Here is a 72,089-nt window from a genome sequence, read left to right as displayed (position 1 = left end):
CGGGAAGGGACCTTGTATGGGAGCTATGACCAAATATGGACCGGTCGTGAAAGAATTTTATATATAAGAGCAATATTAGTGCTAAATGTATGGATATCAATATTTGGTAATGAGTTATTTGCGTTTAAGTGATTTCGGGAGGAGAGCTATGACCAATTATGGACCGATCGGAAAAAAATCATAGTAATATTTCTGTATATAAGAGCAATACTTGTACCAAATTTTATATGGATATCTTAATTTAATAATGAGTTATGTGCGTTTATGTGATTTTCGGGAGGGGACTCTGTATAGAAGCTACGACCAATTATGGACCGATCCTAAAAATGTTTTCCCTGGATGAATTTTATTCTCATAAGATTTTAAATTGCAAAATTTTGTGAAGATATCAGCATTCTGGCGGAAGCTATTAACAATAAACTCATTTTCCGGGAATATGTACTTTTGTATGGGAGGTATATGAAATTGTGGACCGATTCCGCCAATTTTCAGCAGGAGTCAAGCTCCCATGCAGAAACGAATGTATGATGATTTTTATGCAAATAATGCATAGTTTTCGTGAAAATTACATCCGAATGTGTAAAAAATGCTTATTTTTTTCGGAGTTGTTTAAAATTTTGATTCATAATATTTCCCGATGTGAACCAATGTTGCTCATTTTCAATACCAAACTGCCTAGGACAATAATAAATATTTTGGGTGAATTTCGTTAATTTTTGTTGTTAACGTGAGAATGTTTTATACAGACAGACAGACGAACAGACGGACATAGCTAGATCGACTCAGAATTTCATAAGGTCCAAGAATATATATACTTTGTTGGGTCTCAGATGAATATTTCTTGGTATTACATACGGCATGACAAAGTTATATATATCATCTATCACCACTGATGGTGATGGAGGGTATAAAAATTAATTAATGTTTACCTTTTCACTTATTGCAAACGTTAAAAAATGAAAAGAATCACTTTTAAAACTACATAGAATCATTTTATTTTTAACATTTGAAAACAAACATTTTTATAAACTGCATAAAGTAGTAAAAGTTTTGTTTCAATTATACTATAACACATCTTTATATTAAGATTTGTTTTACAAAATATTAACATACATAATTTCAATGCGATGTATAACAAAGTATTCGTAAAAAGTAACATTGAAATATTCGATTAATCAACAAAAATTGTTCGAATTATTCATTATTCTAAATTGGAAATTTTTTATTCGTTCGAAGAAAAACTATTTTTTTTTCCTCTATTAATCGAATAATTTTTATTAGAATGACAACCCTAAGAATCAGCCATAAAATATGTTTTAGAAAAATATATTTTCACAAGATTTTATTAAAGTGGGTTAAATGGGGAGTTTTGTGTTTTATCTTAATAAATGTTCTATGGGACTCAAATTTTCAATATCAATATTTAAAATCATGCATATATTAATATTTTTTAGAACACAAAACTTACGGTAATTTAAACTAAACGTAATTTAGACATGATTTTATATTTTTGGAATTTGTATTTAGCTTTATGAAAATAAAACAAGTTAGAGTGCTATATTCGGCTGAGCCGAATCTTAAATACCCTCCACCAGCTACTTTTATATTAATACTTTTTTAATTGATCAAATATTTGTAGAAATAAGTTTTCTCATGTCTTAAATAGAATAACCCCAAGATTTAAACAGCTTAAATCTGTTACAATTCCAAGATTTATTGAACATTACAAACCCCATTTTCTTTTATATTTTTATAGCGCCCTTAGATAGGCTTTAACGATATTTAATGTGCATGTGTGCATATATGTGAAAGATTTAAAGATTTTCAAAATACATATATAATTTTGTTCTACACAAATTGATAAGGCAACTAATTAAATACGGTTAAAGTGCTTTTAGGGGCAGGACCTAGTATGGGAGATATGACCAATTATAGACCGATCGTAAAAAATTCTTTAAGCTAAATTTCTGTACATAAAAGCTACATTTCAGTCAAATTTTGTATCTATATCGTAATTTAGTAATAACTAATGTGTGTTCAAGTGATTTTCTGAAGGGACACTTGCATTGGACCGACCGCACCCATGTTATGGACCGATCGTGAAAAAATCTTGAAATAGAATTTTTGTATACCAAACTAATATTTGTGCCAAATTTTGTATCAATAGCTTTATTTGGTAATGAGTAATGTGCGTTTAAGAGATTTTCCTAAAAGGACCTTGTATGGGAGCTATGACCAATTATGTATATAAAGACAAAATTTCAAAATTCTGTATCTATATCATTATTTGGCAATAAATATTGTGTATTTAAGGGATTTTCTGGAGGGGACCTAGTATGAAAGCTATGACCAAATATGGACCGATCGTAAAATTTATGTAAGTATATAAGAGCAATATTTGTGCTAAATGTATGGATATCAATATTTTGTAATGAGTTATGTGCGTTTAAGTGATTTTCGGGAGGGGACCTTGTATGGGAGCTATGACCAATTATGAACCGATCGGAAAAAATTTCACAGTAATATTTCTGTGCATATGAGCAATACTTGTACCAAATTTTATATGGATATCTTAATTTAGTAATGAGTTATGTGCGTTTAAGTGATTTTCGGGAGAGGACCTTGTATGGGAGCTATGACCAATTATGGACCGATCGGAAAATAATTTAACAATAATATTTCTGTGCATATGAGCAATACTTGTACCAAATTTTATATGGATATCTTAATTTAGTAATGAGTTATGTGCGTTTAAGTGATTTTCGGGAGGGGACCTTGTATGGGAGCTATGACCAATTATGGACCGATCGGAAAAAACTTTCACAGTAATATTTCTGTGCATATGAGCAATACTTATTCGAAATTTTATATGGATATCTTAATTTGGTAATGAGTTATGCGCGTTTAAGTGATTTTCTGGAGGGGAACTTGTATGAGAGCTATGTCCAATTATGGACCGATTCAGAAAATTTTTTCTCTCAATGAATTCTATTGACATAAGATTTTAATTTGTAAAATTCTGTGAAGATATCAACATCCTGACGGAAGTTATTAACAAAAAGCTAATTTTCCGGGAATATGTACTTTTGTATGGGAGGTATATGAACTTATGGACCGATTCTGGCAATTTTCAGCAGTAATCAAGATCTTGTGTAGAAACGAATGTATGATGACTTTCATGAAATTATCTTGCATATTTTTCGAGAAAATTACATCAGAATGTGTAAAAAAATGCTTATTTTTTTCGGAGTTGTTTCAAATTTTGATTCATAACTTTTTACAGTGTTAACCGATTTTGCTCATTTTCAATACCAAACTGTACCGGATAATAATGAATATTTTGGTCGAATTTGGTTAAATTATATTGCTTCGTTGTACCGTGAGCGTGTTTTACACAGACAGACAGACGGACGGACAGGCGGACTTAGCTAAATCGACTCAGAATTTCATAAGCAGCCAGAATATATATACTTTGTTGAGTCTCAGATGAATATTTCTTGGTGTTACACACGGAATGACAAACTTATATATACCCTCTATCACCACTGATGGTGGTGGAGGGTATAAAAATATGTTCTTTAAGGGCTAAAATGTCGGAAAGTTATTTTAAATTGGTTCGTGTTTTCTCGCTTCTTATACCGGAACGACTTTCCATGTCGTAACCCGAGCCCAGAAAGTCCCAATCTACATCCTCGTGTGTGTAGTAGATGTGTGTCCTAATGTTTTTTAGAGGAGAAGTATAAAACAAAGAAAGGGATGTTTTTGTTTGAAAATCGAGAGTATTTGCGCCATGGAGACGTCATCATCATCTCCGATGACGAGAGCGTCGTACAGGACGCTATGGAAGAGGACATGCCCTTGTCCCAGGTCACCGTGTGGTCGAAGATGAGTTTGCTCACCGAGGCGGAAACTGGTGGATATAGACGGCTGCTCCAGCCCACCACGTGAGGAGGAGGCACAGGATCCGGCCCAACGAGATGGACCACCAATCACGCCTCCCCGAACGTCCCCATAACCACCAGCCAGTGCAGCCCCGGATTTCCCGCTCGAGGTTGTCGGGGAACAGCAACTACCGGCGGAGATAATGGCCAAAATCGCTGTAGCGGTGGAAAAACGAAGGAAAGTGTATTTCCGACGGACGTGAGATGGAAATCGTATCGGATACGGTTTTCGACGGCCGGTAATTTAACCGTCCGTTGCCTACCAGGAAGAAAGGAGGGGGTGTAAGGACCCAAAATGTTGCTATATTTTGTTCTTTTTTTTAATAAATACATAAAAAACATTTATATCATCGGTGTTTGATTTGGCGGGCAATGGATTACAATTATTAAAGGGGGCGGATTACATCCGCCAATTTGTGTTTGTTTCTTTTCAGATAAAACGATCAATTCAGCCCAACAGAGTAACAGAGAGAGATTCAGCCAGAGAGAAGAGAGATTCACCCAAAGAGAATTCAGCCAGAGAGAACGAGAAGTATATTCAGCCAGAGATAAGAAAGAAATTTAGCGAGAGAATAATTCAGCAAGAGAACGAATTCAGCCAGAGAGAACTAGAATAAATCCAGCCAGAGAGAGAACAATCAGATGGGGAGAATAAGCTGTAAAACTGTTAACGGTGTAGCATCACCACAAAACTACTGAAGTTGTAGTTATAGAGGATGCAAACGAACAATCAGTATCTTTTGCGGTGTAACAAGTGAACAGTCAAAACGTGTGTCGGTAAGAAAATTACTGTGGGCAGTGTTAGATTAGCAAGAAACATTAGGTCTCTGGTTTAAAATCCGTGGACAAACTAACCCTTTAACGGATTTACCTCTGCTAAAGAAAGATTAGGGCAGAGGTGATAGACATTTTCCCTGGATGTTTACACTCGGAAAAATCAGGGCCAAGAAAGAACTCTACAATTACATTCTAGAAGAAATACCGTAGGCAAGCACTGACTCAGGGCAAAAGCAGTAGGAAATCTTCCTGGAAGTTAACACTCGGAAAAGTTAAGAACAAGAGAAAATTTCTAGAATATACATTGTAGATATTCCCAAAGGTAGGAGTTAGAGGGTAGGTTTGGGGGGACGTCGACACGCCTCACACGTTCACAGACCAGCCAGCAGGACAAGTTCGTGTTTAAGTAATAAAAAAAAATAAATACTTACCCCCTTATTCATAAACAAAATTTTTATTTTATAAACAGTTTATAAATTAGATTTTGTATGTAAATTTTGTTTTATAAAACTGGATAAGACTGAGCATTACCTCAGCTTAAAACCCGGAATAACAATATGCAATACAAAAAAATATTTCGCGGGACGTTTCTACCACATTAACTTCCTTAGAGTGAAAATATTAAGATGTTTTAAAACATTTCAAAAATCAATTTTCGTTATTAGACAAATTAAGAATGCAATTAAGAAGAAATTTGGCATAATGCAGAATGCGATAAATATAAAAAATATAACGATACGAATTAATTATGTATGGTTTGTTATGCTAAAATAGACTTAAAATCCCGGGCAGCACCGGGTACAGAATGCTAGTACATATATTATAATTTAAATTATATAGTTTAACAATCTACAGTGTTGCATTTAATGTGTTGATAATTCAAAAATGCATTGCATTTCGATTTATCCTTGTCAGTATACTATCTCTCTATAGTACTAAATACCTATAAGAAGTGTCAATCTTCTTATTACTTACAAATGTTTGTATGTATTTATGTGTATATTGTTGGAGAAATTATCAATATGTTTTGTAAAACTGTTGTAAATAAAATTATATACAATTGGTTGTGAATTGATCAATCATTAATATTTTATGTGTTTTGATAAATGAACAAATTGCTTTATTTCCTGTTTTAGTTGTATACTGACATTGACGACCGGTCTGTAGACGCGATCTTTCGTTGACATTTACAATTTTATGCCTATGAAGTAACTAACCAACAAACAAATCCTTTAATCACTAGATCATAAATAACATTCTAGAATTTTAAACCTGACAGTATAAACTCAACGATTATTTAATAGGTTATAACAATTTCTAAAGAATTTGAATTTGTAGCTGTTGCTATTTTGAAATTGAAATCATAAAGAGCAAATGAAAAATATGTTTTATATTCCAAGTTTGTGTCTGCATTAACAACAGAACACTCACATCATCGTCATCATTCCCAGTCTGGAGAATCAACATACTAAATATTGTACGAGTTTTGTGTTCGAGTACATGGAACATGGATTTTTCATACGGTTTCTTTATACTTTTATTATTGTTGTACAAAGTTATTGTTGATTTTTCTGTGCGTAGATATATGTATATGATGATAAGTAGACTATAAAATATATGTGAAGAGAAAAATAGGCCCAGATCGTTTAAAAATTTGGTCTATGAAATAACCATGAGAAAGTAAAAAAAGCCGTTTGCAATTGAATTTGGGAAGTAATACAAGACTTTAATTGTTACAAATAAAATGTCTACGCCTAATTTTGTATCCACATCTGTATTGTTTAGTGTTTTGTTGCACATGTACCATATGGATTTATACATACATATGTACCACATTAGAGTACTTCAAGGTTATAAGGGAGAAAAAATTCAAGTTACAAGCGATTCCCCGTTTAGAGTTTTTGCAAATTTTTTCTAATTGAATTAATACATTCGCATTATTAACCTTTCTTGAGGAATTCGACGATCAATATTCCCAACTTTAGTTTTTGTAGCACTCTAATACCACATATTTGCCATTTCGGTGCATGTTACTTGCAACACAAGTTCCATTCGAAAGTAAGAAAAAAATTTAAGAAAAACCAGGAAACCAAAAAATTAAAACAGATAAAAAACAGAAAGTGTACGTGTGTTTGAACATGGATGTAAAAAATAGTATATCCAGCTTGAAAGGAGCAATATCCTCAAATGCGTGTGCGACATGTAGAGTGTTTTTGTTTTGCTTATTGCAAAAGGAATAAATTTATGATGGAGTAGTATTGGTTTGGTGCTCGGTTAAAGTTTAAATAAAAATTCAAACAGAATAATATAAAATATGTTTGAGCTCTAAGCGCAACACAGACAAACACATGAGTACGACCAGCTCATACGTAAAAATGTTCAAATATGTATTAAAAGGACGAAGGAGTACAAATTTTCCAACACATGTTTTTGCTTTTGTTATTTTTTTTTTTCTATAATACAAAATATTTATATTAGTGCTCTTTGCTGAAGTAAGTTTCCCATGTATGGATGTTTGCATAGGTTGGCATTTGCGTTTTTATGTTGCTTTTGTTTAGTATTCTTAGAATCCTTTGTTAATAAATGAAATTTTGATTTGTTGTTTTGAGCTTTGGTGAACACACTTGCTACGCATATTTTTCCCCATTTTGTGGTATTCAAGTCACGTTATTCCGCCAGTTTGCTAGAAAACAAAACAAAACAGAATAAAAAAATGGAACAATAACATATACACTGCAAACAATATAACTCAATATCTTATCAACCTTCGAAAGTATTATTATTAAGAACTGAAACGTATGGGTGTATTTATAAATGGGTATACATACATAAGTCACATTAGATGTGTTCCTAAAAATATTTCTTTCTTAAATGGACTTCATTTGATATTTCATTATTACTTAGCTGTAGATACTACAAAATTTGGAGCCATTCGAGTAATTGCAAATCATATAAGATGTTTATAAAACAGTTGTAAAGATTTGTACAATACTTTGAGGATTGGGATTTTATAAGGGCATGTCTTTTATAATGTATATGTAGTACACTGTGTTCGTAAACACCGATGAATATGGGAAGACTACGAGCCAATTTTATTAGAAAAATCTCTGTGCATTATGCTAGATTCAGTCTAAATATGTAAATTAAAAGCTAGATTTTTTTAAAGAGCTGAAATATTTCGTATAGGTATGGTTTGTTTGGTGATTAATGTGGGCAATATCGGTTGAAGATTTCGCCTAGGCCCCATTTCGTAGATAACAAAATTGACCTCGCATATAAGATCCCCTTCAGAAAATTAGTTTAACGCTCATTACTGGCTTAAAAATATCTGTATAACAAACAAAAAATTGATATAAACAACTTTTATAAGAACTTGAAATTCTATAAAATTTTATACGAATATTCAATAATAACAAAAATATCGCGTTTCTATAAACAAACATAGTTTCATTTTAAGTAAATCTAAAAATAAAGGGCAAAATTTATGGCTCGTCGGAGATTGACTTTGATACATGAATAGCAACAATACATACACTAACTCTTGTCAGTTAAAATTTAGAATATATGTACTCTGGTGAAATAATCAGCTAGAAAAACACAAGATAAAGACAAAAAGCAGGTGGTAAATCTGAGCAATTGATAAAATCCTATCGACCAATCAGCCTTAATTCGTTTTCCCTAAAAACAGTGGAAAAACTGATTGAAGGTAGCATAAGGGAGACATATCTTTTAAAGAACCCGATCCACCGCTTTCAATCTGCGTACCAACCTGGCAAATCATCGGCGATTGCTATACATCATCAAGTTACGATAGATCGAAAAGGCTCTGGGCTCTAAAAAATAGCCCTTTGTGTGTTCATAGACATACAAGTAGCCTTCGGCAACACGTAATATGGTGCTATAGAACATGCATTATGCAGAAAAGGCATTCCAGCTGTCATAAGAAACTGGACGCTAGAAATGCTGACATCCAGGAAGATCGAGGACCATATGGGCTACCAGAGGCTGTCCTCAGGGCTGCTCTTGTCACTGAAACTCATTGAGCCAACATTTATCGATTCGACAATTAAGTTTTTCGAAGAAGTTAAATACCTTGGGATCATTCTTGACAATACCCTTAATTGGAATTCGTATACTTATATCCAGTGCTATCAACAAAGCCATCATTATTTACCTGTCAAAGGCTATTTGGGTTCTCAACCTGAAAATTATATTCTTGATATTTTATACCATAATGAAACCCATATTGACCTACGTCGCTTTGGCTTGGTGGCAAAAAGTGGAACAGGTCACAACTCGGGCTTCTCTAGAGAAGATTGATCGGTTCATTTGTATGTATAAAAATATATTGCACATTCCACCACTGCATATCCTTATCAAGGCCGAAACTTGAGGTTATTATACTGAACAGCGACAAATGGACACATCAAACTTGGTGGCAAGAAAATGCCGGTCAACTTTGGTTCACAAATGGGTCCAAATAAATGGGGAAACGGAAGCGGCTCTTACTTCCAAAAGGCCATTCCCATGGGATATTATCCTTTAATCTTTCAAGCAGATATACATATACGTTATCTTTATTTGTGGTAAGGAGTGTGTAAGGATTAAGAATACTTAAAATGTTGGGTAGCCAAGCATCACTCAAGGTCTTATTGTCATACGAAATTAGGTTGAGTGTTGTAGTGGACTGCTTGACTTTTCTTAATAAATCAGGTGGATACAACAAACTGAATTTATGTTGGATGTCCGGCCTTGGGGGTCACTCTGGCAATGAGAGGGCGGACTGTCGCCAATTTATTGGTCCTGAGCCCTTCTTTGGTATTGCCCAATGATACGTTAGTCTTGGGTGAAATCTGAATTCATTCGCAATATTATGGTTCATACATGTAAAGCGTAACACCGTCAAAGGGAAAATCCAAAAAACTACTAGCGATCTTAGAGTACTAACGGAATTACTTAGTGGACATTGTTGTCTTAATACCATCAATTCACTCTAGGCAACTCTATAAGGAATCTATGCAGATTATGTGGCCTACAAGAGCAAAACTCGGAACATATTCTATGTAACTGCCCATTATTGGGGACCCGCGGAACTAAGAAAAACATCTTCAATCTCTCACCAACTAAACAAGTTACCTTCATGAGTTAACTGAAATTACTATGGTGAACCAACGGGCTGCACAAAAGCTCGTAGTGCTTTGTGCCCTTCAATCTAATCTAAATATATAGAAAATTTTACCATTTGCAATAGATGAAGTCAATAAAAATGCACTAGTTGGTTGAGTTGCAAGAAGTATGAGCTGAAAATTATAATTGTTAATTATAATGTAATTTTCACTTAACCCCTTCTAGCCCCTACTTATTACATAAGGCATTTTCAAATTTGGCCTTGTACCCCATTTTTTATTTTAGTTTTTAAGGTAGTTCAAAATCACTTAATTTATTAAAAAATTAAAAATTTATACCATTTACTCAACGATTTAAACTAGCATGAGGTTAAAAGATGACCTTATAACACTGCATATGTCGATAGATTTCAACACTCGATATGATTCAGAGAGATAGAGCTAAGAATCCATAAAAGGTGTACCACATTTTTTAATTTTCCCTTATTAACTTACAGTATTTTGCGTGCGTGAGTGTTTGAAAAAATCCTCAGAAGGAAAACATAAAATGCATTTACAAAATTCACGTACATCTCATATAAAGTAAACACATCCGTATGTTTATGAATGTCTATATAAGTGCGCATACTTATACAAATTTGTAAGTGTTATTTTTAATAAAATCAATGAAAAAAAATTTGTCAAAAATTTTATACAATCCCTGCAGGAAATAAAGCAATAATTGTCGAAATATGACTAGTAATATTACTAGTACAGCAGACACCAGAAGTAGTTGAAAGGGAACCACTTTCAGAATGATTTTTATTTGACATGTGTTGGAAAAAAATAATGTTTTTAAGTTATTTAAATATAATTTTCAAACATTTTGCATAAAATAACGGAAATTTACAAAAATGTCTTTTCAAATCAGTGAATAGTGAATAGTGAATAACTGCCGGTCCACACTAGGAAACTTTTTTTGGGAAACTTTTGATTTTGCGTGAGAGAGAAAGAATATCATTCATCTCTCTCGCGGTACGGAGTTTCTCGTACTCGGAAACTTGTTTTGTTTTGTTATTCTTCTCATTCGTACAACAACAAATCAATGCAATTAATACGTAGTTTCTCAAACAAAAGTTTCTATGTGTGGACATTAAGGAAACTTCAAAAGAGAATTAAGAAAAAGTTTCTCAACAAAAGTTTCCTAGTGTGGACCAGGTCTAACTGTCTAGGTCCAGTTGCTTGAAGAACACTATGTAAGTAAGTCTATTAAATTAAAAAAAAATTTTTTTTGAATTAAATTTTTATAAATAAATCAATATAAAAACTAATTTTGTAGTAATTTTACCTTGTAATTTTAAGTTGGGAACTAGTACTGATGATTTTTATACAAGTTAAATACTAGTACCATTTCCTGCAGGGATATTACAAACATTTATAATTTTTATGATGGAAGAAAATTCAAATGTTTTGTTATGTACATATAATTGTCGTGATGAGATGAAGCGGGATATGAGTGATTCAAATGTGAAATTTCGAAGCAGATATTTTGAATGAACTTTATTTTGAAAATTGTCATATATACCCTTATAACTTTAGTGAAATCGGGTATATGGTCTTTTGAAATCGGTCCATTATTCCACTTAACAGCCATACAAACGGACCTCCAAATATAGCTTTTTAGCTCATAATTCTGTTAGTTACCGCTGATTTATACAACAATAGGACTTCATTTGACCCATGTTCCACACAAAGTAAAAATTCAGAAAAACACTTAAACGTCCATAATTCACTTATAAGCTCTAGTATTATGATAAAATTTATCATAAATAAAGTTTTTATGAATAAAATCCTACCCCAAATTTTATGAGGATCAGTCCATATTTGACCCTGTCGCCATATCTGTAAATGTGTATTACATCATACGTACTATGTCACGTAAGATATTCAAATATGTTCATTATAAAATTATATTAAATTTTAAATCGCAGATTTTTGATATACATATTTACATGAACTTTAAAACACTTCCGATTATTAGTGTGATATCGCCTTTTTATACCCTCCACCACCATCAGTGGTGATAGAGGGTATATATAACTTTGTCATTCCGTGTGTAACACCAAGAAATATTCATCTGAGACCCAACAAAGTATATATATTCTGGGTCCTTATCAAATTCTGAGTCGATTTAGCTATGTCCGTCTGTCCGTCCGTCCGTCTGTCTGTCTGTGTAAAACACGCTCACGTTAAAACGAAGCAATATAATTTAACCAAATTCACCCAAAATATTCATTATTATCCGGTACAGTTTGGTATTGAAAATGAGCAATATCGGTTCACATCGGGAAAAGTTATGAATCAAAATTTAAAACAACCTCGAAAAAAATAAGCATTTTTTTCACATTCTAATGTAATTTTCTCCAAAACTATTCAAGATAATTCCATGAAAATCACCATACATTCGTTTCTACACAAGATCTTGATCCGTGCAGAAAATTGCCAGAATCGGTCCACAATTTCATATACCTCCCATACAAAAGTACATATTCCCGGAAAATGGGTTTTTCGTTAATAACTTCTATCACAATGTCGATATCTTCACAAAATTTTACAAATTGAAATCTTATGTCAATAGAATTCTTTCAGAGAAAAATTTTCTGGATCGGTCCATAATTGGACATAGCTCCCATACAAGGTCCCCTCCCGAAAATCACTTAAACGCGCATAACTCATTACTAAATTAAGATATCCATATAAAATTTGGTATAAGTATTGCCCATATGCACAGAAATATTACTGTGAAATTTTTTCCGATCGGTTCAAAATTGGTCATAGCTCCCATACAAGGTCCCCTCCCGAAAATCACTTAAACGCGCATAACTCATTACTAAATTAAGATATCCATACAAAATTTGGTATAAGTATTACCCATATGCATAAAAATATTACTGTGAAAGTGTTTTCCGATCGGTCCATAATTGGTCATAGCTCCCATACAAGGTGCCCTCCCGAAAATCACATAAACGCGCATAACTCATTACTAAATTAAGATATCCATATAAAATTTGGTATAAGTATTGCCCATATGCACAGAAATATTACTGTGAAAGTTTTTTCCGATCGGTCCATAATTGGTCATAGCTCCCATACAAGGTCCCCTCCCGAAAATCACATAAACGCGCATAACTCATTACTAAATTAAGATATCCATATAAAATTTGGTATAAGTATTACCCATATGCATAGAAATATTACTGTGAAAGTTTTTTCCGATCGGTCCAAAATTGGTCATAGCTCCCATACAAGGTCCCCTCCCGAAAATCACTTAAACGCGCATAACTCATTACTAAATTAAGATATCCATATAAAATTTGGTATAAGTATTGCCCATATGCATAGAAATATTACTGTGAAAATTTTTTCCGATCGGTTCAAAATTGGTCATAGCTCCCATACAAGGTCCCCTTCCGAAAATCACTTAAACGCGCAGAACTCATTACTAAATTAAGATATATATACAAAATTTGGTATAAGTATTGCCCATATGCATAGAAATATTACTGTGAAAGTGTTTTCCGATCGGTCCATAATTGGTCATAGCTCCCATACAAGGTCCCCTCCCGAAAATCACATAAACGCGCATAACTCATTACTAAATGAAGATATCCATATAAAATTTGGTATAAGTATTGTCCATATGCACAGAAATATTACTGTGAAATTTTTTTCCGATCGGTCCATAATTGGTCATAGCTCCCATACAAGGTCCCCTCCCGAAAATCTCATAAACGCGCATAACTCATTACTAAATTAAGATATCCATATAAAATTTGGTATAAGTATTGCCCATATGCACAGAAATATTACTGTGAAATCTTTTTCCGATCGGTCCATAATTGGTCATAGCTCCCATACAAGGTCCCCTCCCGAAAATCACATAAACGCGCATAACTCATTACTAAATTAAGATATCCATATAAAATTTGGTATAAGTATTGCCCATATGCATAGAAATATTACTGTGAAATTTTTTTTGGATCGGTTCAAAATTGGTCATAGCTCCCATACAAGGTCCCCTCCCGAAAATCACTTAAACGCGCATAACTCATTACTAAATTAAGATATCCATATAAAATTTGGTATAAGTATTGCCCATATGCATAGAAATATTACTGTGAAATTTTTTTTGGATCGGTTCAAAATTGGTCATAGCTCCCATACAAGGTCCCCTCCCGAAAATCACTTAAACGCGCATAACTCATTACTAAATTAAGATATCCATACAAAATTTGGTATAAGTATTGCCCATATACATAGAAATATAACTGTTAAAATTTTTTTCGATCGGTCCATAATTGGTCATAGCTCCCACACAAGGTCCCCTCCCGAAAATCACTTAAACGCGCATAAATCATTACTTAATTAAGATATCCATATAAAATTTGGTACAAGTATTGCACATATGCGCGGAAATATTACTGTGAAATTTTTTTCCGATCGGTCCATAATTGGTCATAGCTCCCCTCCCGAAAATCACTTAAACGCTCATAACTCATTACTAACTATAAAGTTTGGCAGAAGTATTGCTCATATACAGAGAAATATTACTGTGAAATTGTTTTCCTATCGGTCCATAATTGATCATAGCTGCTATACAAGGTGCCTTTCAGAAAACACTTAAAGGCACATAACTCATTAGGAAATAGTGATACCCATAAAATATTTGGCATTAATACTATACACATAAATGTTATTTCAAAATTTTTTCACGATTAGTCCAACCTTGGTCATAGCTCCCATATAAGGTTCCCTCCCGAAAATCACTTAAACGCACATAATTCATTACCAAATATTGATATCATACATTTAGCAAAATTATTGCTCTTTTATACATAAATTACACTATAAAATTGTTTTACGATCGGTCCATATTTGGTCATAGCTCTCATACTGGGTCCTCTCCAGAAAATCACTTAAATGCACAATATTCATTACCAAATAATGATTTAGATACAGAATTTTGAAATTTTGTCTTTATATACATAATTCGTCATAGCTCTCATGCAAGGTCCTTTTACGAAAATCTCTTAAACGCACATTACTCATTACCAAATAAAGCTATTGATACAAAATTTGCCACAAATATTAGTCTTGTATACAAAAATTCTATTTCAAGATTTCTCACGATCGGCTCATAACATGGGTGCGGTCGGTCCCATACAAGGTTCCCTTCCGAAAATCACTTAAACACACATTACTTATTACTTAATTACGATATAGATATAAAATTTTACTGAAATATAGCTTTTATGTACAGAAATTTAGCTTAAAGAATTTTTTACGATCGGACTATAATAATTGGTCATATCTAGGTCCTGCCCCTGAAAGCACTTTAACCGTATTTAACTAGTTGCATTATCAATTTGTGTAGATTATATATATGTATTTTGAAAATCCTTTAATTTTCACACACATGCATACATGCAAATTACTAAATATCGCTAAGCGCTGTAAAAATATACAGAAAATTGCGTTTGTAATGTTCAATAAATCTTGGAATTGTAATAGATTTAAGCTGTTTAAATCTTGGGATTTTTCAATTTAAGACATGAGATAACTTATTTCTACAAATATTTGACCAATTAGAAAAGTCTTAATATAAAAGTAGCTGGTGGAGGGTATTTAAGATTCGGCTCAGCCGAATTTAGCACTCTAACTTGTTTTAATCCATATTTTGGAAAACAACGTTACGAACGGGATTAATTTTTTGAAATATAGTGTTCTATAGTGGAACAGAATGACAAAATTATTTTTCAAGTACTCCTATTTTTATAAAATCTACTAGATTTTTGTACCCGGCTTTGCTCGGGGTTTTAAGTTGTTTTAAGTGGTTTAGAAATATAAAAATTTCATTGACTTAAATAACATAACATAACTTAAATAACATAAAATAGCATTTACGAAATAAAAAAAAATTTACTCATTTTACCCCTCACTAAAAAATTACTTCACAATTTTCTTTTCCAATTTATAAAGCTAAAAGATTCCAAATTTATAATTCTAATACTATCTAGTTATGTAAAACTATAGTATACATATTTAACTTAGGAGAAATAATAATTCTTGACTTAAAGCATAAAGTGCTAATTTTTGCCTAACTTCTTCGTGTTTCAAAACATGGTGATGAAGAAAGTCCTTGCAATTTATTTGTGATCTTATAAAGCTATAAAAGAAATTTCATTGAAATTTCACAGTACCAAAACTACTACCCATACCCTCCTTCTCCATTGAATTATTCAAATTTAGGTATTTTGTTTAATATATTTTGTATCATTTCAGAAATCGATGTTGTAGAACATTTATTAAGAAAATCACGTCAGAGAGGAACCTTTCCCTCTTAAATGATGTTTTGCAAAAACATATTTGAAAAACACATTTCTTGACCGATTACGGAAAAATATTGATAAAAAAATATATATTTCTCAAATTTCATAAAAGTACAAAAAATGTAGCAAAGGAACACATAATTAGCCGTTTTTGCCCGTTTAGTTTGAATTTCTTTTTCCTGTTTTTCCCTCTAGGGGTGGACTTTCGAATACACATACATATCTCTTAAACTAAAAACTCATCATCTAAAATATTTTTACTTTACACAGAAAAAAGTTTGAGCATAAATATTATGAACAGCTTTCATTGACTAAAGTTAATAATATTTAAGAATAAGTTCCTAAATTGTATGAATTTTTTCATTTTTATTTTTTTAAACATAATCTTTTTGTTATAAAATTTTTGAAATTTTCTTTGGAAAATTTTTTATTTCATTATGATTTTTAGATTGAAAACAATGATAAATGCGCGTAACTTGCAGGATTGTCTGAAGAATGGATGTTTAGCTATATTTGCTGATGTTTTTTATTTCATATTTTGTTTTTCAATATTTTTGTTTATTTTTCATAAAAATTCGTTAATATGTATGATTATTTTCTAAAAACAAATGGAACATTGGATATTTATTGCAATGTAGATATTTATTGCAATTTTTTATGAAAATCAAAGAAAAAAAGTAAAAAAACAAAAAAATTCATTCATGTACAAATTCATACATTTTATAAACTTTTAATATTCCGAATAAAAATGGTTTGGGAAAAAAAGTCATGTTCGATTCATACAATTTATTACAAAATTCATTCTAGTTATGTATTATTTTTTTCTGTGTAGAACGAAAAAAAATCAGACTTAAAACATAGATGTACAAATTTTTTCTGTTTTTTTTTCGCCTTTTCTCATATTTCGAAATGGAACTTTGCTACATAATACATATTTCAGACACTTTAAAAGCTTAATCAGAAATGTTTTTGCTTGAGTATAGACAATAATTAGTATTTGCTAGGGTGATCGATTATTCGACATTTTCCAAAAACCGGTTTTCGAATAGTTCGAATAGTTGACATTTAAAAAAAACCGGTTGATATTTTTCAAATTCAGAAAAAACCGGTTAACCGGTTTTTCATTATAAATAAAAAAAAAATATTTTAATTTGAAAAACTTAATGTTTATGTTTAAATTTGATTAATAAAACATGGCCAGAAATGATTTTTAACAGTTTAAAAGATTATAACTATAGATCTAGTCGTCTGATTTACATTATTTCATTAATATAAAAAAATTAGGAAAAAAGTGGGACACTTCTGTTAAACATAAGGTACTATGTAATCCTAGCTTATTTCAAAAGCCCTGTTTAGGACAACACTTCCATAAAATTTCAGCCGTAAATTAATTATTGTAAATTGAATATAATCTTAAGATTGATAAAATTTTATCAAACAGTTATCAATTTTACAAATAAATTTTTTTAATTAATTAGGAAAATCAAAAAAGTTTAACCAAAGGAGCTTTAGAAAAATATACGCTAGTTCCTCGACTCAAATAATTTTGAAATTTAGCTGTATTATTATTTACTTAAAAATTTCATTTAAATAATCTTTGAATACAAAGCAAATAAAAGTATTCGAAACCGGTTTTTAAAAAGTGAAAAAACCGGGTTATTCGATATTCGAAAAATCAACATTAAGAAAAAACCGACACTGGTAAAGCAGAAAAAACCGGTTTTAAAACCGGTTGAAAAATCGAGTCGATCACCCTAGTATTTACTCCCAAAAATACGAATTTTGTCCCTTTTTCATCCACATACCTCTTCTTGTCCCTTCTTATCCAAGTTTTGGAAAACAATATAGCCTATCACACCATACACCTATATATCTAACTATGATTCAAATTTAAAGAAAATCGTTCTAGCCGTTTAAGTGTAATTAAAAATGTTATGCGCACGCTACAGGTGGCAATTTGCAAGATAATTTGATGAAATTTGGCACATACTCTTTCAAGGACGAATCCACTGAATATGGCTTTTGAGCTCATAAATATGTTAAATGTTCTTGTATCACACCAAAAATTTCAAAAACTTAGTTTTATATAAGTTTTAATGACACTGCTGATTTTCGTAATGATCGGTCCTCATTAGATCACATCCACCATATATAGTCCACTTCATAAAAGGACTTGATGGTTCAAATTCACTTATAAACACTAATATTGCGGCGATATTCTACATAAATAACTTTAATGTAGACGTAGGTGGTTAATATGGGATAGGCCCATATAAACCACCTACCCCCAAATAACCCTCTTTTAGAAAATCGCTTTTTGTCAATAAATTGTTAAAATATTTCTGAATTAAGGTAAGAATTAATTCAAACGCTTTATTATTAATCAACATTTGTAACATAATCACTGGTAATCATTTTTACTTGATTAATTATTTGTTTTATTTATTCATTGAAGTAGTTTGAATTATCTGAAAATATGCATTTATTTATATCCAGCAAATACAGATTTCCCTTGTTTACTCGTTTTTTCCCTTAATATATAATATATATTTCTAACAAATTAAGTAGGTTAATCGAAAATGCTTATGCTTAAGGATAGACAAAATCAGTATTTACTATCAAAAGTTCTCATTTTGCACGTTTTTCACACATTTTACCCCATTTTTGCCCCCTCCTAGTCCAAGTTCTGAAAAAATATAGCCTATAACACTCTCCAAGTTTAGATCTAAATATTTTCCAAAAAAATATAACACTCTCCAAGTTTAGATCTAAATATTTTCCAAATTTGAAGAAAATCGGTCCAGCCGTTTAGGAGTGATTTACGAACAAACAAACAAATAAACAAACGAACAGACTTACGAAGAGATTGATAATATATATTAGGATACCACTCTGATGGCGTACAGACATCGCATATAGTCGTATGGAATTGCCCATATGTAGGTAGTTTTTTTGTTCTTTTCAGGAGAACGTTTTAAAGTTTTAAATTGCAATAAAAAAACTATAGTAAATCACATTTAAAAATTTCGATATTATTTAAAGTTCTACCCCCTTATTCATAAACAACTTTTTATTTTATAAAAGGTTTATAAAACAAAATTTCGATACGAAATTTGATTTATAAATCATTTATAAAATAAAATTGTGTTTATGAATAAGGGGGCTAATGTAATTTATGGAAGTTTTATGACGAACAGTTAAAGTAACATTTTTCAATTATTTAAAATATCAAATATAATTTTTCCTTTAAAATACACATGAATAAAAAAAATCTGGGGGTTGTGTACCGACACACATATGTATGTAATTAAATCATACAGAGTGTATATGAACCCTTTCATACAATTCTGTTTAATACAACCCAAAAATTACTCATGCTTAAATATTGCAAATACATACACTTGAAGAAACATCTACGTTGTGTCTTAAATACAAAGATTTCCTTTCTTAGCACTTTGTTGATTTTGTCAAAAACATTCAATATAATCTGATTTTATATTCTTCATGCGTTTGGGAACAATTTAAAAAAAGGTTTTTGTTCATCCTTAATTCTATAAATCACAAGAGATTACAAAATTAATGTCACTAGACTAACCACAAATCTATTAAACCACAAAAGGACATTTATAAGTTATTTTTTAATCCTTGATTAACTTTTAATCATATTGTATGTGTATATCAAAAAAATGTATTCACTTACACATAGGCATCAACCCGAAAATCCCTGCAGTTTAGAGAGCTGTTCCAAAAAGATCATTTTTCTATAATTTAGGTTTGGCAAGTCAATTTTACATGAGCATGTCATAGAATGACTCCCTTTGCTCATTGTTTAGGGACACTAAAGTGATAATTTTCAACTTCATGACATAATAAAGAGTACAAGTGTGTAAAATTTACCAAAAACAATAATACATTTATTGACAAATACTAAGACATTTGAGAAACATTTTAGAACTTTTACTTCGATTACAAACGTATATTAATTGACTGTGCAATAGTTTACTTCTGTATTTTCTCTCCATTACACAAAGTGTAATGGTAATGTAATGCTACTTATATTACATGGTAACACTAAAATTACGTTCGATTTTCTTCTTGATGACTAGAGTGCAGACATATCACATGACTAACAAAGTATTAATTTTATTTAACAAAGTAGTTAGGCAATATAAAGGATACACTGACTACTTTTCAGACTGCTGGGAGTTATGGCGGTGCATCTAAATAAACTTATATACATACTTACATATTTATGTATGTATATGTATTAAAATAAAATAAAAATGTCACAACAATTTAACATTTGTTAGTTTGTTGTTTTCTAAATTAGTAGGAGTCATAGTTTCAGGGTCAATTCAAAAAACTTTCCAACATAACTCATCAACTCTTTGAATACTGCAGTAACGTTTGTGCAAAATATAAAAATATTTAGTAATAAAAGTTAACAATTCCTCTGGCTGGACGACTTAACCGAATGTCAGATCGTGTAATCCCCAGAAACTTATCATTGTAGTCATTATCATCATACGTAATTAATGAAACGTAATTGAATTAAAACAAATGAAACACACAAACTTCTAAAATTATATACATATGTTTGTATGGATGTGCAGGATAGAAAAATAAGAAAAAAATAAGATCAAGACATAAAGACACGAAACCATGAAGAAAAAAGCAATCGTATAAAATTTAATGAAATTGACCACAGAGTACTTGCAAGAGACACAATGCTATTCACAAGTTAATTTCGTTTGATACGTGACAATTTAATCTCTGTGATAAACATTGCATAACAACAAAAACAACAGCAACTACACAAATAACGAAGAGTAGCAGCAATGAGAAGAACAATAAATGCGAAGGAACTCTAAGAAGTTATTTTAAACAAAGTTTAAAATAATTTTAAAATTTCCTTAAGCTTATTCCCCTTATAAGGCATTCTTAATGAAACAGTCGCTGTAAATATATCACTGAATTATCTGGATTTTGCTCCGTAACCACTCGCGTATAAATCTTTTAATAATATGAATATTAAGGAGATTGGTAGTAGGATCGAGTCCCTACATTATTCCCCTATATTGTGTCCACTGATTAAGGATATCATATGGTCGGGCTTCTATATAGTACATAGTACACATTCTTACAATCTAAAGCGTTATTTACATATACATGTATGTATGTATTTTAAAAATATTTTTACAAAGCAGTTCCATGGTTCCTGAAGTTAATATTTTAAATCAAAAAGAATAAATGTAAATGTGTAATTTTTATTTCTTTATCCAAATTTATTTTCAGTCAGCCCTAGTATGCCAATAATAAAACATATAAAAGAAGCGCAACTACTCTGACATTGAGTTCAACTAAAGTGTACCGAGAAACAGGGAATGGAATCCTTAACGAAACTACTATATATAACAACAGTAATTTTATTCAACTTTAACAATGAAGACATTTTTTCATTTCAGTTCATATAATCCTTAAATACAGAAACATATACTCACAGATATATATATACATACATACATACATATACTACATGGATATAAAATCAAAGAAGCACTGAAATACACAAAGTTCCAACAATTTTATCACAACCTATTTTTTCATTACGAATAACACCCACACGTGGATACAGCACACTCAGATACACAAACAGCTAACAACTCATTCATTCAATCTTTTCAAAACATTCATTTAGTTTTACCGAACAACACAAACCAAGAAGGGGTTGAGGTATATATGTATGTATATATTATATACATAGATTCTCTAGTATTATAAATAGCGAAAGCAGCTAAAACACCACCAACAACAACAGAATACAAAATACAGTACAACCCATTCGTGACGTGACAAAACTATTTTTAAACTCAGTTTATTTCATTGAAGCCGATTAGTTCGCTCACCTAATAATAAAACCCTAAACATGACCACTGAACCGCATTTAATGGACCACAACATGAAGAAGGAAACAAACACAACAACAACAGTAGTAGCAAAACAAAAAAGTAAAATAACCCAACTGCCCCACATAATAACAGCCTTCCGTGCTCTTAGCTTTATTTTGCAGGTTTGTCCATTCGTCCGGTCGCTCAGTCTACTTGACGCTAAAATCACAAAAAAATAGTGAATGAACTCGCTGTTGGAGTATGTTGTAAGTAGTCAAGATTTTACTTGCAACTACAGTAAGTCAATAAAAAATACATAAATAAGTATTCACAAGAGTATCGTGTGTCGTACTATTCGAGATGGAGTACATACTTTTATATGAATGTACATTTGTGTTCGCAAAAATAGGAGTTAATTTTTCAATTACCATTTTAAATATTTTTTCTACCAACAAATTTAATCTTATTCACCTTTTAAATTAATTTTTGTAGCATAAGGTTAAGACAGTTTGAAAGTGTGCGTTCTTGTAGAAAGGGTCATTTATATACAAATTTTTATAGCGACTACTACAAAACCTCTTTAAATCAGCAAAAGGCAGAGAGTAACAAGTAAGAGTGTTATATTCGGCTATGCCGAATCTTATATACCCACCATCAAATCACTGTCATATAAATAAACTTTGATATTTTGAATATTTTATTATTATATGTCGATATTAATGAGAACATCAGGGAAATATTTTAAAGAGGTCCATTAATGGGGGTTTAACTATTGACAGTGCTCTTTCGAATTAAATATGTTAATTTATATAGGCAGTAAGGTTATATATACATATATGAGCCAATTCTCATAAAAGTCGGTAGGAAGATTTCAGTTCCTTATTTATTTAAAATTTCATAGATCTACTTGTATTTTTAAGCCAGTAATGAGCATTAAAGTCATTTCCTTAAAGGGACCTTATACGGGGTTAAGGTTAATTATGGACCGATCCTCATAAAATATGGTAGAGAGACTTTAGCTTAAAATTAGTTTATGTCGAATTGCATTGCGGTATTCGTATTTTTCTCGTTGTAGTCATTTTCTGAGGGGAAATTTATATGGGGTGGGGTTATAATGGACTGATCCGTATACAAATTGGTAGAGAGATTTCGGTTCCTATAGAACTTATCAGTGTCGAATTTCATCGCTGTACTCGCATTTTTAAGCCAGTAATGAGCGTTTGGTCAATTATGGACCGATCCCCACAAAATTTTGTAGAGATTTTAGCTCATACAAAACTATATCGAATTTCATCGCTTTTTTTGTGTTTTAGGCCAGTAATGAGCGTTAAAGTAATTTTCTGTTGGGGACCTTATAGGGTCATTTAAAGCCCGATCCACATACAATTTGTGGAAAGGTTTTTAGCTCCTAAGATACTTATTTATGTCAAATTTCTTCGCTATACTCGTACTTTTACGCCAATAATGAGCGTTAAAGACATTTTTAGAAGGGGACATTATATGGGCGGGTAGGTTTAATTTTGGACGATCAATATAACATTTGGTAGAGAGATTTTGGCTCTTATAAAACTTACTTCTGAGAAATTTCATCGCTATAATCTTATTTTTAAGCCAGTAATGAGTGTTAAAGTAATTTTATGGAGGGGACCTTATATAGGGAGTAGGGTCAATTATAGACCGATCCACATATAGTTTGGTGGAGAGATATTGACTTGCATGAAACCTATTTGTGTCAAATTTCATCGCAATATTCGTATATTTAAGCCAGTAATCAGCATTATAATCAATTTCGAAAGGGGACCTTATATGGGAGGTAGGGCCAATTATGGACCGATCCACATGAAATTTGGTAGAGAGATTTGGCTCAAGCCAGTAATGAGCTTTAAAGCCATTTTCTGAAGGGGACCTCATAGGAGGTCACTTGTATGGAGGCTATCCTAAAACGTGGACCGATATCGCCCATTTTGAATATCATACAAACCTTAGCAATAGAGAATATTTATGCAAAATTTCAACTGTGTAGCTCCTCCCGTGTCGTCTTTATCGTAATTTCAACAGACAGACAGACATGGCTAGATCGTTTTCGAATATGGACCTAGAATATATATACTTTTTGGGGTCTATGACCAATATTTCAATGTGTTTCAAACGGAATGACAAAATCAATATGATAGTGGGTATAAAAAAACAAAACGCATCTAATTTTCTGATTTTGACAGCTTCTCAAAACTACAAATCTCAATTTAAAGTCTTGAGAATTTTGTATAATATGCAATTATGTTATCTATCGAAATTCATACTTAGTTTTTTACATTTCTTTAAGTTCACAGAGCGACGTTTGGCGGGATTTTTCCTAACCAAAGTGGGATAACTTGAAAATTTGGTATTTGATGTATCGCGAACCTAACTTAAGCCAAAAAATATTCGAGAAAAGTTTAGTTTTGATAACAATCACTATTACTTCTAAAATAATATTGTTTGCTCAATTCAACACTTTTTAATCGATTTCAAGAACGGGTTCCCGTTATACGATGAGGCAAACGAAAGCAATGTTGGATAATATTTCCGTTTAATAATGTTTAATAAATTAATAAATAAATTATACATATGTATATACCGCAATTAATTTACAACATAGAAATCCATTGGAATAAGTTATTACTTAATGTATATTTAATATTCATTGGACTCACATTTTTCCTGTTTTATTCCTTTTTAAAATGGTTCTCAAATATATAATATTATTTTTACTTTACAATATTATATAACTTGGGAAAAATAAAGACCATTGAAGCCCATCTAAAGAATATACATATGAATCTCTTAAAGGAACTTCCATTAGTAGCCAGCAGAAAAATTATAATAGCCAACATCAGACGAAATATGTTTTTTTTTATAAAAAAAATATGGGAATTTATTACTAAATTCTATTGTAATAGGTAAAAAATACATAAATATATGGTACACAATTTTAAACTATATAGTAAGATTCAGAGACAAATCCAAATCCACATAATCCCGAGCAAACCTATGTTATCTAGGACCCTACTATAACTTCAAAAATAACTAATACAGATCCTTTTAAACACTTTCTTTGGATTTAGAGACTCCAATTCCATAAAAAACAGCATCAAATAATTTTGTCCACCTAGACTTCGTTTTGGAACCACAGTGCATATTAATTAAATACAAAAATTCATGTATTTGACAAACTATTACTGCCAAAATCCTCAAATTTTGCACAGATTATACAAATGTTCCATAGATTACATTAAAGTCCAAATTAACGTTTGGAAAATTTGGCGATCTTGCAATAGTTGACGTGGCATCTCCCATATGAAGTAAATACAATAACTCGTTTATCTGGGAAACTATTAAATAGAGCTAAATTCTTGAAAAATCGTAAAGTGTATATTTTATTTTTATAGTTTTTAGGGTGTCAAAAAAGGTAAGATATGTATGTACATATTTATGTATAAATAAGACAAACTTAATATTAGCGAATTTTTTTATAGTTTTTAGGGTGTCAAAAAAGGTAAGATATGTATGTACATATTTATGTATAAATAAGACAAACTTTATATTAGCGAATTTTCAAAACATTTTGTAATTTTATTACAAAAATTACTTAATTTGCATATTATCAGTTGAGACTAAAATTTGTAATGTAATTAAATATCTTGCATCATTAATCATGCATGAAATTAAATACATACAAACTTGTTATAATTACTAAAAGTGTTGAGGATGCACTTGTCTTTCCTTACAAATTATTACGTTGACAAGAAATTTGTATAAAATAGTTTTCCTGAAGTAAATACATAAAGGAAATGCTTTAATATTTGTGTTCCATTTAATTATGAAGTATGTATGTAGATGTGTATAAGTATTTTGAACATTTATGTATTTCTTCAGAGTTCTATTTATGTAACTCCTTAGTTACGCTATACCGGCTTCTTGGATCATACTCGGACCGTTTAAATAATTTGGTTTATCAAAATCTGTAAAGGTCAATCCATAATTTATCCAAGTTCTCCAGTGACTCTTTAACCGGAAATTACTATGGAGAACGGAAAGTGCCTCTTTTGAGCCATTTGTAAATGCTAAAATCATTTTCTGAAGGGAATTAATCTCCTTCTATGGGATTCTAACGACACTCTAGTTGATTGACTTAAAGTTTTATGAGGACCAGGAATTGACATGGATACTTTCATGTGTATATGATCCACTTTTCGATGTATTTTAAAAGAAATGTTCTAACATTTTGCACAACACTATGGACAGGTATTATTTTCGTTGTCAGTTGTTGTTGGTTGCAAAGTAGCACCTCATACGTCATGATTGCTATAGCTGAACGGATGGGCATTGGTCGGATGGTCCGTTAGTAGTTGGCATGTTGTGGCTCATCCATTCTGTCATTACGGTATTAAAAATATAAAAATAAAGCAACAATATTCAGCAAAAAATTTAAGTAACTTAAAGCAAAAAAAACAAAATCTCAATTGACCTTAACACACACCAGACATCTATTTGGACGTATTCTAAAAAATAACAACAATAACGACACAAAAAATAGGGTCAACTACTTCCCACTAAAATATACACATAACACTTTCAATCTCTTACATATACATACATATACACTAGGGTTGCCACGTTTGTATGAACCCTACAAATCCAACAACTCTAGAAACTTGTTCCACATGGGAGAATGTTACTGATACAAAAACTTAGTATATGGATTTATGTAGAACTAAATATACAGAAGTATGTTTCACAAACTATTTTGTTGTAGAAAGGTAACGCAAACGTATCTAGTAAACATCTTAACCAAGTTTGATAAAAAAGACTTATTACATAATAGACGATTGTCTTTTTTAAACTGCAGGGTACATGTAATGTAACCAGTGTTGCCAGGAGCTTCAGGAATAAAAGGGTAAATTGGACATTAAAAAGGGACAGAAAAGGCTAAAATGCATAAAAAATAAGGCCCCCACCATAAACCAATGAATGGCAATATATCCAAAAAGATAAATTCTCGCAGAATTAATTAAAATGTTTATATTTATACTAAGTATAATTATACCCTACACCACTTTAGTGGTGGGCTAGCTCCCATACAACTGAACCCCCGAATAGGGCTTTTAAAACTTGTAATCAAACTACAGGTCGCAATTTTGGAGATAATTCAATGAAATTTGGCACATGATCTTTTATGGTACCGTAGACGAAGCCTATTGAAAATGGTTACCATCGGTCTATTATTTCACCTAGCCCCCATACAACTGAACCCCCGAATAGGGCTTTTAAAACTTGTAATCAAACTACAGGTCGCAATTTTGGAGATAATTCAATGAAATTTGGCACATGATCTTTTATGGTACCGTAGATGAAGTCTACTGAAAATGGTTAGCATCGGTCCATTATTTCACCTAGCCCCCATACAACTGAACCCCCGAATAGGGCTTTTAAAACTTGTAATCAAACTACAGGTCGCAATTTTGGAGATAATTCAATGAAATTTGGCACATGATATTTTATGGTACCGTAGATGAAGCCTGTTGAAAATGGTTTACATCGGTCCATTATTTCACCTAGCCCCCATACAACTGAACCCGCCAATTAGGGCTTTTAAGTTCATAATTATGTTTAATATACTCATATCTCGACAAAAAGCTGCAATAACCAAGTTGTATACAAGACTTGATGACCCCCACGAATTCCATAATAATAGGTTCTCATATGACCCTAGCCCCTATGAAAAGCCCCCATCAAAATTTCACTTAAATGTCCACAATTTTATTCAACAATAAACGGCTTAAGTATGTATATCTAAGAGAAGGTACAATTCAACTTAAATGCTTTATTATGGCAACTAAATTGTTTTTTAGTAGGGAGGATAACAATATATTTACCGAAAAATAAGCCGATAAATCTAACTATCCAACTTAGTGGCTGAATGGCAATGTTAATCTTGCACGCCTATACAGATAACATTGTTCAAGGCAATTTGATGAATTTTAATTTTTTATAAGCATTGATGAGCCTGCCATATTTCTTATTGATTGGATCTCATTTGACTCCAGCCCTAATACTACATCCCAAAATTACTCTAATATCAATTCACTTATAAACAATAATAACGCGATGAAATTCAACATAAAATTTTGAATTGATCGGTCCATACTTGCCTCTTGGCCCCATATAAAGCTTCTGTCAGTTAATTATTTTCTTCCATAAATTTTTTACATGTATCGGTCACGCACGACTATACATATATTCTTGTTGTATTTCATTTCATCTCCAAAATTATGACACATACATATATAGTCTTCCAATAAATAGGTAGTATAATTTCCTAAAAATATAGTTTTTTTCATGGGTGGGTCTTATTTTGTTCATAAGAATTTCAAATAAATTTGTCTAAAATTGTAGCTCATGTGAGAACAAGAACATCTGCCGGAAATCAGTTGAAAGTTATAAAACGTTAGAAAAATCTAAACTAAAACATAAATTTTGAGGCTAAATAATAAATAAAAAGGCTAAATTTAACCTTAACAAGTAAGAGTGCTATGCCGAATATACCTACTTTTTATTAAAACCCATTTAACAATGTATCTAGTTTTTAGATAACTCTTCACATGTTTTGTAATTACTTTATGGAACTTATTTTGATTAGGACGAAAAAAATGTACAGTAAGTGATTTTCGGATACGGACTTTTTATGGGTTCTATGACCTATTATGGGCTGATTTTGCCGATTACAAAAAATTTAGGAGAATGATTTGTATATTTACAAATCATATGTTCGTTTTAGTACTTTCCGAAACGATGTTTTTTTCCTTATATGGGACCAATTAGAAAACATTTTAGCAAAATGATTTAGCTATACACAGAACATGCTCATTAGAGTATCCCAAGAAACAGCCTTTTTAAGAATTCCATGTAGGAATACCACTCAATCGATGCGCATTAATGTACTAAACAGGAGAAAACAAGCCAGAGTGCTATATTCGGCTATGCCGAATCTAAAATACCCTCCACCAGCAAGCTACTTTTTATTAAAACCCATTTAATTATATAATTTTTAGATAACTTGACAAAATTTTTGTTTCCGTATTGAGGATACTAACATTTATGCATATGTTGAACTAATTTTAATTAGGTCCATTTTAATAGAATGATTTATCTATACGAAGAACATAATCATGTCGAATCTAATCCGGATATAATCATTTAATAACGAATTTAGTGATATTAAGTGATTTTCAGAAGTTAACCTTTTATGGGAGTTAAGACAACTTATGGACCGATCTAGAAAAATTTCCGTAGAATGATTTATATATACAAAGTACACATTTATGTTGAATTTTATCCCGACAACTTTGATTATCAATGTGCATTTAAGTAATTTTCGGAAATGGTCCTTATATGGGAGTTGTAACCAATTAAGGACCGATAAGGAAAAAATTTCGTATAATGATTTATATAAAAAAAAATCACGTCGAATTCTACTCCAATAGGTTTATTAATTAATGAAATATGTGCGTTTAGGTGATTTTCGGAAGTGGACTTTATATACGAGGTATGACCAATTACGGGCCTATCCGGCAACATATATGTACATGAAACATATTTGTGTCGAATTTTATCAAAATGTCTTTATTTGATAATGAAATATGTGCGTATAAGTGGTTTTTTGAAGTGGACCTTATGTAGGAGTTATTTCAAAATATGGACCGATCCGGAAAGAATTTGGTAGAAATATTTATATGCTCACAAAACATATTCAAGTCGTACTTTATCCCGATAGCTTTATTATTCAAAGAAATATTTGCGTCTAAGTGATTTTCGTAAGTAGACCTTATACGGGAGCCTATCCAGAAAAAATTTCGTAGAGTGATTCATATAAAGACAAAACATATTTGTGTCGAATTGTATCAAGATAACTTTATTTGACAATGAAATATGTACGATTAAGTGATTTTCGAAAGTGGGCCTTATATGGGAGCTATGACCAATAGTGGACCGATCCGTAAAAAATTTGGTAAAATGATTTTTTGTATGTATACAAAACATATTCAAGTTGAATTTTATATATTAGACAAAACATATTTGTGTCGAATTATATTAAGATAGCTTTATTTGACAATGAAATATGTGCTTTTAAGTAATTTTCGGCAGTGGACCTTATATGAGAGCTATGACCAATTGTGGACCGACTGAGATCTACGTTGGTAGTGTGATTTCTGTTCATATTATATTTGTATGTACAAAATTTTGTGTTGATACCAATATATTTGAGGGAATAATTAATGATAAACTAATTTCCGGGAATATATACTTTTGTATGGGGGCTATGAGAAATTTTGGATCAATTATTTTGATTTTCAACATAATTAATCCCTGGTTAAAAGAAATAATGTATAACAAAATTCATCGAATTATCTTTTGTAGTTTCTCAGAAAACGACTTAAGAATTACGAAAAAACCCGTAATTTTTTCGAGGTAGTCTAAAATTTTTAATCATTACTTTTAACGTTGTCAACCAATTTTGCTGATTTTCAATACTAAACTGCTTAGGATAACAATGAATATTTTTGGTGAATTTGGTTGATTTTAACGTGAGTGTGTTTTAGGCAGACAAACAGAAGGACATTGCTAAATCGACTCAGAATTTGATAAGAACCCGGAATATATATACTTTCTTGGGTTTCAGATGAATATTTCTTGGTGTCACCACTGATGGTGGTGGAGGGTATAATAAAACATATTTTTTTTGGAATGGTTCCCTACCGGCGATTGAAAATCCTGACCTTAGTGTACTTTAAAAAAAAATTTAACATATTGTACTGAATTTAAGATTTTCAATCGCCGGTAGGGAACTAAGGACCTTTTCAAAAAAACGTTTTGTAATTTTCTCGTATTAAGTACATTTGCAACATATAGTTTTAAGGGCTTCCTTTCCAAAAAATGGTCTACGGGACATCCTAATGCTCATGTTGAATTTTATCCGGATATAATCATTTAATAATGAATTTTGTGGTATTAAGTGATTTTCAGAAGTGAACCTTATATGGCAGCTATGACTAATTATGGACCGATCTGTAAAAAATTCCGTATACTGATTTATATATACACAAAACATATTCAAGTTGAATTTTATACCCACAACTTTTAATTTCAATGAAATTGTACATTTAAGTTATTTTCGGAAATTATCCTTATATGGGAGTTGTGATTAATTATCGACCGATTCAGGAAACATTTTGCAAAATCATATCTATATACACAAAACATATTCACATATTTACCCCGATAGATTTATTAGTTAATGAAATATGTGCGTTTATATGGAAGCTATGAGCAATTACGGGCTTATCCCGAAAAAAATCGTAGAGTGGTTGATACATACTAGGGATGCCAAACGGGACTGGCTTTTACAAATCCCGGGATTCGGGATTTTGAAAATTGCAATCCCGGGATTCCGGGATATTTCGGGATCCCGGGATTTTTCGGGATCCCGGGATTTTTCGGTATTTCGGGATTTTACGGGATTTCGGGATTACATGAATTTAATTATTTTATATATGAAAATCTTTAAATCATCATATTTGTAAAGAAAATTTTTTAATTTTGTGGAAATTTAACAGACAGAAGATATATTTAAATTAAAACAATCCAATTAATTCCAATTTTTAAATAAAAACTTTCAGAATTGCATAATTTCTGAAACTTTTTAAATACATACTTACTTCCTAAATAAAAATAAATATCAAGTTCCGAAATTAGACATAAGCACTTTTTAAAACCTCATACTGTTCCATGTGAACTAATAATTATAACAGATACCAATTCAATTATTCGAACATCAATTTAGAACCTATTCTTTGAAAAATATTTGGAATTTTACTCAAAATACATATTAGTTTTGGAACATATTATTATATTCGTAGTATTAATTTAAAATTTTAGGTGCATTCAGAACAAGGTAATTTACCTTTACCGGTATCATTCAGATTTGTAGAAAGTTAGAAATGTAAAATCCTCTAGTATTGAAAAATAAAGTTTGTATTCGACTGTGCCGAAATTAAATACCCACCATCAAAATATTGTAATGTATTGATATTAATATCAGCATTAATGTGATTTTCAGAGGAGGTCCAATTAGGTTTTCTTGTGTCAATTTTGGTCCAAATTTGCAGCCCAAATAGAATGAGTCTTCTAACTCGTGTTTTCAGCTTACAGACACAGAATGTGTATACTTTTTGGGTCGGTCTACGACCAACATTGCAATGTGCATCTAAGTTGAATTGTACCTTGCCTCAGATATAATTTAGCTATTTTTTGTTGAATAAAATCGTGTACATTTAAGTCATATTTCGAAGGGGGCTTTGCATAGGGGCTAGGGTCAAATGAGGCCGCATCATCAAAAAATACATCAGGGTCATGAAGGCTAGTATAGAACTTGGTTTTGCAGCTTTTTGTCGAGTTACGAGTATATTGAACATAATTATGAACTTAAAAACCCTATTTGGGGGGTTCAGTTGTATGGGGGCTAGGTCAAATATTGGACCGATGTTATCCATTTTCAATAGGATCCGTCTCTAGTACAATAGAAGATCATGCAAAATTTCATTGAATTATCTTCAAAATTGCTGTAGTTTAATTACAAGGTTTACACGGACGGACGGACAGACGGACGGACATAGCTAAATCGACTCAGAAAATGATTCTGAGCCGATTGGTATACTTTAAGGTATAGAACCAATATTATTGTGTGTAACAAACATCAGCACAAACCCAATATACCCTCCTCACTAAAGTGGTGTAAGGTATAAAAACGAAGTGAATAAATAAATTTATATGTGCTATGTGTATGGACTCATACCACTTTAAAAAATAAAAGGTTCAAATATGTATAAAATTAGCTCTGCGGAATTTTGTTTTGCATGAGTCAAAAATAAAATAAGATCGTAATTTTCAAATTAATGAAAATTATGGCTCAAAAAAGAAAATAAAAACAGTTTTTTTTAACAAATCCTAATCCCGAAAAAATCCCGGGATTTATTTTCCAAATCCCGGGATTCGGGATTTGCCAATCCCGAAAAATCCCGGGATTTTCGGGATCGGAATTTCGGGATTGGCATCCCTAATACATACACAAAACATATTCATGTCGAATTTTATCTCGATAACTTTATTAATCAATGAAATATGCGCGTTTAAGTGATTTTCCGAAGAGGGCCTTATATGATAGCTATGAGCAATTGTGGACTGACTAGAAAAAAAAATCGCTGAATGATTTATACATACACAAAACATATTCGTGTCGAATTTTACCCCGATTGCTTTATTATTTAATGAAATATGGGCGTTTGCCAATAATGGACCGATTCGTGAGTGATTGATACATATACAAAACATATTCATGTCGAATTTGATCTCGATAGCTTTATTTATCAATGATATACACGCGTTTAAGTTATTTTCGGAAGTATGCCTTATATGGGAGCCGTGACCAATTGTGGACCGATAACAATCTACGTTAGTGGTATGATTTCTTTTCATTTTATATTTTATACATATGTGCAAAATTTTGAGTAGATACTGATATATTTGAGGAAGTTATTATTATTAGCTATGGGAAATTTTGGATCGATTGTTATGATTTTGAACATAATTGATTGATCCCTGGGCAAAAAAATTACGTGTGACAAAATTCATCGAATTATCTTTTGTAGTTGCGGAGAAAACTGCTTAAGAATTACGAAAAAACGTAATATTTTCGAGGTAGTCTGAAGTTTTTACTCATAACTTTTAACGTTGTGAACCGATTTTGCTGATTTTCAATACCAAACTGCTTAGGATAATAATGAATATTTTTGATGAATTTGTTTTATTTTATTTTTTTTGCTTAGTTTAACCGTGAGCGTGTTTTAGGAATACAGACAGACAAATGGACATGGCTATATCGACTCAGAATTTGGTAAGGACCCGGAATATATATATTTTGTTGTGTCTCAGATGAATATTTCTTGGTGTTACACACGGAATGACAAACTTATATATACCCTGTATCAACACTGATAAAAAGGCTAACCTGGCAACACTGCATGTAACATGTCATCATCAGTAGAAGTGTTCTTATACTAGTGTTATTTTTATTATTGAGGACAAAAACTTACTATAATCTGAACAATATTAGAAATCCATTAGAGTCAGTTAAGGATACATAAATATGTTTGTAAAAAGATGTGAGTAGATATAATCAATATGTATATGTACTTTAGACTTCTAAAAAAAAATTAAAAAAATTATGTTCTACTAATAAATGGTATATTTGGATCAGACACTTGAGGCAACGACTTGGAAAAGTGTAAATATTATTTTTAATAAAGCATTTATGTCTATTTTTGTCTTAAATATCTGTGATATGTACATAAATTTAAGTCACTTATTGATTAAAAACTGATTTTCTAAATAAGCTTTGTATGTGATTTAGGGTCAAATTTCACTGTACTGCTAATATTTATAAGGATATTAAGCGTTCAAGACGATTTTTTATGGAGGTTAGCGTAAAATGAGTCCCGATCTTTACGAAAATCGCTCGTATCATTTATTAGGCTTAGAATAATTTTCTGAGTCGATTAATTAATAATTTCGATGAAATTTGGTAAACGGAACATTTGATTTTGGTTGCATTCGACATAACTCATTCATATTTTTTCGGTTTTTATGAACCTGCTTTTATGCAAAAGTAAAAATAGCTGAACCATGAGGTGTAAGATATACATAGCGCATAATGAAAATTAACAAGTGAGAGTGTTATATTCGGTTGTGCCGAATCTCATATATCAAACCGTATGCCTCAAAAGGAATGCTCTTCTATAAACATAAGGGTGATATTACTCATCAAATTAACTGAAGAGGACCTTATATGAGAGATAGGGTTAATTGTTGACCGTTTTTCATACATTTTTTAGACCAATTTTCATATAAAACATCTTTACATCGAATATCAGTTCCCGACACTTTCCGCATGAAATTCGGCAGGATGATTTAAGTACGTTCCTATAAATGTTTCTTATATCAAATATCATAACTGTTCACGTCAGCAATGATCGTTAAAGTACTATTCTTATGGACCGATCCTCAATACGATTGGTAGAGAGATTTTAACTCGTAAGACAGTAATAAGCTTTCATTTCATTTTCTTAAGGGGAGCTTATATGAGGGTCAATCATATGCAGATTCTCATAAAAGTCAGTAGAGAGGTTTTGGTTCGTAAGAAACTTGTCGAATTTCATATCTATACTCGTACTTTTAAGGCAGTAATGAGCATTAAATTAATTATCTGAAGGGGATCTTATAAGGGGGTAATTTCAATTATGGACCGATCCACATAGAATTTGGTTAAGAGATTTTGGTCCGCAAGGCCAAGGGTCGAATTTCATCGCTTTACTCGTATTCTTAAGCCAATAATGATCGTTTAAGTAATTTTTTGAAGGGGACCTTATATGGGGGTAGGTTAAATTATGGACAGATCCACATAAAGTTTGATAGAGAGGTTTTGGCTTCATTGAAACTTATGTGTGTCGAATTTCATCACTATACTCATATTTTTAAGACAGTAATGAGCGTTAAAGTCATTTTCAGAAGGGGACGTTTAAGTGGGGTTAGGGTCAGATCCTCATAAAATTTTGTAGGGAGATTTTGAATCATATGAAACTTATATGTGTTGAATGTCATCACTATACGAGTTCATTACTATAGCCAGTAATGAACGTTAAAGTCATTTTCTGAAGGGGACCTTATATGGGGGGTAGGGTCAATTATGGACCGATCATCAAATTTGGTAGAGAAGCTTCGGATCATAAGAGACTTATGTCAAATTTCACAGTTATACTAGTATTTTTAAGCCAGTAATGAACGTTAAATTAATTTTTGAAGGGGACCTTATATGGGGGGTAGGGTCAACTATGGACCTATCCACATAAAAATTTATAGAAAGATTTTGGCTTCATTGAAATTTATGTATTAGATATGTCCGTTAAAGCTGTTTTTCGGGCTCCACTTGTATGGGGGCTACCCTTCTCTATTTTGTTTATACCTGTTACGAAAGTTATTTTATTTATAGTGTTACGTATCTCTTAAAGCAACTTTTTACATGTACATTGTACATATGTTTTCTTGAAGGACTCTATACTCATAAGTATATTGATTTTAAATATTAATGTGAGTAAAATTCATATTCAAGCCTAATATTTCAAAAAACAATATGCTTCCCGATTTTGTGATACCATTTTTGGGTATACAAAAATTCTATCATTAACTCATAAAGGTTAAATTTAAGCCCCGAAAACTTCAATTATACAAGTTACATATATCTGCAATAAATAAAAAATAAATGGCTTAAGAGCAACTCTTATTACTATATAAAATAAGTCAGACATACATAATATGTATGTATTTATGTCTGAACATATAATAAAGCTCCTTATCTCACTCATGTATCATAAGTGATAAAGAATATGAAAGTTTCATACAAAATTATTATGCATGAATTGCTACAATAATTAAAAATGCATTAACGCTATCAAAAGAAATTTTCTAAATCCAGGAAAAAATAAATAAATTTTCAAAAGTTCTTATTAATTTGCAAGAAAATTTTAATACACTTAGAATGTATTTAATAATAATTTTAATTGTTCATATTTAAATAATATTTTTAATATTAAAACTGTAAGATTAAAAAATGCATATTTTTGAATTATTCTTTTGCAATATGATTTCTAGATTAATTAGGCCTATAGGCTTGTAATCTATTTTGTAAATGTATTTACTTATACAGAATTCAAAGAGCTAAAAATAATAACATTGTACTTTGAATACTTATACAGAGTTATTAATATTATTTTTAGTTCTTTGAATTATATATATTACTAGCTTACCCAGTGTGCTTTGCTACACTAAAAACAATATTCCCATATAAAATGTTTTCTAGTTGTTATACATATGTATATTCCCAGATATACGACTTTTAGTATTTATTTCATATGCAAGGAGCCACGCCCAGTATTTCTAGTCGACTTAATATTAAACCAAATGTTCATATTGATGCTAAAGCTACTTGTACAACAGTTCAGTCTCCTACCTGTTGTAGTTCACATAGGTGTCAAGTTGTTCTTGCTAATTTTTTGATTTTGCAAAATTTATGGATTCTAGCTCTAGTTCCTTAGATATGCGAATTTTTGTACCTAAATCATATGGGTATCTTATTGCTAGTCCGCCCATTTTTGTCTAAAATATTAATATTATTACTAAAGTGGCTCTCATAAAATTTGAGGACTCTAACTTATACATATATTATATCAGAAATACTAATTCCATATTTTCTGTATATAGGAAGTGCCACGCCCACTATACCCAGTCTGCCCATTTTGCCCACAATTGTTCATATCTATGTCAAAATTGTCCATACAAAATTTGAGGACTCTAGCTGTAGCAGTTTCTGAAATAGATTACTTTTAATACTTACTTTGTTTGTGGGCGTGGCACTTTGCCAACTTGTAATATCAATATAAGAAGTAGGCTATAGTTCCTTCCAGGCATACACAAAGACACTGTGAAAATTTCAAAAAAATCGGTCCAGCAGTTTATCTGTCTATAGACTTCAAACAAAACAAACAAACCCACAAATAAACACACATTCATTTTTATATACATATATAGATGCAGCGGTGGAAAAGATAATAGAAAAAATATTTTTTCTCAAAAATTATCCGTTAGACTTTTATGTTTTGTATCTTAAATAAAAGGTATTTAACTCTACTTTCTTATGATACAAGTTTTTTTGCTCCATCGTATTTTATTGATATTTGAAATATTTAGCATTGGAAAAAATAATAGAAACGATTCATAGTATTACACTGGAGATACAAGCTAAGATTAAACGGCGTTTTTGTACTTAATTTAAAAATTTTAATTGTAAATGATATTCCCAATATTAAAATATACTGTTTCCTCGGTTCCTTATGTTAACGTGTGTTTTTTTTTAACGCCTGGTTGACTATATGAGTTCTGACGGCTGAATTGGAGCCACGACTTTCAAATTTTCTTAAATAAAAAGTTAAAACAGTGAAAGAAATTGCTTAACATTTTTTAATTACTTAAAAAATTAGTTCTTGAAAAGATTTCGAGCCGAAGAAGTTTTGAATCTTTTACAGATAACGATAATCCACTGATTTTTGGCCCAGATTTTGAATTTTTCACATTTTGGCAACTCAACTCGTTATTGGTGGTTAAAAAGGGTCTTAAATATCGAAGTATCTTGATATTTAGTTTCCCCACAAAATAAAGACGTTTCTATTATTTTTTCTATAAATATACATTAGGGTGGGTCGAAAATAGGCTTTTCTCTCGGATCAACTTCTAAAATTTCATCACTCTACGTGAAATAATACCTATTTTCAATACCAAACATTTGATCAATGTGGAATCATATAAAGGGGGTAAAATGGGTGAAATGCAAGTACAGCTAGTACTTTTGAGAGTAAATACTGACCCACCAAAAACTTTCCCTGTGCTCTGGTACTTTTAAGCCTGTTATAAGTGTTAAAGTAATTTTCTGTAGGGGATCAAATATGGCCAAATTCAATAGTTTTAGAGTACTTTAAACAAACTTGTTTCAAATTTCATCACTCATCTATGTGAAATAATACCTATTTTCAATACCAAACATTTGATCAATGTGGAATATTTCGGGAGAATTTAATATTCCTACCTCCATTTCCCTGGCCTCTATCGTGTCATAAGACCAATATTTAAATAACTTTAAATGTATTTATTTATTAATTGAAGAAAAAACTCAATTAATAAATCACCTTGTTACATTAAATAAATAATTATATAATTTTTTAAATTATTCATGAAACCTGATGTTATATGACAAAAATATTCTTGACTAGTTTAAAACTATAAACGTTTTTGGAGTACAAAACAAAATACATATGAAAAAAATATCAAAATAACAAGTTAGAGTGCTATATTCGGCTGAGCCGAATCCTAAATACCCTCCACCAGCTACTTTTATATTAATACTTTTCTAATTGATCAAATATTTGTGGAAATAAGTTTTCTCATATCTTAAATAGAAAAATCCCTAGATTCAAACAGCTCAAATCTATTACAGTTCCAAGATTTATTGAACATTACCAACGCTTGGCGATTTTTATTAATTTGCATGTATGCATGTGTGTGAAAGATTTAAGGATTTTCAAAATACATATATATAATTTTGTTCTACACAAATTGATAATGCAACTAGTTAAATACGGTTTTAGGGGCAGGACCTAGTATGGGAGATATGACCAATTATAGACCGATCGTAAAAAATTCTTTAAGAAAAACTTCTGGACATGAAAGCTATATTTCAGTAAAATTGTGTATCTATATTGTAATTTAGTAATAAGTTATGTGTGTTATGAACCGTTCGTGCAAAAATCTTGAAATATAATTTTTGTATCAATAGCTTTATTTGGTAATGAGTAATGTGCATTTAAGAGATTTTCGGAAGAGGACCTTGTATGGGAGCTATGACCAATTGTGTATATAAAAACAAAATTTCAAAATTCTGTATCTATATCATTATTTGATAATGAATATTCTACAATTAAGTAATTTTCTGGAGGGGGTCTAGTATGAGAGCTATGACCAAGTATGGACCGATCGTAAAACAATTTTATAGTGTAATTTATGTATGTATATAAGAGCAATATTTGTGCTAAATGTATGGATATCAATATTTTGTAATGAGTTATGTGCGCTTATGTGATTTTCTGGAGGGAACCTTGCATGAGAGTTATGACCAAGGATGGACCGATAGGAAAAAAATTTCACAGTAATATTTCTGCATATGTGAGCAATACCTGTACCAAATTTTATGTGGATATCTTAATTTAGTAATGAGTTATGTGCGTTTATGTTATTTTCGGGAGGGGACCTTGAGTGGGAGCTATGTCCAATTATGGACCGATCCGGAAAATTTTTTCTCTGAATGAATTCTATTGACATAAGATTTTAATTTGTAAAATTTCGTGAAGATATCGACATTGTGACGAAAGTTATTAACAAAAAACCCATTCTCGGGAATATGTACTTTTGTATGGGAGGTATATGAAATTGTGGACCGATTCAGAAAATTTTCAGCAGGGATCAAGCTCTTGTGTAGAAACGAATGTTTGGTGATTTTCATGGAATTATCTTGCATAGTTTTCGAGAAAATTACATCAGAATGTGTAAAAAATGCTTATTTTTTTTCGAGGTTGTTTTAAATTTTGATTCATAACTTTTCCTGGTGTAAACCGATTTTGCCCATTTTCAATACCAAACAACTTAGGAAAATGAAGAACATTTTGGGTGAATTTGGTTAAACTCCATTGCTTCGTTTTATCGTGAGCGTGTTTTACACAGACAGACGGACATAGCTAAATCGACTCAGAATTTGATAAGGACCCAGAATATATATACTTTGTTGGGTCTCAGATGAATATTTCTTGGTGTTACACACGGAACGACAAAGTTATATATACCCTCTATCACCACTGATGGTGGTGGAGGGTATAACAAGTTAGAGTGCTAAAGTCGGCTGTGCCGAATCTTAAACAGCCTCCACCAGCTACTTTTATATTAATAGTTTTGTAATTGATCAAATATTTGTAAAATAAGTTTTTTCATGTTTTTTAATATAAAAACTCTAAGATTTAAATAGCTTAAATCTGTTACAAATGCAAAATTTATTGAACATTACAAACACCATTTTCTTTTATATTTTAATAGCGCCCTAAAATATGCTATAGCTATATAATAATTTGCATTGTTGAATGTGTGTGAAAGTGATCCTTGTAACAGTTATGGATGATCGTTAAACAAATTTACAATATTTTTTTTGTATATAATAGTTATATTTGCGACAAATTTTGTATGGATATCATTTTTTGGAAATGAGTTATATGCGTTTAATTGTATTACTGAAGAGAACCTTGTACAAGAGCTATGACCAATTGTGGACCGATAGGAAAAAATTTTACAGTTTAATTTCTGTGTAAAGAAGTAATATTTTTGCCAATTTTTGTACAAATATCTCAATTAGGTAGTGAGTTATATGCGTTTTAGTGATTTTCGTGTGGGGACCTATGGGAGCTATGATCAATTATGGGCCGATCGGAAAAAACTTTTATGGTAACATTTCTGTATACAAAAATAATATTTGTGGCAAATTTTGTATAAATATGTATCTTAATTAAGTAATGAGTTATGTGCGTTTTAGTGATCTTCGTGAGGGGACCTTGTATGGGAGCTATGACCAATTGTGGGCCGATCGGAAAAAAAACCTTGTGTGGGAGCTATGATCGAATATGGGCCGATCGGAAAAAACTTTTATGGTAACATTTCTGTATACAAAATTAATATTTGTGACAAATTTTGTATAAATATCTTAATTAAGTAATGAACTATGTGAGTTTAAGTGATTTTCGGGAGGGGACCTTGTATGGGAGCTATGACCAAATGTGGACCAATCGGAAAAAACTTTTACGGTAACATTTCTGTATACAAAAGTAATATTTGTGCCAAAATTTGTATAAATTTTGCATAAGTAATGAGTTATGTGCGTTTAAGTGATTTTCGTATGGGGACCTTGTATAGGAGCTATGACCAATTGTGGACCAATCGAAAAAAAAATTTACGGTAACATTTCTGTGTACAAAAGTAATATTTGTGGCAAATTTGTATAAATATCTTAATTAAGTAATGAGTTATGGTAGCTATGACCAATTGTGGGCCGATCAGAAAAATCTTTTACGGTAACATTTATCTATACAAAAGTAATATTTGTGCCCAATTTTGTGTAAATATCTTAATTAATTAATGAGTTATTTTGTGATTTACGGGAGGGGACATTGTATGGGAGCTATGACTAATTGTGGACCGATCGGAAACAAGTTTTACGCTAACATTTCTGTATACAAAAGTAATATCTGTGTCAAAATTTGTATCGATATCTTGATGTTTTAATGAGTTATGAGTGTTTAAGTGACTTTCGGGTGGGGACCTTGTATTGGAGCTATGACTAAATATGGACCGATAGTGAACGTTTTTTTCTTTGCATGAATTCTATTGATATTAAACTTACATTTGTAAAATTTTGTGTATTTATCGACATTCTAAGGGAAGTTATTGACAATAAATACATTTTTTCGGGAATATGTACCTTTGTATGGGAGGTATATGAAGTTGAACCGATTCTGCTAATTTTCAACCAGTGTAAAGCTTTCATGGAGAAACAACAGTGTAGTGATTATCATGGAATTATATTGCACAATTGTAGTGAAAATTACATTAGAAGGTGTAAGAAAAGTGTCAAATTTTCGGGGTTATTTTAAATTTTGATTCATAGCTTCTTCCCATGTGAACCGATTTTGCTCATTTTTACTACCAAGCTGCCTAGGACAATAGTGAATCTTTTTGTTGAATTTCATTAATTTACTTAGCTTCGTGAGCGTGTTTTACACAGACAGACGGACATAACTAAATCGACTCAGAATTTGATAAGGACCCAGAATATATATACTTTGTTGGACCTCAGATGAATATTTATTGGTGTTACACATGGAATGACAAAGTTAAATATACCCTCTATCACCACTGATGGTGTTGGAGGGTATAAAATTTTTGCACAGCCTTAATACATTTTCACGAAAAGTGTAGACTAAAATTTTTTGCCACTTTGCTTTTACAATAAATTGGAAATGCTTTATGTGTTTTTATTCCCGAACAACTTTCACATTTGAAATTGATAAAGTTTAACGTCTGACTCATGTGTTTGCTTAGAGAGTCAATAAAAAAGTTTTCCCATAAAATCAACTTATTTTTTTTTGACCACAATTGAGTGGACAGTATCGGTTTGAAAGCAAATTTATTAGTTTCAGAAAATCTGAACGTGGCCGTTTTTCTACAAATATGAACATTTATTAACATGCATTTATTTTATTACCAAAAAATGCAGCTTTTACTTAATCATGAGTTTTAGTAAAAAATGTTGGATAAATATGCGGAAAATATAGGTATGCATACATAAACACTTACATGAAGGATATAAGTTTGTATTTTTGTGTGTAACATTAGGAAATATTTATCAGAGATGTATGAAAGGCTTATTTTAACAGTGGTATGAGTCCACTTTCCCAAAACAAAATAGTTGCAAATGGAGTAAAGTACTATTAAATGGGATCTCTTAGTACATATTAAAATTAATAATTTGAAAATTTGAAAACAGCTGATATTTTGTCATCATCTGACCGAAAAGTTAAAATTCTAAAAAATATAAGAGACCACTGTACTACAAAGAAATATTTCAATACAATAAAATTATGACTTTAATTTAAATTTATTAATATATAAATCTTTGTTTTTGTTTGAAATTTTTTATATTTTTATTTTCTAGATAAAATTAAATTATAAATTTAAACAAGAAATTATAGTCAGGCGAGGCCGACCATATAATACCCTAAACCTGTTACAAAAAATGTGATTTAATTTTCATAATAAAGCATTTAAGTTGAATTGTACTGAATTGAATTGTGGTGGATGGGTGAAATAATGGACCGATCTTTACCATTTTCAATAGACTTCGTCCCTGGGACAATAGAAGATCATGTACCAAATTTCATTGAATTATCTTCAAAATTGCGACCTGTAGTTTGATTACAAAGTTTACATGGTGGGTATAGGACCAATATTATTGTGCGTTACAAACATCAGCACAAACCCAGTATACCCTCCCCACTAGAGTGGTGTAGGGTATAAAAAATGATTTTCTTCAGATTTCCTCATTATCCAACTCTGAAATTTTTAAATTTTGCAATGATACAATAAGCTATTTTTGGTGAAGGCAGGGTATACTAAACAGGTATAAGCATCACTACAACAATACAAAAACAAAATGTATTTTGTTTTTGTAATTGTATGAGCTCAATGTCAAAATAAATTAAAATATTTTTTGATGTTTGTCTTTTAAAAAAATTCTTAATTTTATTTCAAAAAACATGCAGTGATTTTAAATGGAATTTTAAGGGATATGCATGTTTATATACTTATATTAAGGTGGATGCTATTGGTAAATGTTACAGAGGAATTGGCAGAGGACCTCACAAAAGCAAGATTTTGGAATAACCTGATTTGTGCCACGAAATTTGTATCTTTAGCTACAAAAGTTTGGCAAACGAAAGTGGGCGAAAACGGGCGCAATATTAAAGATTGTTGATATCTGAATTGGCCTGATTTGTGCCAATAAAGTTGTGTTGTGGCTACCAAAGTGTGGCTAAAGACAACAGCCTTCTCAACGTGCGCAATACGGGGGATAGTTGATATCTGGAATGACCTGATTTGTGCCATTAAAGTTCTATTCTAAACGGATGAAGTTTGGCTAAAGACAGCGGACCTCAGAAAGTGCGCAATGCGGAAGATGGTTGAAATGTATTTTTTGTGCAAACAATATTATTTTTTTACAAACTAAACATTTTAAATTTTTTTATTATTAAAATTTCATTTTGTTTCAAATAAACAAAAACATATTTTGACAGAGAAGGTATGCAAATAAGAAAACAAAAAAATTATCAGCTGTTCGATTGCATATACCTGTTTAGTGTACACTGGGTGAAGGAATATTGAAAATGGAATATACATTAATTTTATATAATTTTTTAGTTTTCATTGACTAAAGGGCGTTTTTTGAAATAATCCCAGCAAAAACTTGCAATGAAAAGTAATGAGTTAAAAAGCTAAAAAAGCCGCTTTTCACTACATACTTATTATCATCTTAACTCATTATTTTAACACAATGATGACATTGGAGGCAAGTACTTACCACAATCGTTTACAAATAACTACTTAAATAAGTACTAAAGTACTAAAAGCAAAAAATATAAATCATATAATTTTTTTTCACATAAAGTATACTCTGAATGGAACAGAATGACAAAATTATTTTTTAACAATATTATAGAGTTTCCCATACACTGTGGCTCCAAATCAAAATCTAGGTGGACAAAAGAAAATAATTGTATCTTTTAAATTTGGATAAATAATGTTTTTCAGTTGCTAACAAATTGCTCTCCTCCAATATACAAGAGTCTTTGAAATGGACTTTTCGTTTTTCGTTGGAAAATATTTTTGTTAAACAAGTTAGAGTGCTATATTCGGCTGTGCCGAATCTTAAATACCCTTCACCAATAAGTTACATTTTATTAAAACCCATTTAATTTTATTATTTTTTGATAACTTGACAAAATTTTAGTTTCCGTATTGACGATGCTAACATTTATGCATATGTCGAACTAATTTTGATTAGGTCCATTTTAGTTGAATGATTTATCTATACACAGAACATAATCATGTCGAATTTTATTCGGATCTAATCATTTAATAACATATTAAGTGATTTTCAAAAGTTAACCTTTTATGGGAGTTAAGACAACTTTATGGACCGATTTGGAAAAGTTTCCGTAGAATGATTTATATATACAAAGTACACATTTATGTCGAATTTTATCCCGATAACTTTGATTATCAATGTGCATTTAAGTAATTTTCGGAAATGGTCCTTATATGGGAGTTGTGACCAATTAAGGACCGATAAGGAAAAAATTTCGTATAATGATTTATATAATAAAATCAAGTCGAATTTTACTGCAATAGATTTATTAATTAATGAATTATGTGCGCTTAGGTGCTTTTCGGAAGTCGACTTTATATAGGAGGTATGACCAATTACGGGCCTATCCGGTAATATATATGAAAATAAAACATATTTGTGTCGAATTTTATCAAAATGTCTTTATTTGATAATGAAATATGTGCGTTTAAGTGATTTTTTGAAGTGGACCTTATGTAGGAGCTATTTCAAAATATGGACCGATCCGGAAAGAAATATATTATATGCTCACAAAACATATTCAAGTCGTACTTTATCCCACTAGCTTCATTATTCAAAGAAATATATGCGTCTAACTGATTTTTGTATGTGGACCTTATACGGGAGCCTATCCGAAAAAAATTCCGTAGAGTGATTCATATAAAGACAAAACATATTTGTGTCGAATTTTATCAAGATAACTTTATTTGACAATGAAATATGTACGTTTATGTGATTTTCGGAAGTGTGCCTTATATGGGAGCTATGACCAATAATGACCGATCCGGGAAAAAAGTAGTAGAATGATTTATAGGTACACAAAACATATTCAAGTCGAATTTTATCCCTATAGCTTTAGAATTCAATGAAATATACGTTTAAGTGATTTTCGGAAGTGGACCTCATATGGGAGCTATGACCAATTATGGGCCCATCCGGAAAAAGTTTCGTAGAGTGATTCTTATTTAGACAAAACATATTTGTGTCGAATATTATCAAAATAGCTTTATTTGACAATGAAATATGTGCTTTTAAGTGATTTTCGGAAGTGGGCCTTATATGGGAGCTATGACCAATTGTGGGCCTATACGAAAAAAATTTCATAGAGTGATTCGTATTTAGACAAAACATATCTGTGTCGAATTTTATTAAGATAGCTTTATTTGACAATGAAATACGTCAATTTTTTCGAGGTAGTCTGAAATTTTTACTCATAACTTTTAACGTTGTGAACCGATTTTGCTGATTTTCAATACCAAACTGCTTAGGATAACAGTGAATATGGTGAATTTGGTTGATTTATTTTGCTTAGTTTTAACGTGAGCGTGTTTTAGGCAGATAGACGGACAGACAGGCGGACACAGCTAAATCGACTCAGAATTTGATAAGGACCCGGAATATATATACTTTGTTGGGTCTCAGATGAATATTTCTTGGTGTTGCACACGGAATGACAAACTTAACTATATATCTCAATTATTTTACCATACTTTCAAACTTTTATAAATGTGGGCAATTCCATGAAAAGGTAAACCACGACTGAAAAAATAAAACCCTTATAACTTCTGCATTTTTGAAGATACTTCAACAAAATTTGGTATATGATCTTTTGTAGCACTAAAGACGAAGACTGTTGAAAATTTTTGAAATCGGTCTATTTTTACACCTCGCCGCCATACAAAGGGCAGATCTAAAAAGTCTATAAGCCTTAACCTTTATATCGATTTTCATAACGATTGGACCTCATTTGACCCTACTTCCATTCAAAGTTTAAATTTAGAAAAACACTTAAACGTCCGTAACTCACCTCTAATCAATAGTATTATGATTTAATTTGGCACAAATAACTTTTATATGAATTAAAATCACACCCTAGAATTTTATGAGGATCGGTCCATATTTGACCCTAGTCGCCATATAACTCCAGTTTTTTATTTTTATCTATAAATTGCTTAAACATGTATATAGATCGGCCATGTCCGACAGCACTTTCCTATTCCTTTTGATTTGTTGAAGTGTGTGTATGCATATATTTCCAAAATATATATTTTATAACCTAAAAAAAATCAGGAGAAAAATCTTTCACATACGATGTGTCACATACGATATTTAAATATGTTTATTATAAAATTATATTAATTTCTTTTTTTATTTAAAAATTATGAATTACTAATGAAAAATATGTCCCATAGTGTAAGAAATTAAAACAAAAAAGATTCACCTACAGAATTCGCAGATTTTCGTAAATATTTACATGTACTTTAAAAACACTTCCGTTATGTGTCACGTATGATATCGCCATATTTTAATCCATAATTTGGAAAACAATGTTCCGAATGGGATGATTCCTTTTGCAAATATAGTATTCTTTAAATGGAACAGAATGACAAAATTGTTTTCCAAGTACTCTGTCGCTTACAATCGCATGGAATTGCCCATATGGGACATTTCGTGTCAAGTGAACCAAATTTAAAAGTCGAAGAAACAGCTATCTGAACTCCTTTGGACTATTTTTGCCAGGACCAATAGGTGAAAAGTTACACGCATTTGAAGAAAACCCTGTATGAGCAAAAGTCCGGCAGATCTGGACCGATAGCGTTGAAAACTTGTGTCTGGCCTACTATCCAATAGTACTAATCTTGGTGCAAATTTGATATGAATTTGCCCATATGTACATTGGACTCACACTCATTGTTAGATTCAGAGACACCAAATCCACATATGTATACAAAAACGTGATTTGGAACCACAGTGCCATATTTCAAATTCAAGGAAATCATATAAACTTAATACAATATTTTTCTTTTTGGTTGTATCAAATCAGTACAGATCCACAGTATTAATCAACAAAATACCGATACTTCTTTAGGTAAATTTTCGAGTAATTACACAAACTGTGTTTCAAGAAAAGAGAATTTGCAGTTCTTTCTAAATTCGTTATAATCATGTTTGTCGGAATATTAATTTGTTTAATTTCATAATCTTGCAAAGTGAACTTTTAGTATCATACATATGAAAAGTTTCACTTTAGACCATTTTTTTACTTACGACAGTAACTACATATAAAAATAAATATGTACTTTTAGTTTTCAATTAAATAAAGTATTAAATAAAGTTTATCATTGACTATTAAAATTCTTTTTATTTTTATCGTTATGTTGATTATTATTTTATGTTTTCCTTCATTTTAGTATTTCCTTTTACAATGTATGTTCGTTAAACTACAGATATGAAACTTCCATTTCTAAATTCATGAATCCCTCACACTCCTTCATTTTCTCATTCACTCAGTAACACAAAGCGCGCCCATCCCTCTCTAATGGCTCTTTTTCCAATAAATAATTTGTTTGAATGTTTTCCAAGTTATTTTAAGCGGAAATTTGCTAAAAAAAAGAATATACATGTATAACATATGTATGTATATATGTATGTACATATATGTGAATTGTCTATTAACCATAAGGGGAATTTCTTTATTAGATATACATTAGACATATACATATGTATGTATGTACGTAATATAAACACGCATACATAAATGAACAGTATAAAACTAAAATAAACGAATCTAAATTATAAAACTCATCAAAATACACCTATTTCACCCATTCTACACGATTACAGCAGTTACGAATATTGACCGTCTCTGCCTCTGGACTTAAACTTTAAGTTATAAAAGTGCATTCTGGAAAATTTCTGAAGATAGGATTACGTTAATTGGTGACTCCATGGCTCTAAACTGGAAAACGGTTTTTGTAAAAATTTTAACCACTTAGAGAAAATTTTAACCAAGCAGAGAAAAAATATGGTTGTGGTAATTATTAACGTGCACTTTATATAATAAGATATCATATAATGATTAAATACAGTCTTAATATATCATCATAATATTGTTTTATCAATCATAATGTGATGACCCAATAAGATCATAATAATGTCATTATATTGCCTAAAATAATCATATTGTGGTTTCAAGTAATCATATTGTAGTTTCAAGTAACCATGTTATGGTTTCATATAATCATATAATGATTACAAGTATACATATCAATGTTTTAAATAATCATTTTATTGTTTTAAGTAACCGTATTATGGTTTCAAGTAATCACATGGCTTCAAGTAACCATATTATTAAACATAATATGGTTATTCTAACGTGTCTAACGTTCGGCTATGCCGAATCTTAAATACCCTCCACCAGCAAGCTACTTTTTATTAAAACCCATTTAACTATATAATTATTAGGTAACTTGACAAAATTTTTGTTTCCGTAGTGGGGGTACTAACATTTATGCATATGTGGAACTAATTTTGATTAGGTAAAGACAAATTTATATTAACAGGCCAGTTCGAAAACATTTTAATAGAATGATTTATCTATACACAGAACATACTCATGTCGAATTTTATCTTGATATAATCATTTAAGAACGAATTAAGTGGTATTAAGTGGTTTTCATAATGTCGAATTTTATTCCGATAACTTTGAATGTCAATGTGCATTTAAGTAATTTTCGGAAATGGTTCTTAATGAGAGTTGTGACCAAATATGGATCGATTTTAATTAAGTCGAATTTAATTAATGAAATGTGTACGTTTAAGTTTCGGAAGTGGAATTTATATAGAAGCTATGACCAATTTTGGACCTCTCCAGAAAAATTTCATATGTATGTACACAAAGCTTATTGATATCGATTTTCGGAAGTGGACCTTATATGGGAGCTATGACCAGTTATAGTCCTATCCGGAAGTATAGTGTAGAGTAGAGTGATTCACATATAGACGGAACATATTTTTGTAAAATTTTATAAAGATAGCTTTATTTGACAATTAAATATATGCGCTTAAGTGATTTTCGGAAGTGGCCCTTATATGGGAGCTATGACCAATAATGAACCGATCCGAAAAAAGTTTGGTAGAATGAATTGTATGTACACAAAACACATTTACCTCGAATTTCGTCACAATAGCTTTATTTCTCAATGAAATATGTGCGTTTAGGTGATTTTCGGAAGTGGGCCTTATATGGGAGCTATGACCAATAATGGACAAATCCGTAAAAAAATATATTTGCATGTACAACATTTTGTGTTGATACTGATATATTTGAGGGAGTTATTAACGATAAAATAATTTTCGGGAATATACACCTTTGTATGGGGGCTATCGGAAATATTGGATCAATTGTTATGAGTTTGAACATTCTTGATCCCTGGCGGAAAAAAATAATGCCTGACAAAATTCATCGAACTATCTTTGGTAGTTTCTGAGAAATCTACTTAAAAATTGGAAAAAAATTTTTTCGAGGAAGTCTGAAATTTTTACTCATAACTTTTTACGTCGTGTACCGGATAAAAAAATGTTTTGGGTGAATTTCTATTGCTTCATTTTAACGTGAGCGTATTTTACACAGACAGACGGACGGACATAGCTAAATCTTTGTGACGACCCATGCAGGCCGTGCTGGTAGGACTACCCATGCCAGAGGGGCTCATGACGAGCACATACTAAGAACTACCCTTCCAACTGGTAGCGTCTGTTTCCCCCGATGGGGCGGCTACCAGTCCAAGTACTTGTCAAAAGATCTCTACTCATCCTTCGGATGTGTATCTTTTGACAGTACAGTCCGTTCGGGATCTTTAGATCCCTAAACTCAACGACGGTCCGTCTAAATCCACCAGCGTCTGTTCCCACATTGGGGGGCTTGGTGGTCTGCAAGCACATCATATGCAGAATCATATACTTGGCAGCAAGTATAAAATGCACACCGTTTTAATGTCCAATGTCCGACAAGAAACCGTGCCCCGCGTATCCGGTAAGGGGCCTAATAATCTCCGGAGACCCTACCCCCACGGCGAAGACGACAGGCTGTGGAGAGTCGAGTGCTACTGCCACCTAGGTTAGTCCGGCGGAGACACCGGGTCGGACTAGTCTGAATGCTACCGGCACCAAACCCAAAAAAAAGCGTCTGCGGATTTAGGGAAGCCTGGATCCTGCAGTGCAAAACAATAGCAGCATCTGGCTCCAAAGCTTGATGCAGCAAAGTAAGCAGCGAGGCACCTCTGGACATCACCCCAAGTACCTCAAAAGCAGCTCAGGTCCGTATTGGCAAAATGCCGATAAAACCTCCTGTTTCGGGGACTACTAAGGCCACCAAAGCCAAGGTAGCAACCCCAGTGCCGGTTATGAACGAGGGAACTGCGAACAAGATTTCGGGTTCTCAAACGGCATCACCCAATGCCACTACGGCGAATAGTAAGACCCCCAGGCACGTAACAACAGCAAGAAGGGCCTTCCTACAACGGCGCTCCGCAGCCAAAATTCTAGCGCGCTTAGCTGGCAAGCCAGTTGAGTCACTAAGTAAAGAGGACAAGAGAGTCAAGAAGAAGTAAAGAGGACAAGGGAGACAAGAAGAGTCCCCCGCTCACGTCTTAGGACGCGCATAAACGGCAACGTTCTGAGGAGGAGACTAATCTTCAAGGCCAGCAGCCCGGGACAAAACGTCCGAAACCGTTGCCCCCCAAGCCGCATGACAGGACCTTCGGTGAAGTGGTTGAGAACCAATTCACGCGTGCTGTCATCGACAGGGGTGACATAGATGGCGCTATGTCTCCAACCAGATGGGACATAGTGCGAAAAAAGCTAATGGGGATGTTCTGGGAAGTTCTTAAACAGAACCCCGGCCCCCCACAGTGTGAGGACGGCGGTTGGTTTCACAACAGAGTGAAGCTAATGGCCTGTTCTAACGAGCGCTCAGCTTTGCTCCTTAAGCAGGCTTTGTCGCTGATAAAGGATCCGTGGGAGGGCGCTAAGCTGGAAGTGGTCTCTGTGGACGAGATCCCACGAAGGCCTAGATCCACCGCCATAATTCCTGCGGAACCACATAAAAAGGCAGCGATACTGGAAATACTACAGGTTGGCAATCCGGATCTTCCAACTCAAGACTGGAAGGTCGTCAGGGTTTCTCAACCTGTACGAAGCTCCAGAAGGATTGTTGTGATCCTGAACCAAGAGTCACTGGCGCCGCTTCGCGAGAAACAAGGGAAGGTCTACTACGACTTCGAGTCGATCTTCCTTCGTGTCTACCGAGGCGATGACAAGGGACTACTGGAACAGGATGATACCGATAATGACCAATCCGCTGCGGATATGTCTTGCGACGAGACTGACCTTTCGCTGAGTCAATCAACTTCTAAGTTGGTTAAGGAGGGGGAAGAGTCAGTTGATGAGGACGATCTCCTTGCCTCTGACAAGGAGGACGCCAACGTCATAGTGTTGCATAAAGACAAAAAAGGAGATGGTGAGAGTAACCCAAATTAATATCCACCACTCCAAAGCAGCCTCGGCTACACCCCGAATGGGTGTAAGTGGGGAGGAGCTCGCCCTAGTCCAGGAACCCTGGATTCACCAAGAAAGGGTGAGTGGACTATGCATGAAAAGCTTTAAGCGATTGTACGCAAAAGGATCTGGTAAGATTCGATCCTGTATAGTAGCCAAAAGCAGTCTCAACATCTTCATTCTTTCTGATTTCAGTGATGAAGACACCGTAGCAGCCATATGGGAGACCAGTGTAGGTGCTATATTGGTTATCTCGGCGTACATGGCTCACGACCACAGCGACCAGCCACCGAACAACCTGGTCTGCAGATCCATAGAGATGGCAAACTCGAAAAGCATGCCGATCGTCATGGGGGCTGATGCCAATGCCCATCACACTGTCTGGGGAAGCTCGGACATAAACGCTAGAGGTGAGTCAATCTTTAATTTCATTCTAAGCAATAATCTTAATATTCTAAATTCAGGATCGGAACCGACCTTTATTGTTTCAAACAGAAGGGAAGTTCTTGACATTACGCTGGTTAGTTCTATGCATCATGATAGGATAGGGGGATGGAGAGTCTCAAGTGACTGCTCTTTCTCTGACCATCAGTACATCGATTTTGAAATCGTAGTTGACAAAGTGGCCCCAAAGCCCTTTACAAACAGGAGACGAAAAGATTGGGAAATGCAAATGGGGCTAATCTCACGTTCACTCTAGGATGTACCGATCATTGAAAACCGATCGGACAAGGTAAACACGGTTGAAACCATAAATCAAGCTTTCAAACACGTGACTTCACTGTCTTGCAAACAGAACATGCACAAAGGCAGATGCAGGCCCCCATGGTGGTCTGCAGACATTGCGAAATCTCGGAAATAGACGCGCAGACTGTTTAACGAGGCAAAGAAAACTGGAAACTGGATTTCTTACAAGACCTCGGTAAATCGTTTCTAGAACCTGGTAAGAAATGCAAAGCGCAAATCCTGGAAAACCTTCTGTAGCGGCGTGGAAGGTTCTTCTGAGACCAGTCGTCTGCGCAAAATCTTATCATCTACTCCTCCTGTCCCAAGTTTCATTCAGAAACCTTGTGGCAGTTAGACGACCAGCAGCCAAGAAACCTTAGAAGTTTTAATGGCCACTCACTTTCCAGGCTGTCAATCTCCGGAAAACGGGACTGACATGCAGTTTACAGATCTCCCAGCTGATACAGGAATATCCATAAATGAAGATAAATCAACAGGGCGATAAACAGCTTTGACCCCTACAAATCACCGGGTCCTGACGGTAAAATACCTGCGGATTTGCAATACAATGCTGTCCATCTCACGCCATGGCTAACGCGGATATATGACGCCTGCCTGAAATGGTCTAAAATACCCGAACCTTGGACCAAGTGCACAGTGGTCTTCATTGCTAAGGGAGGAAAGACCTCTCACACGAAGCCAAATGATTTTAGACCAATTAGTCTATCCTCCTTTCTTCTCAAAACTTTGGAAAGGATAATTGATCTGCATCTCAGAATACATATCAAACCTGACCATCTATCAGCATCTCAACATGCCTACATGAAGGGAAAATCTGTTGAGACTGCACTACACTCGCTAGTTTATCACATTGAATAGACAATAGCGCAAGGGGAATATACACTTGTTGCCTTTTTGGACATCGAGGGGGCTTTCAACAATGTTCACCCTGGGTCGATAACAACGGCCCTAACTGGTCTGGGTATAAACCAACCAATAACAGCTTTCATCAAGAGATTACTGACTCAACGGATTATTATCTCCGAAATTGGAGCAGCAAATGTCACAAAAGTAGCAAATCGCGGTACTCCACAAGGTGGAGTTCTATCTCCACTTCTGTGGAACCTAGCGTTGAACCCACTTCTTATGGATCTTAGATCTATGGGATTTAAGGTAATAGCGTATGCAGACGATGTGTCTGTAGTAATATCTGGCAAATATCTGGATACTTTATCGCAAAGGATGGAGACTGCACTCAAGACACTCAGCACGTGGAGCAACGTCAGTGGCCTTGGTGTAAATCAATCGAAAACGGAACTTGTTCTCTTCACTAAGAAGTACAAGATACCCACCTTCACTCTCCCACGACTGAATGAGATAGAATTGAAGTTATCACATAGTGCTAAATATCTGGGAGTAATCCTAGATTCAAAACTATCATGGCCCTCCGCACCACCCCATCAAAGGCTCTCTTTGTCATGATGGGATGGCTACCTATTGATCTAATGGCCCAAAAGGTTGCCCTCAACGCGGCTATTAGACTCAATACAATTGGTATGTGGCATATGATTCAGTCAGGTCACTCCACCATTCTCAATTGTCTAGGAGAGATTCCTGACAATATCGACTATTGCATCGCCAAACCGTCTTTTGATAGAAGCTTTTCGATGAATATCCAACACGATCCAAATGTGATGGAAACAATCCTCCATGACGGATCGTATAAGGTTTTCACTGATGGCTCAAAATCAAACCATGGTGTAGGCGGTGGCTTTTACATAGCACATTCGGGAACGGAAGTATCATTCAAGTTTCCTGACCAATATAGCGTCCTTCAGGCTGAACTATCAGCCATTAAACGGGCTGCAAACTGGCTCAGGTTTTATCGAATATACGGTGCTAATATTCGAATTTATACCGACAGCCAGGCAGCCTAGAATGCCGGGCATCCCTTAACGAGATGGCGAAACATTCCACAATAGGACTGTATTGGATTCCAGGACATCAACAAATTCCTGGTAATACCATCGCGGACTCTCTTGCCAAGTTAGGTTCCTCGCTTGCAAGAGTGCATACCGACCCTTTTGTCGGTATACCGCTTTCAACCTGCAAACGCTCGATACGTGAAAAACTATATGAGCTTGCGCAATGCAGATGGTCGACTGAAGCCACCTATAGACAGGCAAGGAACTTAATGGCAGTGGTAACTGGCCACTGGCCTTTCGGACTCCACGCAAGAAGACTGAACTTACCCAGTAACGACTTCTGCAGAAGCTGCCAGGATGAAGAGGAAGAAGAGAGTATAACTCACTTCCTCTGTCATTGTCCTGCCCTAGCTGATCACAGAATGGGTCTGCTAGGTAGATATTTTCTGCATGACTTAGCGGATCTATCGGAGGTTAATATCCGGAAGATAGATTCCTATATTCGTGCGACAAACTGGTTCGGTGTAGGAAACCAGAGTCATTAAGTTGAAGTGTACTAATATGCCGATCGTTTTCTCTCGTTTCAGGTATCACAAAGGGATCAAAATACTGGACCCAAGTGTGTCCCCAGTGATGACATCGCGAGGACGACCTACCTACCTAACCTTGTTAGGTCTCAGATAAATACTTCTTGGTGAAACATACGGAATGACAAAATTATATATCACCACTGAATGTGGTGGAGGGTATAAGAATTAATATATCCACACTTTCATGTCAATATTAAGATAATTTTAATTATTATTTTTTTATATACAAACACAGAACTTATAAACACTGCTATTCCCATAAATAATTACATAAATGGATGGGAAAATATGCACTAAAAATGTGAAAAATATGCACCAAAAAAATATTTCCTTGTGAAATTTATTTGTTATCACTAAACTTTCTTATAAAGCCTAAGGAACACCTTTACATAGTATATATGTTTTTAGTTTCAGGAAGTGGGAAAGTTTACTAGCTCCATTCAGAAATCGAAGATGTGCAATTGTTTGATGAAAAATAGATTTTCTGATGGGTGAGGGGGTCAAAAATTGTCCGATCATAATAAAATTTGGTGAATGGATGTATTTTTGTATAAATTATATTTATTCAGTTAAGTCCATTTTCTGAAGGATATTTTATATGGGGCTAGGGTGCGAGAGTTGTAATCTGGATGGACGGACTTAGAAAGTGATTCCGAGCGGATCTTTTAACCATCAATATTTTTGGACGTTACAATCAGCAGTACTGACGCATAATACCCTCCCCACTATGTCAAATTTAATTTCATAGTTTCACAGATGGACCATAGTATTTTGCAGTTAAATCAAAAAATAATAATAACAAGTTAGAGTGCTATATTCGGCTATGCCGAATCTTAAATACCCACCACCAGCAAACTACTTTTTATTGAAACCCATCTAACTATCTAATTTTTAGATAACCTGCCAAAATTTTTGTCGAACTAATTTTGATTAGGTCCAGAAAATGTATATTAATACGCCAGTTCGAAAACATTTTAACAGAATGATGTATCTATACACAGAATATGGGAGTTGTTTTACTAAAATAGCTTAGGTGACTTTAGGAAGTGGACTTTATATAGGAGCTATGAGCAATTAAGGGCCTATCCGGAAAAATTTCGCAGAGTGATTCATATGTGCACAAATCATATTTTATCAAGATATCTTTATTTAATAATTAAATATGTGCGTTTAAGGGATTTTTTTAAGTGGACATATTACCAAATATGAACCGATCCAGAAAAAATTTGGTACAATGTTTTATATGCCTATCCGCAAAAAATTTCGTAGAGTGATTTATGTAAAGACAAAACATATTTGTGTCGAATTTTCTCAAATTAACTTTATTTGACAATGAAATATGTGAGTTTAAGGGACTCTCAGATGTGGACCTTATATAGAAGCTATGGCCAATAATGGACCGATCCGAGCAAAAAGTGGTAGAATGATTCATACACACAAAACTTATTCAAGTCGAATTTTACCCCTATAGCTTTAGAATTCAATGAAATATATGCGTGTAAGTGATTTTCGGAAGTGGACCTTATATGGGAACTATGATCAATTATGGGCCTATTCGGGAAACAGAGTAGAGTTATTCATGTTTAGGCAAAACATATTTGTGTTGAATTTTGTCAAGATAGCTTTACTTGATATTGAAATATGTGCTTTTAAGTGATTTTCGGAAGAGGGCCTTATATGGGAGCCATGAGCAATAAGGGACCAATCCGTAAAAAAAAATTGTGAAATGATTTGAGTGCACACAAAACATATTTCTGTCTAGTTTTATCCCGATAGCTTTAGAATTCAATGAAATATATGCGTTTAAGTGATTTTTCGTATTGGACCTTATATGGGAGCTATGACCAATTATGGGCCTATCCGGAAAAAAATTCGTAGAATGATTCATGTTTAGGTAAAATATATTTGTGTCGAATTTTATCAATATAGCTTTACTTGACATTGAAATATGTGCTTTTAAGTGATTTTCGGAAGTGGGCCTTATATGGGATCTATGACCAATTATGGACTGATCCGTAAAAAATTGTGTAGAATGATTTGTATGTATACAAAACAGATTTGTGTCGAATTTTATCCCGATAGCTTTATAATTCAATGAAATATATGCGTTTAAGTGATTTTCGGAAGTGGACCTTATATGGGAGCTATGACCAATTGTGGACCGACTGAGATCTACGTTGACAGTATGATTTCTGTTCATATTATATTTACATATACAAAATTTCGTGTTGATACCAATATATTTGAGGGAGTTATTAACGATAAACTAATTTTCGGGAATATATACCTTTGTATGGGGGCTATGGGAAATATTGGATCGATTGTAAAGATTTTGAACACAATTGATCACTGCCCCGAAATAATAAAGTGTGACAAAATCCATCGAAATATCTTCGGTAGTTTCTGAGAAAACTGTAAAAGAATTATGAAAAAAACGTGATTTTTTTCGAGGTAGTCTGAAATTTGTACTCGTAACTTTTTACGTTGTGAACCGATTTTGCTGATTTTCAATACCAAACTGCATAGGATAATAATAAATATTTTGGGTGAATTTGGTTTATTTCCTCTGCTTAGTTTTAACGTGAGCGTGTTTTACACAGACAGACAGACGGACATAGCTAAATCGACTCAGAATTTGATAAGTTAGATGAATATTTCTTGTTGTTACACACGGAACGACAAACTTATATATACCCTCTATCACCACTGATGGTGGTGGAGGGTATAAAATGTTAGAAATATACAAAATATATGCAATTTAAAGCAAAACATGCAATTTATGCATTACAGTGCACTCGCGGTAACGTGAATTAATTAAAACCAAGGGAGTTCATGTTAGCGAAATTGTTCACGTTAGCGATTGTCAAATTTCATGAAAAAAATATGAAATTTTAATTTATAAATCTGTATTTTACACACTTGAGCGTGATATTCTTTTATTATTATTTATATTATTATAATATAAAACTAAAATTTTATTAAAATCCATTTTCTTTTAACATTAGACCACTTACAGGCCAATTCCTATCACGCATTCGGAGGAACCAACGGTAAAGAGTTTTTTCATTAACTGGAAGTTCTGATGATTTTAAAGTTTGTCTTTTTCCCGGTCCTTGGTATGTGTTGTTTGCACAACTCAAAATTGCTTCTTTTTATACCCTACACCACTTTAGTGGGGAGGGTATATTTTGTTTGTGCTGATGTTTGTAACGCACAATAATATTGGTCCTATACCCACCTTAAAGTATACCAATCGGCTTAGAATCATTTTCTGAGTCGGTTTAGCTATGTCCGTCTGTCCGTCCATGTAAACCTTGTAATCAAACTACAGGCCGCAATTTTGAAGATAATTGAATGAAATTTGGTACATGATCTTCTATTGTCCCAGGGACAAACCCTATTGAAAATGTTTAAGATCGGTCCATTATTTCACCTAGCCCCCATACAACTGTACCCCCCAAAAAGGGTTGTAAACATTGTAATCAAACTACAGGTCGAAATTTTGGAGATAATTCAATGAAATTTGGCACATGATCTTTTATGGTACTGTAGACAAAGCCTATTGAAAATGGTTAACATCGGTCCATTATTTCACCTAGGCCCCATAGAATTGAACCCGCCAAATAGGGCTTTTAAGTTCATAATTATGCTTAATATACTCGTACCTCGACAAAAAGCTGCAAAACCAAGTTCTATACTAGTCTTGATGAACCTGATAAAATTTTTAATTATAGGGCCTCATTTGACCCTTAGCCCCTCTAAAAAGCCCCATCAAAATTTTACTTAAATATCCACAGTTTTATTAAACTGTAAATGGCTTTAGTATATCTGAGGCAAGGTACAATTCAACTTAAATGCTTTATTATGAAAACCACATCACATTTTATTCGTATACAGGTGTAGGGTAATATATGGTCGGCGTCGCCCGACTATAACTTCTTACTTGTTTCTTTTTAATACTGCATATTGTTGACTTGGCGACATTATACTTTTTTGATAAACTAGTCACACTTGTTCCTCTTTGCAAACTATCTAAAATGTCTGCCTTTTCTTTTAACTGCAAACATTTAGATTTTTTTACACTCATAACTTCAAATTTCTTTGCCATATAAACAAAACAAAATTTTAAAATTCGAATTTAATGAATGTATTTCAATGTTGTCTACATGCTTAGAAAACATATATTGTGAAAAAAATTGTTCACGTTATAGAGCTTTCTGTGTTTGTTCACGTTACAGAGTAGTCAATGTAAAAAACATCTTGTTTACGTTAGGCGGTGTTCACGTTAGACGGTGTTCACGTTACCGCGAGTGCACTGTATTCTAAAATGCATAAAATCGGGTGATAGAGAAATACAGATATCAGAATAGTTTGTTAGTCCTAAACTTAGCTGCTGCTAATTGTTAACGAACTTAGAGCATTATTCAAATGTATAATGTTTTTACTATGTGCCGTAAAGGGCTATTTTAGCATTTCTTGTTATTTTATACATTGGACTAAGTGTATACTATAAATTGAAGTAATTTTTATTAAATCAGGCCCATATATAATATTCTTATGTGGTATACTGATAATAAATTAAATAAAATATAAAATTTTTCCTTTTGCCTCCAGAGTTTATAGGTTAAAATTGCCCGATTTGAATAGAACTTCGGATATATATTTTATATTATCTGGACTATAATTCTGTTAAAATACAGTCTTACATACTGAATGACATGATTGGCCACACAAAATTTCAGCTGCGAATTACACAAGCTGTACGTAATTCAGTTTGAATTACGTACGAATTATGAAAGGAATGAGCGTCATCTCAAATTTTTATAGGGTATTTATCATAATCAGCTGTTTGTTTTCATTGGTTGGAGACAAATAAAAAATAAAATTACAAAAAATGCAAATAAAGAGAAAATATATAAAAAATAGATTTGATTTCTGGAGATTGTCCCCTCTTGCATTTGATACTCATATTGACGAAAACTATTTTATATCCTTAAAAGTTTAAAGTTCTTTAAAAAGGAGAAAATGAAAAGTGAAAACGCAGTTTCATTCTAATAGTACTTTAATAGTACTAACCGTGGTGCAAATTTCATCCAAATCGATTTTTTGAGTTGGGTCACTTGACACGAGATTGCACATATGTATATAAAAACATTCATATGTACATATGTATATACTTTTATTTTCAAAGTTTTTCTCTATATAAGTGAACTTGGTCAGAAGGTCAGATTTATTAGCAAATGTTTGTGTATGTATTCCTATGTTTATTTGTTGTTTTCGTGCCATTTTCCTGTATTATGTTAGTCCCTGTCCATTTGTATTCTTGTGTGTTTTGTTGTTGATGTTATTGAAGGCAATTGAATACATTTGGCTACAAATTATAACATCATTTCTATAATCTTCATTACCATTATCAACATCAAATTCAACATTATGGCAACTTAATGGTGCGACATTAAAATACAAGTTTGATGTTCCTTTGAAGACATAGTCGCTCAGTCAGTTGCTGACATTTAACCACACGTTGCTCCAAAAGTGTGTCAGTGTGGGTGTATTTTATTATGGGTACGGATGGGCAGGTTGATCGAAATTGTTCTAAGCCAAATCATGGTCCCATTAACAATAAGTTCTTATTTAATGTAATTGTCATTAATGAATGTTGTCTTGTGAACGTAGTTCAATACTTACTAAATCTATTGTATGTTGTGGTTGGTTCTTTTTATTTTATTTCAGCAAATTTGTGTCTTCCTTTCAATTTTTCTTCGATTAAACCCCAAGGCAACTGATAACAAAGTAAAGAGCTTTTCCTTAGATTTAAGCCAAATGAATTACTGAAAGAACAAATATTTTTATTTTTGTATTATGGATTTTCTCTAAAGGCAAACAACATAGTATACACAGAGAGTAATGCATGTAATTGGTAGATTCAATACATCTTCAATTATCTGCAATAAATACTCGTACATACATACATTCATATTTATGTATATACAAATCCACTACACGTGTTATTCTGTTATCGATTATTCAATCTTTAAAGAATTATACAAAGATACAAGAGCTCCAAAATATTACAGCATGAATCCTAACAGTTCCACTTTTATTCCCTAACTGACGGGATTTTCTTAACTACAATTCATAATTGCCATCAGTTTTATTTAAATTATGTTTTTGCAATTCTTCGATTTGATGTTAATTAAACATTATAAATTATTTTGCAAAATTATTCAAAAGTTTAAGTTTTCATTTTAACGGCTTAACAGAATGTTGCTAAGAGCTGCTTAAACAATTTGGAATTACTTACATAATTACATTACTTTATCAGATTTGTATATATCAAATTTTAACTATCATTTCAATATTCTTAAGAGACTTTGAAGTTGAATTAATCAAAACGGGAGCTAGGATCCCCACTGTAATTAATAAAGTTAGTAATTAATAAAAGTTACACAAGTCTACAACAATTTTGCTCATGATATCAAACCTATGTATATGGTTTTCTTTATTTAGGCCGTCTAAGTCCGTCTTAAATCTTACTAAATGCCAAGTTTATCACTCATACTTCGAAAAGATACTAAAAATCTTTTAAAAGGAATAATATGTATATCGCGACCTGGAATACAACTCCTTTATTCAAATCGCAAACTTTTATATATATTTTTAAAATCCTTTTTTTTAAGTTCACAAGAAAAACAAGTAAGAAATTATAGTCGGGCGAGGCCGACCATATAATACCCTACACCTGTTACTAAAATAAAATGTGATTTAGTTTTCATAATAAAGCATTTAAGTTGAATTTCTCCTTGCCTTGAATTATAGTTAAGCCATTTATTGCTGAATAAAATTGTGGACATTTAAGTCAAATTTTGAAGGGGGATTTGTATAGGGGCTATGGTCAAATGAGACCCTATAATTATAAAATTCATGAGAGTCATCAAGGCTAGTATAGAACTTGGTTTTGCAGCTTTTTGTCCAGATACGAGTATATTAAACATAATTATAAACTTAAAATCCCTATTCGTCGGGTTCAGCTAAGTGAAATAATGCACAGTGGGGCAGAATCGAAATTTTTTGGAAATAAATCTGGCATTTCTAAACGGCTGATCCGATCGGGATAAAATTTGGCGTGAGCGTAGCCAAGAAGTATTCGAGTTTAAGTTTTGAAGATGAACCCTGCAGATGCCCCAGGGACGGCTGTGGCGGCGCAAAGTAGGGTACCTACGACATGTAAAATTTTTAAACTTGTGCCATTTTTTTGTTTTTCACCCAAATACAAAGATTTTTATATTTTCTGAAAGCGCTCGACGAGATCTTGAGCGCTTGGACATACTACTTATCTCTTATAATATCCGAGTTATAGGCATTTAAAAATTTTGTGATACAAAATTTACCATACCTTGGTCCGCCTTTTTTTGAATACCGGGCGTATACCAAATGGACTTAATTTTTTCTTGTTAGTTAGACAACAAAATTGTTAATAATATACAAAAAATTTGAGATCAATATCATTTACAGATCCGAAAATATACGTTTTTTTAATTTAAAAATTCAAATAATTTTAGATTTTTGCCGTTTTTTGCCAAAAATGTGTCTTAACTCTTTTATTAATAAAATAAAATTTTCTTTAAGAACATATAACAATTTTATAGTTTTCGAAAAGGTATCTTTACGCAGAATGCTTTGGAGTAAAAAACTTGTCCTATATTTTGAAAATGTTGCCACTGCGTCCTTCCGAATATGACCTATTTTTTATCAAAACTTCAACTTTGGGCGACATGTTCTAAAATCCCAAAGCTGCGATCAGAAAACTGAAAGCAGTTTTGGAAACCTCAATATGTTTTCTATTTACTCCAAAAGTATTTTCCCAGCCCTAAAAGAAATGTGGACCCTATGGGCAAAAAAGTAAAAAATCCCATTTTTGGGATTTTCATTCCTATTTTTGGGAATTGCGGGATGCCCTTTGACCTTTTCAATTTTTTTTGCATTTTCTTATTTGAAATGACAAATTTAACAAGCGTTGAAAATTTCATTGAGTTTTGTTCATAAATAAAGATTTTGTCATATATTACATATTTGTTTAATTTCTAAAACTATGATTTATATCAAAATTTTAAGAGGGTCGCAGATAGCTACAACAATTTAGTCCATATTTATCCCTTAATATCATTTTTTAGTTAGATATGGAAATTCTCGACCCTCTACAAAAAATTTCAAGCCAATATCTCAATTACATTCAAAAATATGTTCATTTAAACCTGTGTCCTTTAATTTCATCTTTTTCATATTTTAGTATTAAGTATGACAGAACATACATTTGGTGTTGAATAAAATATTTGGACAATTTTTAAAAATTATTTAGTTAATTATTTTATTAAAGACTATAACATTGTATATACAATAAAAAAATTATAATTTTATTATGAGCCACGCACAACAACACCTAAATCACCCCACACAAACCACCTTTCCCGCCCACTTTTTTTTTTGAGGCGGCCTCAAATTAAAACCACAATACATATTCTTAATTTTTTTCTTGGTTCGGATACTTAGATATGTTGGCTTTAGTTTTATCCCTATCAGTCTTTCCTAAGTCATCCTCATACACATATTTTTTTAACTTTTCCGCACTGACCAAAAACGTCGATACCGCCCCATCCATGGGGTAAATACGCCAAGGGGATGGGGCAGATTTGTCATTAGTAAAATAAGCCAAAAAATTAAAAAGTAAAAACTCATTTTGCTGTTTTATATTTTAATTCACTAAACAAAGTATAATAAACTAGATATTTATTGTTTATTTCACATAACTAAACAAAAAAAAAATAATAAAACAAATTATTAATGATTTTTTCTATATTTTTACAAAATTTTGTTCTACATCACAAGCATATGTAATGCTTTGGCGAATGTGCCCCACGGGCAGTTCTGGGGTTTAGTTTAAATTTTTTTCGGGTTTCAAATTATATTATCGAAAATATTATTATGTCTTATTATTCACTATTATTGACGTTCTATCACTGACCAATATATTTTTTCTATCACAAAAACTAAAAAAGTTAGCACAAAAAATTCATACAGTGAAATATTTTCACAGCCCTTTGAAAAACAATTAATCAATTCTGCCTCCCATCATATGTAAAGTTAATCTTTCAAACTTTCAGGGATGATAGATAATCGATAAACAAAAATAAAATTTGATAATGCGATCAAATCGATTACTCGGTTTTCAAGTTATTCGCTTTGGCAGATGTGCCCCTATGGCGAATGGTCCCCCTTCTACCCTATACAGAAATACTGACAATTGGTTTTATTTAAAAAAGGATATTATTTTTTCAAAAAACAAAAAAGTAACATATTTATTTATTAAAAACAATTATGATAATTATTATTCACTACTTTTTTCCGGGTTATTTTGGTTACTTGAGTTCTCATTTAAGGTGTAGTTAAATAGGTACAAAATTTACGTCACAAAAGTAAGTATACATATAATTTCAATATGTATTTGGCTTAATGATATTAACAAAATTCATGACAATTTTACCTGTTTGAATGTAATTATTTTATAATAAAATATTCTGTACACTATAACATGGAAAAAATTCATTTTTTGTTCCGAAAAATTGAAATTTTTGGTAATTGATCTGAATATTATTTATAGGAGCATTTTTGCCTATTTAAGAACATTAAACTCCCGGAGTTTTGGATCGGGTATTCAATAATATCCCTCGTTTGTTCATTATGATGCATTGGAAGACGATATTTTAACTTTAAAATTAATTGTTTCTTTACAATAATTACAATCCATTGCGGAACATTGCCTTTTTTAACATAGTATAGCGTTCATATTCGATATTTAACGGCGATTTCCTAAAATTTATATCTTAAAATGGGATATTAATAATACTTGCACTAGTATCCATTAATTAAAACAAGTTTTTTGGTTCCAATCATCCATTACACACTCCTAAATACTACTAATAATCGTCAAATGGTGACCATGTCAATAACTTACACTACATATCGGTTCTGAAATTGATTATTGTCCAAAATAGTAAGATTGTTATATTAAATCAGGCTCAATTGGTGGTATAAATACGAATTGAACAATTTTGAACACGAATACATCTTAATTTGTTGCTAGAACAAATAAAATGTCCGATCCATAAAACATGCTTATTGTATCGAGTATATCAAGATATGATTGGTAGCATTATTGTATGCTTTGGAAATCGGAGTATTTGGAAAACCTGTTTAAATTAAAGAAAATATATAGAATTATCCAAATTTTAAAGTTTATGTTGTAAGTCTTAAGAAATCGGAGTTAAATTTCGGTTTTTAAGAACGTACTGTGTTCAAAATGGCCAAATACATGCATATAACATTAATTTCGAAATAACAACTCTTTTCAAAAGTTAAAAATTCTATTTCCAATGCATCATTTGGAGGGTTCAATGACCACCAGATCCACAATCCGGGGTCTAAAGTGGGAAAAAATCGTAGAAATGAGAAAAAACTGTTCTACTAATTAATTCCGGAGCCAATCGGCCCAAATTTCAATATTTCGGAACTAAAAATAGATTTTTTCCAAGTTATTGTGTAAAAACTATTTTATTAAAAAGTAATTATATTAATACAAGTAAAATTTTCATAAATTTTGTTAATATCATTAAACCAAATATATACTGAAATGATCTGTATACTTACTTTTGTGACGTAAATTTTGCACCTTTTTAACTTTAGCTTAAATGAGAACTCAAAGAACCAAAATATGAACAAAAAAGTAGTGAATAATAATTATCATAATTGTTTTTAATAAATAAATGTGTTACTTTCTTGTTTTTTTAAAAAATAATCTATTTTTTTAAATAAAACCAATCGTCAGTATTTCTGTATACTTATTTTTGTGATTAACTGTATTTACCTATTTTCTATTTGTTTGCTTATCCTTATAATTAAAAGATCCTATTATGCTTAAATTTTCAGAAATTTATAACTATTTTTTACCTAAATTTTTTCGACAGATCATTTCGTTCTGTTTCGTTTATGATCATGTAGGTAAAAATATACAGGTAATGATAATTTCGATTCATTCACTAATAAGAAATATCAATGACTGAATTACAGGTTATAGTAATATAGTCCTAAATGTTAATAGGTAGACAATTCGTAATTTTTTACTTTGGAATACCTGTATCGGAAATGACAAGAATTGGTATATAAGTAAACTTCTTAGATTTTAAGTACCATATTTAATAAATCTACAATGAAGATTACATTAAAGTACGAAGAGTTGTGTTCCATTTTATGGAGTGTATCTTCAAAAGGGCCAGAAAGAATTGAAGACATTTCAAATTATATAAAAACTACATATAGTAGAAAAGTAGACAAAACAGGCATATCAAAAATTGAAAACTTTTTAAAACTTTTTGATGTAAAAAGTAAGTCTGTGGATGGAAATCAAAAGAAATTTCGATTAAAATTTTGTAGTTGGATGGAAACTCCTACGGAAATCTCAACTTACAACACATCAACAGGAGCGCCTTGCAAATCATACGAAGACTTATGTTCAAGGTAAAAAAAAAGAGGGTCACACAAAAACTTTTTTCAATCTCAAATGAGGAAATTGCTGATACATTTAACGAAATGCTGAAAAAGGAAAACCAACCTATGGATGCCGTACATATTGCAACTATTCTTCCTAATGCATCACCAAAACGACTTAAGCGAATTGTGGAAAGTATACCAACTCCAACATCATAATCAGATTTTACTGAAGAGGAAGCAATAGCGCTTATGTTGGAACTGGGTCTCAGTCGAAATAAGTACCAAATATTAAGGAAAGCTCTGCATGAAAAAGGACACAATATATTACCATCATAGAAGGCGATCCAGGAAAAAAAACAAACTATCCTACCATCACCTATTGATGTTAATGATGTGGAAGCTTGTATTGATATATCATCTTTGCTCGAAAACACAGCATCAAGAATTGTGTCAGACTTTTCAGAACACCAACTAAGGAAAATTCATAACTGTGATGTTGTCTTAATGTGTAAGTGGGGGTGTGACGGTTTATCAGCACTTCCAGAATACAAACAAGCTTGTGGAAGTCGGACATTAGCAGACTACAAAAGTGTATTTATGTCACCATTAGTGCCATTACGAATTCGTTCATATTGTGTGCCAGAGAATCTTACTAAATCAACAAAAAATAATGAAGAATTGAAAAAACTGAGAGCTGCGGAAAAAAGCAGAATCCAAGAAGAATTTAAAGTTCAGATGGGATTAAACATCGACAAACCACTTCCAAGTTGCGGTAGTACAAATGACGGTAATACGGCGAGAAGGTTTTTATTCATAAGTAATTTTTAAAAATTGTCCAAATATTTTATTCAACACCAAATGTATGTTCTGTCATACTTAATACTAAAATATGAAAAAGATGAAATTAAAGGACACAGGTTTAAATGAACATATTTTTGAATGTAATTGAGATATTGGCTTGAAATTTTTTGTAAAGGGTCGAAAATTTCCATATCTAACTAAAAAATGATATTAAGAGATAAATATGGACTAAATTGTTGTAGCTATCTGCGACCCTATTAAAATTTTGATATAAATCATAGTTTTAGAAATTACACAAATATGTAATATAAAACAAAATCTTTATTTATGAACAAAACTCAATGAAATTTTCAACGCTTGTTAAATTTGTCATTTCAAATAAGAAAATGCAAAAAAAAAAATTGAAAACGTCAAAGGGCATCCCGCAATTCCTTTTTTGCCCGTAGGGTCCACATTTCTTTCAGGGCTGGGAAAATACTTTTGGAGTAAATAGAAAACATATTGAGGTTTCCAAAACTGCTTTCAGTTTTCTGATCGCAGCTTTGGGATTTTAGAACATGTCGCCCAAAGTTGAAGTTTTGATAAAAAAATAGGTCATATTCGGAAGGACGCAGTGGCAACATTTTCAAAAAATAGGACAAGTTTTTTACGCCAAAGCGTTCTGCATAAAGATACCTTTTAGAAAACTATAAAATTTACCATACCTTGGTCCGCCTTTTTTTGAATACCGGGCGTATACCAAATGGACTTAATTTTTTCTTGTTAGTTAGACAACAAAATTGTTAATAATATACAAAAAATTTGAGATCAATATCATTTACAGATCCGAAAATATACGTTTTTTAATTTAAAAATTCAAATAATTTTAGATTTTTGCCGTTTTTTGCCAAAAATGTGTCTTAACTCTTTTATTAATAAAATAAAATTTTCTTTAAGAACATATAACAATTTTATAGTTTTCGAAAAGGTATCTTTACGCAGAATGCTTTGGAGTAAAAAACTTGTCCTATATTTTGAAAATGTTGCCACTGCGTCCTTCCGAATATGACCTATTTTTTATCAAAACTTCAACTTTGGGCGACATGTTCTAAAATCCCAAAGCTGCGATCAGAAAACTGAAAGCAGTTTTGGAAACCTCAATATGTTTTCTATTTACTCCAAAAGTATTTTCCCAGCCCTAAAAGAAATGTGGACCCTATGGGCAAAAAAGTAAAAAATCCCATTTTTGGGATTTTCATTCCTATTTTTGGGAATTGCGGGATGCCCTTTGACCTTTTCAATTTTTTTTGCATTTTCTTATTTGAAATGACAAATTTAACAAGCGTTGAAAATTTCATTGAGTTTTGTTCATAAATAAAGATTTTGTCATATATTACATATTTGTTTAATTTCTAAAACTATGATTTATATCAAAATTTTAAGAGGGTCGCAGATAGCTACAACAATTTAGTCCATATTTATCCCTTAATATCATTTTTTAGTTAGATATGGAAATTCTCGACCCTCTACAAAAAATTTCAAGCCAATATCTCAATTACATTCAAAAATATGTTCATTTAAACCTGTGTCCTTTAATTTCATCTTTTTCATATTTTAGTATTAAGTATGACAGAACATACATTTGGTGTTGAATAAAATATTTGGACAATTTTTAAAAATTATTTAGTTAATTATTTTATTAAAGACTATAACATTGTATATACAATAAAAAAATTATAATTTTATTATGAGCCACGCACAACAACACCTAAATCACCCCACACAAACCACCTTTCCCGCCCACTTTTTTTTTTGAGGCGGCCTCAAATTAAAACCACAATACATATTCTTAATTTTTTTTCTTGGTTCGGATACTTAGATATGTTGGCTTTAGTTTTATCCCTATCAGTCTTTCCTAAGTCATCCTCATACACATATTTTTTTAACTTTTCCGCACTGACCAAAAACGTCGATACCGCCCCATCCATGGGGTAAATACGCCAAGGGGATGGGGCAGATTTGTCATTAGTAAAATAAGCCAAAAAATTAAAAAGTAAAAACTCATTTTGCTGTTTTATATTTTAATTCACTAAACAAAGTATAATAAACTAGATATTTATTGTTTATTTCACATAACTAAACAAAAAAAAAAAAATAATAAAACAAATTATTAATGATTTTTTCTATATTTTTACAAAATTTTGTTCTACATCACAAGCATATGTAATGCTTTGGCGAATGTGCCCCACGGGCAGTTCTGGGGTTTAGTTTAAATTTTTTTCGGGTTTCAAATTATATTATCGAAAATATTATTATGTCTTATTATTCACTATTATTGACGTTCTATCACTGACCAATATATTTTTTCTATCACAAAAACTAAAAAAGTTAGCACAAAAAATTCATACAGTGAAATATTTTCACAGCCCTTTGAAAAACAATTAATCAATTCTGCCTCCCATCATATGTAAAGTTAATCTTTCAAACTTTCAGGGATGATAGATAATCGATAAACAAAAATAAAATTTGATAATGCGATCAAATCGATTACTCGGTTTTCAAGTTATTCGCTTTGGCAGATGTGCCCCTATGGCGAATGGTCCCCCTTCTACCCTATACAGAAATACTGACAATTGGTTTTATTTAAAAAAGGATATTATTTTTTCAAAAAACAAAAAAGTAACATATTTATTTATTAAAAACAATTATGATAATTATTATTCACTACTTTTTTCCGGGTTATTTTGGTTACTTGAGTTCTCATTTAAGGTGTAGTTAAATAGGTACAAAATTTACGTCACAAAAGTAAGTATACATATAATTTCAATATGTATTTGGCTTAATGATATTAACAAAATTCATGACAATTTTACCTGTTTGAATGTAATTATTTTATAATAAAATATTCTGTACACTATAACATGGAAAAAATTCATTTTTTGTTCCGAAAAATTGAAATTTTTGGTAATTGATCTGAATATTATTTATAGGAGCATTTTTGCCTATTTAAGAACATTAAACTCCCGGAGTTTTGGATCGGGTATTCAATAATATCCCTCGTTTGTTCATTATGATGCATTGGAAGACGATATTTTAACTTTAAAATTAATTGTTTCTTTACAATAATTACAATCCATTGCGGAACATTGCCTTTTTTAACATAGTATAGCGTTCATATTCGATATTTAACGGCGATTTCCTAAAATTTATATCTTAAAATGGGATATTAATAATACTTGCACTAGTATCCATTAATTAAAACAAGTTTTTTGGTTCCAATCATCCATTACACACTCCTAAATACTACTAATAATCGTCAAATGGTGACCATGTCAATAACACTACATATCGGTTCTGAAATTGATTATTGTCCAAAATAGTAAGATTGTTATATTAAATCAGGCTCAATTGGTGGTATAAATACGAATTGAACAATTTTGAACACGAATACATCTTAATTTGTTGCTAGAACAAATAAAATGTCCGATCCATAAAACATGCTTATTGTATCGAGTATATCAAGATATGATTGGTAGCATTATTGTATGCTTTGGAAATCGGAGTATTTGGAAAACCTGTTTAAATTAAAGAAAATATATAGAATTATCCAAAT

Source organism: Lucilia sericata, unplaced genomic scaffold, assembly GCF_015586225.1.
Source record: "Lucilia sericata isolate MDLA Ls3-8-SP2 unplaced genomic scaffold, ASM1558622v1 Contig000124F_arrow, whole genome shotgun sequence".
NCBI lineage: Eukaryota > Metazoa > Arthropoda > Insecta > Diptera > Calliphoridae > Lucilia > Lucilia sericata.
Note: the sequence above shows the minus strand (reverse complement) of the source record.